The 53,663-nt window shown below is 32.2% G+C and overlaps 3 protein-coding genes and 2 pseudogenes across 10 annotated transcripts; 4 read left to right on the plus strand and 1 right to left on the minus strand.

Moving 5' to 3' along the window:
• Positions 1-11,247: 11,247 nt before the first annotated feature.
• Positions 11,248-18,803, plus strand: LOC110652857 (serine/threonine protein phosphatase 2A 55 kDa regulatory subunit B beta isoform). Of its 7 annotated transcripts, none has more exons than XM_058129855.1 (14): positions 11,248-11,708; positions 13,277-13,389; positions 13,468-13,566; positions 13,676-13,795; positions 14,564-14,776; positions 14,857-14,948; positions 15,366-15,484; positions 15,811-15,934; positions 16,607-16,730; positions 17,063-17,152; positions 17,257-17,348; positions 17,448-17,525; positions 17,733-17,800; positions 18,218-18,803. In XM_058129855.1, exons 1-14 carry the CDS (start codon positions 11,588-11,590, stop codon positions 18,352-18,354), a joined length of 1,590 nt encoding a protein of 529 aa, XP_057985838.1. In that variant the 5' UTR covers positions 11,248-11,587; the 3' UTR covers positions 18,355-18,803. The 7 variants fall into 7 exon arrangements, with proteins under 7 accessions (XP_057985838.1, XP_057985839.1, XP_057985842.1 ...); XM_058129856.1 differs by having other exon boundaries at positions 11,249-11,708; positions 18,224-18,803; XM_058129859.1 differs by having other exon boundaries at positions 11,250-11,708; positions 17,084-17,152.
• Positions 18,804-23,333: 4,530 nt separating this feature from the next.
• On the plus strand, positions 23,334-27,233 carry LOC110644806 (NADH dehydrogenase [ubiquinone] iron-sulfur protein 7, mitochondrial). The gene is made up of 2 exons (XM_021797751.2): positions 23,334-23,952; positions 26,685-27,233. The coding sequence occupies exons 1-2, from the start codon at positions 23,543-23,545 to the stop codon at positions 26,917-26,919; spliced, it is 645 nt and encodes a 214-aa protein (XP_021653443.1). The 5' UTR covers positions 23,334-23,542; the 3' UTR covers positions 26,920-27,233.
• A 948-nt stretch (positions 27,234-28,181) lies between these two features.
• On the plus strand, positions 28,182-29,375 carry LOC110644793 (uncharacterized; annotated as a pseudogene).
• A 106-nt stretch (positions 29,376-29,481) lies between these two features.
• Positions 29,482-32,095, plus strand: LOC110644785 (uncharacterized). 2 transcript variants are annotated; one of them, XM_021797727.2, is made up of 3 exons: positions 29,482-29,626; positions 29,960-30,153; positions 31,664-32,095. In XM_021797727.2, exons 2-3 carry the CDS (start codon positions 29,972-29,974, stop codon positions 31,848-31,850), a joined length of 369 nt encoding a protein of 122 aa, XP_021653419.2. In that variant the 5' UTR covers positions 29,482-29,626; positions 29,960-29,971; the 3' UTR covers positions 31,851-32,095. The 2 variants fall into 2 exon arrangements, with proteins under 2 accessions (XP_021653419.2, XP_021653420.2); XM_021797728.2 differs by having other exon boundaries at positions 29,509-29,626; positions 29,965-30,153.
• Positions 32,096-32,487: 392 nt separating this feature from the next.
• On the minus strand, positions 32,488-36,645 carry LOC110652988 (ferrochelatase-1, chloroplastic/mitochondrial-like; annotated as a pseudogene).
• Between the last annotated feature and the right edge of the window lie 17,018 nt (positions 36,646-53,663).

Raw genomic sequence — 53,663 nt, forward strand, 5'->3', positions numbered from 1 at the left:
TTAGGCACCTGGCCCAGTCTGAAAACTTGGTCCAAGTGCCAGTGAGCTGTCATCGATCCTATCGCACCTAAATGAAGCCCATAAATTAGTAATAATTAGCATATAATTATATTTAATTTACGGGTATCGAAAAAGCTAAAAAATCTCACCAAGTGATTTAGATTGTTCGATGATTGCCCTTTCCAAACGATGTCCAATCGGTGTGGAGTTGGTCCCATCTCAAAGGTTTCATCGCTCTGAGTCCATCGATGGTCTTGGATCATTGATCCGACGGTCGAATTAGCCAAAATCTCATCGAAAAGATATTATTTCTCTCTCCTCTCTCTTATCGGAAAACTCCATGAAAACTGGCAAGGAGGTCCCAAAAGAACACCCATGGCTCAAGGATTCCAGCGCCAGTGACCTTACGCTGAATAGCTGGAATTGCTGGAAATTAGCATTGGAAAGTTGCGGCTTCTCTCTCTCTCTCTCTCTCTCACTGGTGAGCTTCTGTTCATCGCCATTCTACATCATGCTGCCATCGACCGATGGTGCAAGTGCTGCTGGATTCCTCGTCAGCGGTGAAGGGTTGATGGGAGAGTTGGGGAGGGGGAAAGAAGAGAGTAGGCAGTGAGGGGAGAGTTGCACACTTTTTTATTTTTACTTTTAATTACATCATAGGTTCCTGAACTTTTCTAGCTTATTCACCTAGGTACTTTTTCTCTCTTCAAATAGATCCAAACTATTATTATTATATTTAAATTAAATAAAACTTTGGTAATAATAATAGTAATAATACTCTAAAGAAATTTAATTATTCTTTTTTACATATAATATAATTTAATCTTAAGCAACCCTAATTGAATTTAATAATAATAATAATAATAATAATAATAATAATAATAATAATAATAATAATAATAATTTAAAATAATAATAGTAGTAGTAATACATGTAAAATAATATTCATAAATTAAAAAAAATATATATTAATATGAAAATACTAATTTAATGACTTTAGTTAATGCCCAACGGCGACCTCTGATACTCTATCACGAGGGCTTTAAATCCTTAACTAAGAGTTTTCTAACTCCTTTGCATAAATAAAATTCTGAAATGGAGCCACTATACTAAAACAGAAGCTGTTTACAAACTCATCATTCGACACCATGGGGATGTATGCAGCTTCACACAATAATTCCATATCAGTACTGTAATCCACAGTCTACAGAATTGATAATGAAAGCATTGCATATATTACTACAATATGTCCTAACAGACTATGTTTTCCAAACTCTTATCTCTTTTTAACCTACTGATACTAAAACTTACCTTGACTGGATTGTCTACTGATAACTGCCAGCAGTGGTACCTTTGCCCCTATCTAGGACAGTTATACTATCATAACTCACCTTTATGTACTCATGCCTTGCACCAGAGAGACACGCCAATTAGCCCTATTTTAATAGAAACGCAACAATTCTTAGACTATGTATCCCCCCGGTAGACCTCAACACGTTTACTAGGTCAAGTTCACATCACTATATACTCCACGAAAATCGAGACACTAAACTAAACACTCTTATACTACCTAAGGAATAATACAGAGTCGAGAAATAAGAAATTACAAAAGAAGACGAAATAGGATCCTATAATCTGCATATGACAACTTTGAATACACACCTTCCCATGAATCTAGAGCTTAAGCTTGATATCAACTTTGTCATGATTTGATTCTAAGGGCTAGACTGGCACTAGGACCTGGGCTAACATAAAGCCCCCGAGACCCGTAGTAAATCTCATTATTTCCAAACCCATAACCAGGATCAAAATCAAGGCCCAACATATAAATAAAATAAAATAAAATATTATAAATTTATTTAGGCCAAACTTAATATGATAAATATTAGAAAATCAAAACTAGGGGAGCCTAACTCAACCTTGATACTCATCATGCACAAACCACTTAATCTCTATTAATTAATATAATACATGAATACAATGGTGTCACAGCAGAGTTCTGATAGTTTAATAAATAGATAAATAAATAAAAACTATAAAAACTACTAACTAAGAAGTACCACAACCTGTGAAGAAGAATGCAGGCTAGACTCAAAAATAAACTTGCTTCTCCTGCAACATGAGGAAATTATTTGAATAAGAATGAGCATTCGACTTAAAGAGTTTAGATATTGATTATAGGTGCAATTTCTATAACTACTTACAACTGTGCAATCCTATTATGAAATGTACATCCAATACATATAACAAACATTTCACTCAATATTCGTACAAGAATATAATTTAAAGCTACTCATGTACCTAGTATATTACATTAATACATAAATATAGGAGCTGATCCCTTATACAAATCTCTCAATCTAAATTCCGCCAGTGAGCTCAACTCAAACTGGACTTTCGCTTAAATCCAAGTGCAGAGGCCAGTGAGATCAACTTAAAAGCCGTGCCTTACCCCAAATTTCTATATCCATAAGGACCAGGATCCAGTGAGACTAACTCAAACTGCGACTACCTGTCCAATCCATATCCATATATACCATATAAAAATAACACACCCAGCTCTAAATTACCCTCAAGGTGACAATCACCAACAAATAACAATAATTAAATATGCAGCAACTAGAATGCCCCTAATATATTAACTATTTACGTGTATAATTAAATATTTATAAAATGCATGATCATGCCAAATATATAAAATTAATATTGAAATTGCAAAAAATAATCAATATCTAATTCACAGACTAGTTGACCCGATTACAGTTGGTTCTGCTGGAGAGAAAAAGGGCTAGCCGGCATTGATTACCTATGTAGGCATATTGACTTTTATCAAATTTATTGACGAAATTAACTAATTAATTTAATCAAAGAAGTAAGAATATTTTCTAACTCCAATGCAAGAAAATGTAAAAACAACAACACATAGGGCCTCAGGCCTACGAAAATAATTATAATGCCCATCCAGGGCTTATAAGAAATCTAATATAAGTCTAATTATCCAAACTCCAGCTTAGGTTCCTAATTCCTCTATAGTAAAAATAATTATTTCAAGCACTTTAAAAATTGTAAAGATATTCTTGTAAGTCCTCTACAATGTCCTTGTATTAATGAAATTCATTTCATTTAATTTTACTCAACCAAGAATACGTTACAGTTTTAACCAGCTAACTCAATTACGGTAAAAACTATACAACTTGAGTTAGGGACTCCCTTTGCAAATTTTGCTACTTGGAACGTATCTAGAACATCTAAAAATTGCTAGAAATGACTGTAAACATGATCACCTTCTGAAGTAGCCCATTAGGCACTAGGCCCGCCTAAAAACTCAGTCTAAGTGCCAGTGAGCTATCGCTGATCCAATCACACCTAAATAAAGCCCATAAATTATTAATAATTATCATATAATTATATTTAATTTACGGGCATTGAAAAAGCTAAAAAATCTCACCAAACAATTTGAACCATCTGATGATTGCCCTTTCTAAACGATATTCAATCGGAGCAGGGTTGGTCCCACCTCGAAGGTTTTGTCACTCTGAGTCCATTGGTGGTCTCAGATTGTTGATCCGATGGGCTAATTGGCTGGAATCTTGTCGAAAAGATATTGTTTCTCTTTAGTCTCGGATCATCAACAAACTCCATGAAAACTGACGAGGAGGTCCTAAAAGAACACCCATGGCTCAAGGATTCCAGCGCTGGTGACCTTACGCTGAATAGCCACCTGAATCGCTTGAAATCGGCATTGGAAAGTCACGCCTTCTCTTTTTCTTTCTCTCTCTCTCTCTTTTTCTCACCAGCAAGCTTCTGTTCATTGCCATCACGCCTACATCACGCCGTCATCGACCCATGGTGCAAGTGCTGCTAGAGTCCTCGTCGCCGATGAAGGGATGATGGTGGCCGAAGAAAAAAAAAAAAGAAGTTGGGGAGGGGAAAATAAGAGAGTAGGCAGTGAGGGGAGAGTTGTGCACTTTTTTCTTTTTACTTTTAATTACATCATAAGTCCTTGAACTTTTCTAGCTTATTCACCTAGGTCCTTTTTCTCTCTTCAACTAGGTCCAAACTACTATGATTATATTTAAATTAAATAAAACTTTGGTAATAATAATAGTAATAATACTCTAAAGAAATTTAATTATTCTTTTTTACATATAACATAATTTAATTTTAAACAAATCTAATTGAATTTAATAATAACAATAATACAAATAACAATTTAAAATAATAATAGTAATAGTAATACATGTTAAATAATATTCATAAATTAAAAATATATATTATTGTGAAAATACTAATTTAACACAATGAATAAAATAAAAATAAAATAATAGTCTAATTAAAATATTTTATATAAGAAAATATCAGGTTGTTATAGTTTTATTTTGATTCTTTTGATTTTTTAAGTTTGTTTATTTAGGGTCAATCCTTGATAGATTTTTGATATTTTTATTAGGTGATTTGGACTAACTATCTTCCTCCTCTTAACCGGATCAAGGAACCAACTAAGTAGACAATTTTCTGAGTTGGATATTAATTATATATGTGGTTACAGGGAATATTTGATTTGTATGCTTACTTTTAAGTTTTGATGTAAAATATGTTTTTTAATTTATAAGTTAATTTAAAAATAAATAGTTAATTGTTTAGTAAAACTAATTTAAAATAATTTTTAAGTAGTTTAAGTGTTTGATTAAAAAATATTTAAAAGTAAATTAATTTATTAAAATGACAAAAAAGATATATAATTAATAGTTGTTAAAATAAGGACAATATTGATAATTTTAAAAATTAGGGTTAATTGCCAAAAAAGTCCAAAATTTGATAAATTTTGTAATTAAACCCTAAAGTTTATAAAATTATAAATTAAACCCTCACGTTTGATTAATATTTCAAATTAACCTGACTGTTAAAACACTGTTAGTGTATTTAACAAGAGTTCTACATCAGTTGCCCTGTTATCACTAAAGAAGTTGCATAAGAAATCTCAAATAATGGTTAATTACTAAAAAAATATGAAAATTTCCAATTTCTACAATTAAACCCTTAAATTTTATAATTGCCAACTAAAACCTCACATCTGATTGATATCTCAAATTTACTCAACCATCGGTGAACTATTAGCATACTTCAATAAATAAGAAATTACAAGTCAAATTCTATTTTGCAAAAACAATTAGCTTATCCCATTCTAATCAACGACACATCTAATCCAACATTAACAAAGCTTATTTACTGTTACTATATATGTGTATAATAACATAATATAACCTAGAAACAAAGAAAAATAAAATAAAATAAAATTCTTTCTTTTTTGCACAGTCAACTTTTTCTTTAAATAAGCTATTTCATCCTTTAAATTTTTTTGTCTTTATCAACACTTCAATTTTGCTCTACAAATCATTAATTAGTGAATTATTTTAATCACACTTTTCAATGAACTTTATTCATTTGTTAGTAATTTTGTTATTAATCTCCTCCAACTTTGTAGCTTTCTCCTTAAGAGCATTTTCTTTGGCAAAGCAAATGTGTCAGTAGCTCATTCTCCTGGCTATTGCAAGGTGGATCAAATCACTAGAAGAAAGAACAGTCATTCCCCTAAATCAATTATCCATTAATATTAACTATCAACAAAATTATAAAGTGCAACTCCTAACCAAAATAGTTAAAACAAAAGCCATTACAATTACCTCCCAAGCACTAAATATTAAAGATTTATTAATGGTCGAGTCAATTTGAGACATCAATCAAACGTGAAGATTTAACTAGTAATTATGCAAACTTTAGGATTTAATTGTAAAAATTGACAAACTTCATTTTTTTTTTTTTTTTGCAATTAACCCTAACTTTTGATATAGCTTCTTCATTGATGTTATGGCAGCTAACATGAAATTTCGGTTAAGTATACTAACGGTTTATTAACGATAGGGTCAATTTGAGACATCAATCAAACATGAAAGTTTAATTGTCAACTATATAAACTTTAGGGTTTAGTTGCAAAGATTGACAAATTTCAAGGTTTTTTTTAAGCAATTAACCTTAAAAATTGTTAGGATAATATACTTAGTCAAAAATATTTTAAAAATAAGTAATGAAATAAAAAAATCTTATTTTTAAATAATGACTTATTTTAAGTAATTTTTTTAAGGCTTAATTGTAAAAAAAAATCCGAAAATTTATCAATTTTTGCAATTAAATCCTAAATTTGTATAATTGTCAATTAAATCTTCACATTTGATCGATGTCTCAAATTGATCCCGACAATCAATAAACCGTTAGTATACTTAACGGGAATTACACATCAGTTGCCATATCATCACTAAATAAGTTATATCAGAAACCCCAAATCAAGTTTTATTGCAGGAAAAAAAGGAGGTTTGCCAATTTTTGTAATTAAATCCTGAAGTTTGCATAATTACTCAATAAACCTTCACGTTTGATTAATGTCTCAAATTGACCTAACTATTAATAAACCATTAGTATGTGGTGCTTGGCTAAGAAATTATAATAGCATTTATTTTAACTATTTTGGTTGGGAGTTGTACTTTATAAGTTTGTTGATAACTGATATTAATGAGCAATTGATTTAAGGAAATCATTGTTTTTTCTTTCAGTGATTTGATCCACCTTGCAATGAGTGGGAGAAGGTGCTACTTACACATTTACTTTGGTAAAGAAATGCTCTTAAGCAGAAAGTTATAGAGTTGGATGAGATTTACAACAAAATCACTAAAAAATGGTCAACTAAGTGAAAATTGTAATCAAAATGATATGCTAATTAATGATATGTAAAGTAGGGTTGAAGTGTTAACAGAGACCCCAAAAAAAATTTAAAGTATGAAATAGTTTAATTGAAGAAAGAGCTGACCACAATTCGATTTTGTTTTATTTTGCTCTGTTTTTAAGGTTGAAGTACACTAATAATTTATTAACGGTCGGGTCATTTTGAAATATTAATAAAACGTAAAAGTTTAATTGGTAATTATGTAAATTTCAGAATTTAATTACAAAAATTTACAAATTTTATTATTTTTTTGGCAGTTAACATAAATCTGGGGTTTCTAATGTGGCTTTTTCAATAATGATATAACAGTTGACTTGGAACTCCATTAAGTATACTAATGATTTTTTGACGGTTGGGTTCAATTTGAGGCATCAATTAAATATGAGGGTTTAATTGGCAATTATGCAAACATCAGGATTTAATGGCAAAAATTGTCAAATTTCAGGATTTTTTTTTGTAATTAACCCCTTTTTTAAAAGTCAAATCAAATACTAATATAACTTTCTACTTAAAAGTAAAATTAAAACCCTCTTAATATTATTAACATATTCTTGACATTCTCATATATTCATATGAATATATGTGTAGTTACATCATAGGAGCATTCATTAAATACTACATAATTTATTATTTATTTATGGTTGACTGCCTTAGGGATAATCTATGTCATAAAGCTCCCGAAACTCGTAGTAAGCCCAACTAATCTCTAACCCGTCCATGAAGCCCATATTTTGAGCTCAGTTTCAAGAAATCAACCAGACAGAGTTCGGCCGTGACAGAGTTCGGCCGTAACATGGACCATCCAATGGGGAGTTCTCAATTCACCTGACCTGTAATCTCAAAATAAAATCATTTGGGGAGCTCAGCTCACCCTTACAATCATCTTTCAATATAAAATCAAATGGGAGTCCAACTCCCTCATTCAATAAGCCATTCATCCAGACATTTACACATACATAGATTAATAAGTTTACAATCCCAAAATAATTAATCTTACAGTTCTAAGTTAAATAAAATAGTTCTATACATGCGGAGATCTAGAATTCAAATTTAACAATACAAATTATGGAAATAGAAATTAATAGACCCGTGAGAAAAAAAGCAGGTTAAATACAAGAATAAGCTCTCCTGTAACCTGAAAAAATAGAGTGAACAGGAGTGAGTATTCAACTTATAGAGTAAGATATTGATTTTACTTATAATTTTTATAACTATCTAAGTCTAGTGCATCCTAAGAGTGAAATGTATCTTCTTCACACATTTCCAAGAAATCAAGTCATAATCACATCAAAGGCAATCTGGAGTACTCACACACCCGTGTGTCACATCTATAATCACACACATATATATGGGAGCCGATCCCCTATACAACTCAATTAGTTTCAACCTCTGCCAGCGAGATCAACTCAAAGCCCGACTATCTTTTAATTTCCAAATGGGGAAGCCAGCGAGATCAACTCAAAGTCATGCCTACCTTGACTTAACCATAATAGGGATTGGGTCCGGGCGAGTCAAGCTTCAGCCACGTCTATCCATCTTATCCATATCCATATACACACTACATACACACCAACTCACACACACAGCTCTAGATCGCCATAAAACAATAATCATAGCAATATCATCAAGAACAAATGCAATATAAGGCGTGTCTAATTTTTACTACATATATATATGTATAAGTGATGCAAGAGCATACCTTGAATATATATAATAATATTGAAATTATAAATAAAATTAATATCTACTCATTAATTAATCGATAGTCACTGCGGCTGCTAGGCAGAAGAGGAAGGCTGACCCGGCTTACCTAAACATTATATCAAAATTTTTTTCAATATTTACTTAAAATAAAATTTTAAATAATCAAGGGACAATCCTAAGTTTTGCTAAAATTCTGGTAGAGTTTCCCCTATACCTAGGACCTACCCAACCTGCAAAAAGATTTAAATAACACTTTCAAATCATAATTTACACAACTACATCTCATCAACATCATATGGCCCCTCGTGGGCCCTCCAAAACAGTCAATACTCGCAAATTAAAAAAATTACATTTTAGTCTCTATAATTAATGTTTTATTATAAATTATTCAAACGAGCTCTAAAATTTTGCCCCGGGTTTTTTAGCAATATTACAAATCTGATACGAAAGGAATTATAATTTTTCAGCCTCTCACGAATATTTTATGAATTTTTAATATAAACTCGGCACTAGATAACTGAAGAAACTTAAGGTTTGGGTTTACCTACACCAATTCTGACACTTGAAATGCGTCTGAGGCATTTGAAAGTGGTGAGGTAGCTTATAACTTTGACTTAGTTCTGAAGTAGTTCCTGTAGCTTATCTGCTCGGCCTGAAATTGTAAATCTGGACGACGGTCGAATTTCTATGAAATGAAAGTACCTTTGCCCACAATACCAAATGTTATAATAAAATTGTTACAAAATTAAATAAGCTCATTTGAAGCTCAAAAAAATACTGTGAAGTCTGTGGGACCCACCAAAATTTTGGTATCAAAAAATTTTGAAATTTATATTGTCATGAGGCTCTCGTGGTGTAGAGCACGCCAATACTCTCGGAATCTCCGTGAGATTCCCGGTTTAGGAGAAATTTAGCCCAAAAGTTAAAATGAGCTAAAACTTTCTGAGTAAAAATTGAACAATTCGCTAGATGAAAATTTGTACTCTTGGTGTCTATGGAAAGCTCTCGAGGTATAGATGAGTTTTAGGATAAGATCTGGTCCGATTGGTCACCAAATCGATAAGATTTTGGCCGAAAAACTTAAGGGTCGTGCACGTGTGAGGGAGAGAAAAATGGCGTGTTTTCTGGTGATCCAGGCAGCGGCCGGCGAGGAGGAGACTCCCAGGTGGGGTGCCAGCGAGCTGGGGTGGAGCGGGAGGTGGTCGGCAGCAAGGGGAGGAGGGAGGAGAGAGAAATTGAGAGAAATGGGAGAGGAGGTCGACGCGCAGGAGAAGGAAAAGAGGAAGAAAAAGAGACTGGTTTGATTTGATCGATTTGATTCAGTTCGATTTGATTCGGCTAGTTTGATTTAGGATATCAAAAATTGAATTTTTTACTCTATATTGGAACAAAAAATAAGACCCAAAAATTCTGAAAAAATTTCAGAATACACAGAATAATTTTTAGAGTTTAAATATATTTTTATTTTTACCACGTAGTCTTTAAATAAATTTTTAAAAATTAATAAAATTTATTATTTTAAGGAAGTCAAACCCGATTCTAAAAATTCAGAAAAGTTTTTAATAAATTTTTATAATATTTAATGAAATAAAATATTAATATTTATATATAACATAATTATTTAAAAATTAAAAATATTACAATTCAAAACTTATATATATGTGTGTTTATGTGCCTATTTGGCGTGAATGTTTGAGAGTCAAAATTTATTTAAAAAAAAAGCTTCATTTTAAATGTAATTAAAAAAATAATTTTAAGAAAATAATTTTATTATTTTAATAATTAAAATTTATTAAATTTAATTTTAAATTAATTTTTAATATTTTCTAATTAATATATCTAATAAGTATTTTTTTTAATAATAATTTTAATAATAATAATACTAAATTCTAACAATAATACTAAATAGGTGTGTGCGCGCGCGATTGTATGTGTATGTATATATATATATATTTGTGGTGGACCATCAATTGCAGCTTACTTTACTGTAAGGATTATATGGAATAAGTGGATTATTATATTTTTATGATTATTTACGTTGGGTACGTGCAAAACTTTAAATTATATTTTTATATGATTATTATATTCTTTGATTGAAATAAATACTCGGCGTGTATTTTATATTAAGATTACAATATAATTATTAGTTATAAAAATTATATTTATAATTAATATCTATATTTTTTAAATTCAACACTTAATCCTATTTAAATATTTTTTTTATCAAATGATGAAAAAAGTCATTCTCGTACTCATCTATTTCTTAGAATATAATTATTTTCTGTGACACGAAAATACTCTAATCATAAATATAAAAAATATTATTAAAAATAATTATAACTGCTTTAAAGTGATTATAATCAAATTATATTATATTTAATTTAAAATTAATTTTCAATAATTTTAATTAATATTATTTTAAAAAATATTTTTTTAATACTAATTGAAATACAAATCCTAAGCCTAGTGGCTAAGTCTACCTTTTCCTCTTTCTTTAAGAGCCCTTGGATCGCTGTAATCAACGTAAAAAAAAAACAAGTTTCATTTCAATTTCAACCCTATCAATGAAATTGACAAGTTTATATGATCAGAAAAAAAACAAAAGCCGAAAATTAAAATATAATTATTTGTCATTTTCATCCCATACATAATTTTTCCTTTCCACTCGAAGAAAATAATAAAAAAAAAAAAGTAAAAAGGAAGTCGAGAAGACTACACAATTAACAAAAATTAGTAATAAATCCAATTTTCAGCCTAAAAAGCTACGTCGCATCATTCATTGCAACACTATCTTCCAATCTTTCATTTTTCTTTAAATTTTTTTTTAGCTTTATTTCCAGACTTCTAAAAGAGCAAGAGCAACACAAGAAGTTAATAGAGGGCCATCGCGGTGGGGAGAGGGAGAGAGTGCGCGCCTTTTCTATGCGCGGAATTTCGTTAATGCTCTTCAATCTCTATGTTTCTGGTTCTAATGGTTGATTAATTGGAAGCTGTAACGGTTTCAAATGGAGATCGTTGCACGTTGTTGATTTTGTTGTTCGGATTCTAAGGATCGGATCAGTTGTGTTTCCGGGGATTTCTATTGTCAAATAGATTTAGAGCAGAATGAACGATGCCGGCAGTGCGGAGGCTGCTGCGGTAGCTTCGGTTGGGGCACCGCAGCCGTTGGAGTGGAAATTTGCTCAGGTGTTTGGGGAACGTGCGGCCGGTGAAGAAGTCCAGGAAGGTACGATCTCTCTTTAGGGTTTCTCATCATTCGTTTGTGGTTCTATATTGTCGCTATTTACTTATTATTATTATTATTATTTTTAATTCTAGATTAGTTGTCGGTATAAATTAACTATCAGTTTTGGCGTAACAAATTAGTATCCCGTTGTATATCGAATGGCATAATTATTAGTAAATGCGGATTGATAGTTTAGGATTCAATAAATGATAGAATCCGTTTCTATGTTGGTGAATTGGTCTCTGCTTAGCTGGAGAAGTATGAGTTGAAGCAATGTCGTGTTGGTGAAGTTTTAGGGTCGTTATGCACGTGTTGATTGGTCAATGAGGAAGGATTTGTGGCTGATGTTAGCTGCTGGAGTGTTGCCGCATGTGGGAGTTACATGTTTTATGAAGTTGATCCCAATATAGTTCACTGTACTAATGTTGTAGACACATGGTAATATTCATAAAAGTCATTATCTCCAAATTGATCTCACAAATTGGAATGTAATTTGTGCTAAGACACAATTTATTCCTACACACTAAACGAAAACTGCAAAAGCATTTGCATTGGCTTTTGAAAATTGAGGAGTAAGATATAAATTATCTTTTGCTATTGGCTAATTGTTTTGATTTCTTAACTGATTTAAAATGTTCAGCATATAGCAGCTTTACATCAAGAAGGAATAGTAGTGGAAGGGCAATTGTGAGAATAAATTTGTAAATCTCAAGGACATGGTAGCTGGTGATGAGGAGGTTATTAACATTGCTTTGGTTAGCGGCATGGGATTTAGGATTTAAGTTCAACTGACTTGAATGATATTGCATTATTGATATTATAATTTGGGGAACTAGAATTGTGTTGATGCTGTAGACGAGCTTTTATGTGCCTGAGATGCATGTGTTCTGGTGTATAACCTGCTTTTCGGGCTGAAATATTGCAATACTATTATGCAGATAAAAAATGTTAATGCATCTAGGTTTGAGTATAAGGCCTAGGTTGGAGGCAGCAATGTCCTAGGATATTGGGTTTGATTGAAAAATAAGGAAAGAATGAACAAGAATACCTAGATTAAGTGAAAACCTCATTAATTTGTCAAGTCAGTGGATCAAAATGTGTCCAACTGAATATCTGGTCCATTTGGTTTAGATTGTGCTTGCCTTTCTACTGAGGAAGGGTTATAGAAAATTCAAACTGTCACTATGGAAATAACATTTTGTGCAGGCTTGCCAATGGCCCAAGCTAAGACTTGAAGTGGGGAACAGTTGGATTACTAGGCCACTGTTCTTATAGGCTGGCTGGTAGTTAGACACTTTGATTTTCTTTGTGAATGTTATGTTTATTGGTTGAAGTTGTGCACTAGTGGATGCTGACATAGAACTAACTATCATTCCCTTACACTAATATGTCCTTCAGGAGAAGGATAATATGTAGAAGTAACCAAATAGAATCTGACCTCTTGAGAGATATTTTAAACTATAATACAAAGCCTGGAAATTTTGCTTGAAATTAGCTTTTGAGAATTATTGCAATGTCATATGATGTGTTCCTATCTTCTCACTTTATTTTATTGTGGTCTTTTGCAGTTGATATCATATCTGCTATTGAATTTGATAGAACTGGCAATCACCTTGCTACTGGAGATCGTGGTGGTCGGGTGGTTTTATTTGAAAGAACTGACACAAGAGTTGTATGCCAAGTGATGCAATTTCTTTGATGTTTTTGGCCATGTTATGCTTGATGTAATATAACACTGAAATAAGCTCACAATATGTAGAATGATGGTAATCGGAGAGATCTAGAGAGGATGGATTTTTCAATCAATGGGCATCCTGAGTTCCGGTACAAAACAGAGTTTCAGAGTCATGAACCTGAGGTAATTCTTTTGTTTGTTTTTTTGGGTGTTGATGAATACTTAACCAAATATATTTGTATAAATTCTTTTTGAATTGAGGATCTGATAATAACTTATCTGTTTTATATAGTTTGATTATCTAAGGAGCTTGGAAATTGAGGAGAAAATCAACAAGATTAGATGGTGCCAGTCAGCTAATGGTGCCTTGTTTCTTCTGTCGACTAATGACAAAACCATCAAGTTTTGGAAGGTAAAGGCAATTTTGAACCTTGTGTGATTTCATCAAATATCAAGGGCACTGTTGAAACTTTTTTCTCTAGCAAATTTTGGTTAGAGCATTAATGGCATAATATATCTTTTTCTTATTTTATTTTTTATTTTTTAATTCATTATGGGAACAAAAGATATCCTACAGATAGAGACTAGCCGTGAATCTCTCTAAAGAAGTTCAGAGAAAAGGCAGCCGAAAAATGCAAACTAGGATACAACTTCCATTACAAAGGCTGTAGAAGAAAGTCCCATAGTGAACTGTAATTGCTATATGGCTCAAGGTGAAGGACAAAAGATTGCTTTAGGTAGGTTCAAGTCTTGTTTGGGAAGATGCAAAAAGGAAAAGAAGGGGGTTCTGTTCTGTAGTAATAGCACATTCTTTTAACAGGACAGTTTGCACAGCATGTTGGAAGATTTTTTTTTCCTAAATTTTGATCCAGTAAATAAACGGGTAGGAAAAGAATGTGGTTGGACCTCAACAATATACCCTACTCAATTTGAAAAGGATTTATCAACCACCTTTTAATATTACGCCCATTTAGCTTGGTAAATTCTTTCTCTTTATCTAATTAAAGTGCTTTTGTCGTAGTCTTCTATGAGCCTGCTTGCCTTGTGATGGATAGTTTTCTGTTTCTTGCTCCGGCTATTAAAGTATTGTAATGGGAAGAAATCTGGAAAAGAAAAATGTTGACACTTTCTTTATGATGGAAATTTCCTAATCCATATGGTGTACTTAATTTTTGGATAGGTCCAAGAGAAGAAGGTCAAGAAAGTATGTGACATGAACGTTGACCCTGAAAATGCTGCAGGAAATGGTCCTATTCTAGGTTCTAGCTTGCCAACAAGCTCCAACTCCAAACCATATACTGCAAATGGAGGATCTTTCGATAGACCCTTTGGTTCTCCAAGCAATGACTTTTCCTTCTCGCCTGGGGGTGTCGCAAAACTACATTTGCCTGTGGTAGCTGTATCGTGATTTTGAAACTTTTTTTCTAGTTTACTTATTTGTGGTTCTAACACTCCTTACATCTGTATACCTAGTTGACCAGCCATGAAACGAGCGTTGTGGCTAGGTGCCGAAGAATATATGCTCATGCTCATGACTATCATATTAATTCCATTTCTAACAACAGGTGCATTCAGTCATTTAATTAAATGTGCATCTCTTTCTTTCTTGTTGCTAGATTCCTTTTCTTGAACTGCCATCTTTTAGTTCGATTATCCATGTGTTTCTTTGGTTGTGCTTAATGTTTGTTTTGATTATTATTCATGTTTAATTTGGTATATGATCTTGGAAATGTGAGATTGAGGAGCAATTAGATCTCTCTCTCTCTCTCTCTCTCTCTCTCTCTCTCTCTCCCCTTTTCTTCCTCTTCTTTTTTTTTTAAAGGAAAATGATTCCCATCATTATGATTTTTTTTTAGTTGTCATATCATTATTGTGGGTATAAATTGTGCATTTGTTGCTATATTGCTGAAACGTGTGCTCTTTTTACAACCACTTCCATGACATTCGCCATTCCTGCTTATTCTTTCTTCTTTGTGTTGTAGTGATGGTGAAACTTTTATATCGGCTGACGATCTACGAATAAATCTTTGGAATTTGGAAATTTCCAATCAAAGTTTCAATATTGTTGATGTGAAGCCAGCAAACATGGAAGATCTGACTGGTGGGGGTCTCAACATTGTGTGTGGCACCCTAGATATTTTATAGCATATTAATTTTAATCATCTAAGGGTTAAGGGAGTAAACAAGATTCTGGTTAAATAAATTTAGAGTCTTGTATGTGGAATATGGTCTTCCCCATATGCGTTCCGGTTTTGTTTTTTTTCCTTCCATTCCCCTTATCGAAGGCTGGGTGATTTTGTGAGAGGTCATTTTCTGTTTCTCATTGTGTTTCTTGCTGCTATTGCACTGGATGATTGAAGCTTGTTACTTTCTTTTTTTGGCCATATGTAATAATTGTAAATATTTTTATTATGTTCATATATGCAGAGGTGATAACATCAGCAGAATTTCACCCTACTCATTGTAATATGTTGGCATATAGTAGTTCAAAGGGCGCAATCCGATTGATTGATATGCGGCAGTCTGCTTTATGTGATACTCATAGCAAACTGTAAGTTCTGTCGTATTATATTGAAATGAAACGACTTCGTAGCTTTGAAGGCTGCTTACAATATATTTTTTTTCATTTGTTTTGGATCACTTCTGTCATTTATCTTCTTGTTCTTTGCCTTTAACCCGAATGGCCAAAAAAGAATGCATATAGCCAACCCCATCTAGTTTGGGGTTAATGCTTAGTTGTTGTTGTTCTTTGGCTTTACCCTCTGCTTGGATTGAAGTAAATAGGAGAGGAAACAAAATGGAGGCAAATAATGGGTGGAATAGGATTTTCCCCTTGTTTGTATGAGGGAGGAAAATTGCAGAAGGAAAGAAAATAAAGCTTTATTTTCCTTCTAGAGCATTCTCTCCAATTTGGAGAGAAAATAAAGAGGCAATGATGCGAAATTTTAGTATTGAGTCAAAAATTACTTATTTGTCCTTTATATTTTAAATTCTATTTAGGAATATGGAAGTTATAACTGTAAACTCACAAAATATTTTCTTTCCTTTCTTAAGTTTCTTATCTTCCTAAACAAGGGAAAATATATTTATTTCCCTTGATCCCCTTTTATTTTTCTTCAATCCAAACAACAAAGAGGAAAATAAGAAAGATAATTTTTTTTCCATTATTTTCCCTTTCTCTTATATGTTTCCAAACAGGGGGTTAAACTCTGAAATGGTGCAGGTTTGAGGAACAGGAAGTACCTGGTTCAAGGTCCTTTTTTACAGAAATAATTGCCTCGATCTCAGATATTAAGTTTGCTAAGGATGGAAGGCATATACTTAGTCGTGATTACATGAATCTCAAGGTTCTATTTTTCATATTTGTTATTAATTTTTCATTTTATGTACTCTGTTTCAAGCTGTAAACTGAAATTTGCCTCATATAAGCTCTGGATGATTTTCAAACCATCTTGCCTGTAAGAATTGTTAATGCAAGCTGCTTTTAATTTCTAGAATATCTAGTCACTTAATAATATTTGTAGTGCTTAAAGTAAACTAATGGGGATGAAGACTAAGTCATATTGATGCAAAATAAAATATGAATATGATGGGATATGTGAGTTGTACAACAGAAAAATTGTTGCATCATGGCCCTTTAATTCATTCTCTTTCACCATGGCACTATTCTCTCATGTAGTTTGGATTTCTTGATTATCAGTTGTGGGACATAAATATGGATTCTGGGCCAGTTGCTTCTTTCCAGGTTCATGAATATCTAAGGCCTAAGGTGACACCTCCTTCTGAGAACCTTTTGATGAGCTGACAAGGCATTTAACAGAGATCATGTTGAATAAAATACTCTGATGTGATTTTTTTTCTTGGATTGGCCAGCTTTGTGATTTATATGAAAATGATTCCATTTTTGACAAATTTGAGTGTTGTCTGAGTGGAGATGGACTTCGAGCGGCGACTGGTTCTTACAGGTGGGTTTTCTGTATGCTGAATGATCATTACTGATGTTTTAGTTTTTAGATGCCTTACATGTTGCATTCGATGTCTTACTTTTTCTGTGATTCTTCCAGCAATCTTTATCGTGTTTTTGGCTGCTCCAAGGGGAGCGTGGAGGCAACAACATTGGAAGCCACCAAAAACCCAATGAGGTATGTTTGATCATCTATTAATGCAGAAGAGGGTTATACTAGGGGTTTGTCTACTCATTGTCGATTCGCGGAGTTTGTTGTTGTTAAACATTTGATTAGTTACTTTCTTTGCTATTTAGTAGGAGTAGAAATTGAGAATTACCATTTTGATTGTCAAACTCATATTGACTACGTTTCACATGGTTAATTTGTATCATGTGCTTCCAGGAGACAAGTTCAAACCCCATCAAGGTCTTCTAGAGCTCTGGGCACTCTTTCTCGTGGCTTTAGACGAGGTCTGTGCTTGCTGAAATATTACTTTTATATGGTGTTATTAAAAATCAGGAAGAAAAAGATGATATTTGGTATTAATGTTATCCAAGCAATAGATTTAGCTGTTAATTATTAGAAAATCATGATTTCAAAAGACCCTTTTTAGAAAGATAAATTAAGATAATCTGTTAATTTTGCTCCATGCTTTAAGTTTCCTGTTTCTTAATTTTACCAAGTTGGTTTTTTATGTCAAGCAACCTAATTCAATTGTATGTCATTTCAGCCTACCCAAAAAAAGCACGTATTTTGGATTTTTTGGTTTTTCCTTTTTCGCAGTTAATTTTGCTCTTTGCCTGATGTAACATCAAGTTAACCCTGTTATTCTGCCTTTTTTTATTTTAATTTATTTTTAAAATTTTTTTAAATACTGACTGTAAAAGGTGCAGACAACAATGGAGTTGATACGAATGGGAACGCTTTTGATTTCACAACAAAGTTGTTACATTTAGCATGGCATCCAACTGAAAACTCACTCGCCTGTGCTGCTTCAAACAGCCTGTACATGTATCGTGCATAAAATGGTCTGGGATGATCATTCATTTTTGCTTGGCAAAGCTATGGTTTCTACCTCTGGCAAAGGCTTTCCTGCCTTCTTTCCAAGCACAAATGTTGAAGATGTACCCAACACCAGAGTTAGCGTTGCTATTGTTGAATTATCAAGGAAGTATATAACTTTTGCTACCAAGAAAGCAGGCCCTGCTAATTTTATTCTTTCACAAGAAAAGATAAAGTCTGTCCGTATATTTTTTGGGTTTAGGTAAAAGGAAATTCTATCTTAAACAAACGCTTCTATGTAGTGCCGCAGGGTTTTTAGACTAATAGAATCTGTAAAATTCAACTTGGCAAAGGAGCTATTAGAGGGAGGGGGGATCAATGCATCAACGTTGTACCATGGGAACTTAGGACTAGAGGCTTGTGAAAATTTTATCATGATTATTGTTATTTCATATTCTAACCATTCTTTCTTCTCTCCACAGAGTTTGATGATTTTTTTATTTTTTTTTTTGTTCTTTGCTAAATAATGATTCTGTTGGGATGAAATGCGAGGACTTATGTTTCTAAGTTCATCCATGATTGTCAAATTATGCAAGGGTATACATAGCTAACAGTTACAGTAGTGATTCTCCTTTTTTTAGACCAAGTTTTAATCTAATTGAAGCCCCCTACCATTCCACAAGCTGAAGGAATAAACTTTTGTAGACTAATTCAAGTGCTTTGTTGTTGCTACTTTGTTTCTTTCTGCGCTGGTTTCTGAGATATAAGAGTTGCTTTTATGTGAATCATTCAAGACCTTGTTTTCGCAAGAAATTAATTGGGCAAAAAACTTGATTTATTTTTCGGGAAAATGTTGTGCAAGAGTTGGCGAAAATATTAGTATAAATCTTGGTAAGTTCACAACATTGACATACGTTTTGCTGTGTGCTATAAGCGGATATCGTTTTGCGGAAAGGTGTTCTGCATTCATGTGAGTATTAGTCGGTTCGGTTTGATTTAAAAGATAAAAAAGAATGAATAAATTAAAATTTTAATAAATCAAATTGAATCTAATGTATTGAATCAAACCGATTTAGTTTGACATGGTTTGATTTTATTTTACTCGAGTTTCATCTTAGTTTTTTTTTGTCTTAATTTTTTTTAAACGTGTAGTGTACATTTTATATTTATTATATGCATCCGTAATTTTATATATATATATATATATATATATATATATATATATATATATATATATATATTAATTTTTTATGTGATATAATATTATTACACTATATTGATTATTATTATAATAATATAATAACCTTTTGTTTTTTATAAAATATATATTGTAGTTATTTTTAGATTAAGTTGATGAAAATGAAAATATATTAATAAAAATAAAAAATTATAGAAGTGAAATTTATTCTAAAAAATTTATTGTTATAATATAATTTTATATTTGTAAGTACTTTCATAAATATATAAATTTAACTATTTATTATTTTATTAGTTTATATATTTTCATATTAAATTTCTTCAATAATGAAGTATTAAGTTTATTAAGACTAATTAACTTTTAACATTTTATAATTTTTATAAAGCATATATAATTAGCGTAAAAAAATCTAAACTTCTTCCAATACTATTTAAGAGTTTATATATATAATAGTAAAATAATTTTAATTTAATATAGTTTCATATAATGTTGTTGATCTTTTTTTATATCTAGTTATTTTGATTTGTTTACTAAAATTAGCTATGCACACCCATATTAATAGATATTAACATTATTGATTTTTATTTGATATATAATATTTTACATAATTTCATATTTTCTTATAATATAGAGAAAAATTTTAAAAATAAGATTGATAAATATATTAAAATTAATAAATTATTTATAAATAATAAATTAATGCATTATTATGTTATTATTTTTAATTGGAATGACTATAGTAAAAAATGGTATAAATAATTATTCAATTTAGAATAAAATATTTCATCAAAATAAATTATAACGTATTTTTAAATTAAGTGATTTATAATTATCTTTCTAAAGATAAACGTCAAATTCAATAAAGGAAATTATTAAATTTAAATAAATAAAAATTTTATTAAATAATATAATACTTATATTTATATGAAAATTGGACTCTTTCTAAATTAAAATATCAATTTGTATTTATATTTAAATATAAATTTAATAATTTTATATTTAAAATATGATTTTTAATTTATATATATATATATATATATATATATATATATATATATATATATATATATATTCATTATTTGCTGAGTTATGATAAGATTATAGTATTAAAAATTAAAAAATTATTTTTTTATATACACAAGTTAACATTTTTAAATTTTTAATAATATATTATTTTAAAATAAAAAAATATTATAGATTCTAATTATTCTATTAATTATATTAATTTTATAATTAAACTCAAACCTAATATATTGCGTTAATTATTAATTTTTTTAAATAATATATTTATCTATTTAAATATTTTTTCTCATATTTAAAATTTATTTTATATGCTTTGAACTTAATTATATATTATTTAAAAATTTTAAATTCATATAATTTTATTATATATTACATGTTAATTAAATATTTTTATAAATCAATAAATATAAATTTTTTATAATATTTTTCTATTATGTATATATATAGTTTATTAATAAATATAGTAGTGTTTATATAGGACTTATGAATTCAATGTTAATTAAAATTAACTTATATATTAATGTAATAATTAAAAATTTTAGAAATATATTTATAATGAAAAATATAAATTTATTTTATATGAAATATTTTTTAATAAATTATAAGAAATTAATTTAAAATAAAATTTTAAAAATATTAATAAAAGAATTTATATATTTAATCAATAAAAGTTATTTTTTTTAATTTTTTTTTAATGTAAATTCGACTCTATGATTCGACTTGCCTTGTACGAGCCCTCGTGCTTGTCCTTTGAGTTGGGCCGAAGCGTAAGAGTAAACGCAGGAGTAGGAATTCTCTTCTCGCCTTGACTCGTACCTCCAAATAACTGGACCGAAACCCTCTGCTTTTAGTTGCATACATGCATGTCTTAAGCATGACCCAAATGTCAATTCGAGACGAACCAGGACCCAGCACTCTTAAGGCAGAAAGATAGGAAAGAAAAACGCCGGTAGCGGCGCTGAAGATTCTAGTCTTCTTAGCTATTACTCCTGTTAGTGGACCCGTCTGCCAGCTATTGAAATAGGCCACCCAAAATTTTTACATAAAGAATTATAAAACAATGATAGAAAATTTATTAAAAAAATAATTTATATAAATAAATATTTTTTTATTTTTATAAATAATATAAACCATCATTATATTTTTATAAAATTTCATTTTAAATTATATTATGACAAAAATTTGATTAAATAAAATTTAAATCAAAGATGGATTGACCCACTTAAAAAATAATATATATATATATAAAATAAAATCTAAAAAAAAAGTTAAAATCTATTTATTAAATTTTAAAAATACTTTTTTCTTTTTCACTCGGACTCTTCTTCTTTTAATTTTTATATTTATTATTTATTTTATTCACAAAATTATAATTTTTTTATTTAATATATCCTTTTTTTTATTCTTTTCTCTCACTCTCTAACAATTAATTGTCTTTTTTCTTTTCATTTTTGTGTCAATAAAATTAGTGAACAAATTTAATTTCATAAGATAAATTAAAAAAATTAATGGTTTTATTTACAATTCTATAATAAAAATTGTAAAAATTTGATTGTAAAATTGAATGAGAAATCAGTTATATATAATTATTTGATTACATATATTGAAAAGTTTTTAAAAAATAAAAACTCATGGAGGATAATAGTAAATTTAATATTATAGCTATTTATAAAATTATGTTCTTTTTTCTACTCAATTATATGTTGAAAATTTGAATTTTTTCCCTCAATAAATAATTTATTATTGTATATAATTTTTTCCTTTGAATTAAGCAAAAAAATTTTTTTTTGACTCCACTAAATCAAATTTCTGACTTCTCCTCTAATTTAAATACAAGTAAGATTAAAAATTTTAAATTTATATAAACTCTAAAATTATATAAATAATTAAATTTTAAGTTCTAAAAATTTTAAATTTATATAAATTCTAAAATTAAATTAAATAATAAAAAATTATAATTTTAAATACTACACATTTATATATTATATAGATTTATTATTTTTAACTCTACTTAGAGGCTAAATAATAATAAAATAAAAAAATAAAATATTTAATTCTGTTAGATATTTCAAAAAAAAAAGAAGTTAAATTCAACTAAATAAATTAAATTTTTTAAAATTAAAATTAAACTGATTTGAATTATCGAAAAGCCCAAATTAAAATTTTAAGTTAAATAAATTTAATCATTTTTTTTTCTATCGTAAAAGTGGAGCACACAAAACGTTTAGGGATGTAATTTGATATCTTAATAAAATCATGATAATTTTATTAAGATTATTCATCTTATATGCGCTATCTACACACACATTTATTTCTTATTACGAAGTAAAAATTAATATATACACATTTAATTTATATTGAGATCTTATTATTTTTAATAAACTTGTAATTTATTTACACGTGATAAGAAGGCTATATAACTTTTTAACCCGTTTGGTGGGTTAAAAACAATTATAATGTGTCAACATAAAATTTTTTATATATTTAAAGGAAAAAATCTTATTTTTAAATTTATGAATTGTTACAAATACAAATTTATAATTTCAAAATCTTAAAAGAAAGGAAAAATACAAAATCATATAAAACCATCTTCTAAATAGTGTTAATCAATAATAAATATTATTTTTTTTTTCACACTAAAAAAATAACAAGTAAACCGCCAAAGTTTGAAAGTTTTTCATGGCAAAGCTTTTCCAAGAGTCAAGCCCATTAAGAATTCAATTGGACAATGACTCAAAGGCATCTATGCTCCGCAAGCCACATTATCCCTAATTATTTATTCCCACGCACACGCAGTCTTTATTCTCCCGATGATTCTCTACCATTACTGCGGTTGAATCATACAGTGACGCACGTCTCCCTCATGGCAATTGCAAAGAGCATTGACAACCCCGAAGGCCTAACAAATAGCCATCCACCAGAGTAAGAGCAAGCATTCCGAGTGTGTGTCTCCTCTGTCCTTCTCCGTTCCCAGTGACTTCTAGAAACTATGGCCATGATCACTAGGAACACTACCTCACGCCTTCCTATCCTCTTCTCCCAGCATCGCGGAGCTGCCCTCTCTCTCCATACCACTCTCCCCTCTCTCTCCGCCGAGGCAACACCTCCCACTCCTTATGCCTGCCCACCGCCCCCTTCCACCTCTTCCCCCGCCGGCCTTTCCAAGGCAGCGGACTACGTTATTTCCAAGGTCGATGATCTTATGAACTGGGCTCGCCGCGGCTCCATCTGGCCCATGACTTTCGGCCTTGCTTGCTGTGCAGTCGAAATGATGCATACCGGTGCTGCTCGCTACGATCTGGATCGATTTGGTATCATTTTCAGGCCCAGTCCTCGCCAATCTGATTGTATGATTGTCGCTGGTACCCTCACCAATAAGATGGCTCCTGCTCTTCGCAGGTAAGCTTCAAGACTCTGTTATTTCTTACGGTTAGAACGTTTACTCTAGAGACTTTTGGCTATATTCTTTAATATGGGCAGTCTTAGGTTGTTATTGTCTTTTGGTTGTATCTGGGGCTTTAGTTTTTTTTTTTTTTTTTTTTTTGCTGATTTAGGTGGGTTCGAATCTCTTATGGAATTCTAATGTGTTATTGTGCAGTTCTATTATTTTGGTAATTGGGCTAATGTTAGGTATTTAATTTAATAACCTGCTATTGCCTAATTTTTGGTAATGTCTACTATTCAAATGGTTTTTGCTAGAGGCAGAAATTTGTTTGAACTATTTTGTGTTGATCACATTTTTTATATGACTCGTTGGCTGTTGCTAAAATATTGCTTGCAAGTACTTTGGTTATTTGCTGCTTGTAAATTTAACCCTAATTAGATAGAGGAAAGGGATTAGGGATGTGAAGGGAAAATTGGAGTATTTTGCAGGAGAAAGTGGATGTTCCATGGTACTAGTTCTTAGTTTCTTCTTTATAGGAAACAGTAAACTTGAATGATAGTTTGAACACCATTGATTGATTTGGCAGATTATTCCGACGAGAGGATTTCAAATATAGTCAAGAAATGGCTAAGAATTACCTGATTTGCTCTAGAAGGGGCATTGCGCTAGAAAGGGACTGCATAAGTCAGATTCAGTTCTCTTGCAAAATTGTATTCTACATGGGAGTTGTTTGTTTTAGGGCTTCACTGATACCTGCCTAACTTGAATGATGCAGCAAAAAGTGTTTTTATTTGGTAGCAAGGGTCAGAACTTTGGATATTTGAGATTAAGAGTTGATTGTGCTCAGAATCCGCATATACTGGGTTTTAGTTTAGCTAACCAGCGTTTTTGGTCTGTGCTTGAGCTCATTACTTTGGGATTTGAAGGAAGAAAAACTGAGAAATTTGAAATAGATAACTGCAGAAACACACATTGATTTCTTACATCTCTTCCTCTCTTTGCTTTCAATAGTACAAGGCTATTTACAGGGCAAAATATCACATGATTTCTACCTAATCAACTAAGAAAGAAGCAGAGTACCTTGCTTAGAAAATTTGCCTTATATGTTACAAATCAGACCTATCTTTGCAGCTAGATTTCAGGATTTTGGATTCAAACTAAATTTTAAAATACATAAACCAGATTCTTGGAAGTTGCAGAAATTTAGAGTATGAAGCAATAATATCTCATGCTTAAACCCTCCTCACTGATACTTTGCTAAAAACTCCAAATTGAGTTACCTTGGAGCATCATCTCTCTAAATTTCTGATTTGATTGGTTGTCCTGGAGCACACCTCTCCAAGTTTGCTGATTTGTTTTTTGGATCACGTCTCTCTAACTTTCATGATTAATTTTCTGGTGCACCTCTCACCATTTATTGTCTAGGGGTGCACTTCTCACCATTTTCTCTTTTGCTGTTGCACTTCTCACCAACAAATTTCTTGTTCCTCCTAAGAGAAACTCTTCCTCTTGAAGTAGCTCTGTCTTCAAGCATTCTTAGTTGATTGGTCTTCTATCCAACCATTCTTGGCTTGGTTTTTCTTCTTGGACCAACTCTCCTCATGTAGGCTTTGCTAGTTGTGTACCCAACTCTTCTTTAAACATTGGACGTGTTGAAAGTAAAACATTGTTGTGATGCTTTAACAGCAAGATCAAACTGTTATCTGGTCCCCTAAGATCAGTAAATCTCTGATATCATTTGTTGGATTTAAAGGAAGAAAAACTAAGAAATTTGAGAGAGATTACTGCAGGAGCATATATTAATATCTTCTCTTCTATTCTTTGCTTTCGATAGTACTAGGCTATTTATAGAGCAAAATATCACATGTTTGTTACTTAAACAATTGAGAAAGGAGTGGATCACCTTTCGTAGTAAATTAGTCTTACTACTTTAGACAACTCATACCTACTTTTGCAGCTAGATTTCAGGATTTTGAATTCAAACAAAATGTTAAAATACATAAATTAGATTCTCGGAAGTTGCTGAAATTTAGAGTATGAAGCAATAGTATCTCATGCTTCAACAATTACAAGGTTAGTGGAACTTTCCACCTGCCTTATTGAACATTGACTTTTTTATTTTTTAAGTTTAATACTACAATTGTAAAATAGTGTTATTGATGTTGAAGTAATGTGATTGTGGAATTGAATGACTATTAATCCAAGCTTTGGGATCGTTATGTGGCTTATGTAGTCATATAGCCTGGAACATATAGTTCAAATTGGCTTCTTTAATTGGATGCATTGAAATCATCTAGAACTACTTCAAAAGCTTGAATCGAATTGGTATATGAAAGATTTCCCTGCTTAATGGATAATCATTTCCTTCCAATACGAAATTCTTTCTCGTTAAACATAGATTAAGCTTCGTCTTGGGGCATGAGTTTATATATATATATAGATTAAGCTTCGTCTTGGGGCATGAGTTTATATATATATATATATATATATATATATATATATATATATATTGGAATTTTGCAGACACTCCCAAATATCAAATGCTGGTAAATGTGCAATATTCTCTACAACAAACACCAATTTTTTTTGCATTTTGGTTTGTTTCTGGGTTTTTTTTTTTGAAATATTTGATTTTGAATTGTTTTTCAAAATATATTTTGGGGATTGGCACCTCCTTCATGGCGTATTTAGCATAGGACTGATGCTTGCACTGCCAATGACTGTTGTACTGAAAATTATTTTGCAGGGTTTATGACCAAATGCCTGAGCCAAGGTGGGTCATCTCTATGGGCAGCTGTGCAAATGGTGGGGGATATTATCACTACTCGTATTCTGTTGTTCGTGGTTGTGACAGGATTGTCCCTGTAGACATTTATGTTCCAGGATGCCCTCCCACTGCTGAGGCCTTACTCTATGGGATACTCCAGCTTCAGAAAAAGATCAACAGGCGCAAGGATTTCCTTCATTGGTGGAGCAAATGAGTGCTTTTTTATTTGTTACCGGTCGAGTTCATTGCATCTTTATAATCTAATAAATACAATTATGCATCAGTCCGCCATTTAAGTGCTGTGTGGAGAAATACTGTTAGTCTGTTTTTCAATTCTAGATCGAAGTCCTTTTTGGTTTTCACCAAAGGCTTTTATAATCTGAATGGATATGGTGGCTGCAGATCCTTAAAACTTAATTGTAACTTGGACATGTATGAACTTCCTTTATTACTTGCTTGTGTAATTACAGAAAGCTGCTTATTGTTTTTGTAATGTTGAGACTAAACAAAGAGCTTTTGTTCTCTTTATATTTTGATAGTTGCATTTGCCAAATTGCAATTTTAGAGTATTGCATCCTAATACTCGGTCGATAATCTATCTGCCTTGGCACAGACGCTGTAACGAAACTTTGGTCTACTGACATAAGCTTTTGTTTTAGTTTATTGTACCACTGTGACATAAGAGAGCTTGATTTTGTAATTGGAAGAGTGGTCTTCATTAGTAGAATTATTTGTAATGTAGTTTAAAATAATTTATATTAGGATGCTAAGAATATTATATACTTCATAAGTTACTTCCTAAAATGTCAGTAAATAAACGAAATGCTAAACCTCTGATTGTTTTACGGAAAAAAAAATTGTATATGGGAAATAGTTTTATGATTGATTGTAATATTAAATTAATGATATTTATTTATTTTATATATATATAAATATATTTACATTTTAATAAAATTATCAAAATTTAGAAAATAATTTTTTTTTATTAAAAGATGAAAGTTATTTTTCTAAAAAATGATTTAATTTTCACTTTGATTATGAAAATATTTTCTATTGATTAATTTTTTTGAATACTCCAAAATACTAAAAAATATAAAAAATATTTATAAAAAAATATTTTTTGTGAAATAAACAGAACTTAAGTGAATTATGTAAATCCAACATTATATTTTCTTCAATAAAAAAAAAAAGAAATAATAAACACTTGGAATGTACTTCATAAGAATGGACGTATTTATTTTCTTGAGTGGGAGAATGAACGTATTTTAACCAAACAAGAACTATGTGTCAGATGATAAATAATATGGTTATAAGAATGCCAATTGGGAGATTCAAGCTTGCTTGCTCAACAGTTTGAATCTCTTCAGTTCTCTTATGTCAGAAGGTAAGGCAAACGGGGTTGCTCACTGTCACAGGCTTAAATTTAGCAACCAGCTCCCGTGTAACTGGCTTACGGCACACCTCCCTCTATTTATAATGCTCTTGTACCTGATGTCCGCAGGGCCTTGTAATGCTTCTTAGCAATTAAAAAAAAAAAAAAGATAATAGATAATATGTCTCAAATATACCCACCAATATTACTCTTCTTTGTAGAGAGAGAAATTCCCCTCTAAGTCCTGGAGCAACTCCATTGCAGCCACCTGGTTAGGGCTACATGCAGCCTGGAGCTTACCCTGGCCTATCGACTCATTATAATATGTCTCAGCCACATGATGCAGGATATCCCACCAACTGGGATCAGTCTAATGTCTTTGCCAATCAGCAGTGTGGTCAGGGTTATGATTACTATAATCATGCTAGCCTCTTCACAACAAAAACCAACCCCTGGTGGTGCTGCAGCTTCAACAAATAATATTGGTTATAATTGCATTCACCCACCAACTTTGGTTATAATCAGCAAAGATAAGGTTATGATGGCTATGGTGGGCATACTCAATCAGGTTATGGTCAACCATCACCATAGAGTCAACAGCAAGCTTTTACCTCTGCTCCCAGTTATGGTAACGTGGCCAAATGCTACTCTGGAAGGACTAAGGACACATTTCTTCCTATGGAGCCCAAGGAGACTCGGCCCAAGTTCCAAGTCAGCCCCCTGCAATGGGTCAGCAAGGTTATACTGCTGGACAACGGCCTAGCCCAAATCCATCAAGTTTTCCACCTCAAGGATCCACCAAGCAAGCATATGCCTATACTGGTTATGGGAGTCAACAGCCAGCTCAGCCTGGATATGGGTCCAACTATGGACCTCCTCAAGCACAGTAACCTCCAGCCAATCACCCAGTTTACGGACGGACAAGACAGTCGCCCAGCACTCGTGGAGGTTATGGCTAGACTGCCCTTGAGCTACCTAGATATCCAAATTCTCAGCCACCACCATATGGCTATACCCAACCAGATTCATTTCCACAGCGTCTGCCACCATCTGGATTTGGTGCATCAGGTGTCCAACCAGGGTATGGTTCGCCTTATGGTTCAGCAATGGCTGGTCAATCAGGTTATGGGCAGGGGATGCCACCTTACAACACTTCTTATGGAGGTAGTTAATCTCAGCCTGCAGTGTATTCTGCTGATAGCAATGCTGGCAATAATTTTCGCGTGAATTATGATGCATCGGCAGCATCACAGCTTGTTCAACAGAGTGGAGTTGCAAAAACATCGCCACAAAGATGATACGATGTTCGATGGTCACATTTTGAAATATATAATCATGCAAATGAAAAAGGTATAATTACAAAATTGGACACAAGATTTTGGATTTATTTATCACTAACCCTGAAGAAGACATGTGGCAAAAGTTTAGTGGACATCACAAAACACCGGATCAAGGGCACTGCAGAGTACTTCAAAGGGCGTCCACAATAAAACCCTGCGAGTTGCGACGTGAACCCTTCGTCTCTAACTGATCGCCAACAGAGATATAGGTAAATTTTTGTTTCTGTATGATTTGATTTGTTTGTTCTTGATGCATTAGCTTTCTGGTATTACTTTTCTGAATCTTCAACTCGAATCTATGGTGTAACCTCTGATATCTCCACATTTATATGCCCATAATTATGCTTGCTTACCACTTTTTTATGATTTCAAATCTCAGTTTTTCATCGATTAGGGTTTGGTTTTAACGATTTATATTACTCTAATTAGCACTGAAAATTAAATTTCAGTTTGACTACTTCCCTCTTGTTTCTTTTCATTTTTATTTTTGAGGTCAGATCTGAATTGATTCTGACCCACATTTTCTTTTGTAGTATTTTTAGTTCAGGGAAGCAATGGCGTCAAAGCTAGCTCAGTTGCAATCAAAGGCTGCTCAGGCCTCGCAGTTCGTGGCCAAGCATGGTACTGCCTACTACAAGCAGCTATTAGAGCAGAACAAGCAGTACATCCAGGAACCACCCACTGTTGAGAAATGCAATCTTTTGTCAAAACAGTTGTTTTATACTCGTCTTGCAAGGTTGGTCCCTTCATCCAAGTCTTTGTCGCTAATCATTTTGATTTTGATTCAGGAAAAATTATAGAATTATACTTTAGGCCAATTCTTTAATGTTTTGTATAGCTTGGAATGGCAAAGTTTTTATAAGAATTCATTTTTAGGTATCTCCCATGTTTAATACCTTCCAAGTGTTATCCATGGTTATGATATCTAATCATATGAAGTAATGGAGTACAACTTATGTCATAATATGTGCCTAATTAAGCTTCCCAATGAAAATTAGTTATAAGTATCTATTAGTTAGTGGATAACTTCTTTTGGCTGGTTATCTTTCCATTTGGAATCCAAACTTTGGCCGAGGCTTGGAATGGCCTAATGTAATGTTTTACCGCGAGTGTTTTGTCCCAGGCTAAGTATTTTGATTTTATCCAAATATTTTATATCTTTCATGTTTCATACTCATTTGTGTGCATGTGAATGCGGGTATGAACATACCTGTGAATGTGTGAAATGCCTTGCTTCAGAAAGTCTAGTTTTCGTAGATGCTTATTCTAGTTTTTAATACTATTCATATTTTTCACTGCTGAAAATTTTTCCCCTTCTCCTCATCTTACATTTACGTGATATAGTATCCTCAAATAGAACTCAAAACACTATTACATTTTTTTTTTTAAATTTAAATAATACGATGGTTTTTAAGCTAATATTATGAATGCTTTTAAATAATTATGTGGTGCACATGGTTCGGCTTGGTGGTTTGAGGGTAATTTTTCATGTCAGTTTATGTTCAAGTCAAACTGCAACCAATTATGCATCTTCAATATCCAACCAAATCAGATTTGAGTTGGTTGGTTTGAGATGTTTGTGTATTATTAAATTTTAAAATTATTAAAATACGTAACATTATTAGATTTTTCAATTAGCAAAATAAAATTATACTTAAAATCAAAAGCCTTCACATCTCAATATTATTCCATTGTAAAAACAAGAAATTGTAAGATGTTTTTAAGTAGGATAATAAAAATAAACCATGTATTAAATTATGATATATAAAAGTATAAGTACTTAAAAAAATTAAAAAAAAAAGTATAAATATTAAAAAAATATCAACACTAAATATTGAATACACACACATGGTTCGGTTTGGTTTGAGCGGTTTGTGAAAAATAAAAACTGACATATTCGGTTTTGTAATTTTATTAAACGACGGGCCAAACTATCATTAGAACCTACAGATTCAGATCAATTCGGTTTGATTTGGTCTATTTGGTCAATGTTGGATTTTTTTTTTTAATTTTTTGGTGCAGCCCTACTTTGCACAATGTCATCTGGAGTAGAACTTGGTGTTGGTGGTAAGACGTCAACCATAAGTATCTGTATCTGTTTTGTGTTAGTGTGTTACATGCCAAGCCACACATTCTATGCATGCATAAGGTAATTCTATATAAACAGTCATCAATGCACTTTGCATTTGTGCATTTTGTCATATGTTTTCAAGTTTAAAATCTATTTATATGGTTATGTGAAGCAGTATTCCTGGGCGGTATGAAGCATTCTGGAAGGAGCTTGATTATGTTAAGCGTATGTGGAAACATAGGCAGGAGCTCAGGGTTGAGGATGCTAGCATTGCTGCTTTATTTGGATTGGAGTGCTTTGCATGGTTTTGTGCTGGAGAAATTGTAGGTCGAGGATTCACATTTACTGGCTACTATGTTTGAGTGCTGCATCAAGATGATCTGCCTTTAGAGTCGAATTGATAAAGCTTTGATTATTTTTCTTTTGCCCTTTATTGCCAATTGTCCACAATATACATGACTAGACAATAAAATTCAAAACCAAGTTAGGAACAACTCATTTTGCGAATAATCTTGAAATCTGTGACAATATGCACCTACCTCTGGCAATTTGAGTTGATAAAATTATGAATTTTCAAATGGGTAGTGAAACATTCACTCTTGTGTAATCATTGTGGAGGGGAAGATTGTGGTTAGCTTCGGGACTAGGCTTCAGGTCTGGCGACTTGAAATCAGTTGAAATGTTGAATAGGTCGGACTTGGGGATAAAATTGCTTGCTGTTTTCAAAGAACAAGCGCAATGCAATGCATGAATTATAGTAGAAATGTATATTTACAACACCTTTATGTATTTTATGAAATTATATCATTCACCTAGTCATGCAATAGCTAGTTACAATCCGAATCCACTCAAGCTGGGGGCAATTTTCAGTATTTTGTAACGACTAAAAAAGTGCTTGTAAAAATCTCATTGCACTTTAACGACATCCAAGTATTTTGTGAGAATGTTAAGTGCGATTAACATGTTAAATGCGATTAACCCCTTTTCAGTGCGTCACAGTAGTTTTAAATCTTAGTTACTCAAAAGTATATTGTCAAAAGAGTAGTGCATTTGACAAATAAGCTAATAGAATGTCAAAATGAATTCCACTAATTACAGCTACACCCCAAAGTAAAAATTTGCATCTCAGATTATCATTTCTTCTTGCCTTGCATACACATTTGGGAACAAGTAAAAACATAAAACTATGTCAAGGAGAATCCACGTTAACTTTTTGTAACTTGGCCCATCTTTACCTACTAAATTATCTGAGCATCCAGTTCGAAATTTCTTGTATTGTAATTTTATCACCTTCAAAAGAGAAGGTTCCTGAATGCAAGGATCATTTCTGGGGACTAAAGCAAAACAAATGCTAAGATTGAACCAAAAAACATTTTGATAGCATAACTCAAGGGACCAAAAAACATTTTGATGGCATAACTCAAGGGATCATAATCAGCTTCTTGTGAAGTACTCTTTGAGATTGACATGGCTTTAGCTGAAGGTAAGGCTTCAACCACTGCATCTGCCAGATCTGTAATGAAGGATGGGGTGCAACCTAGAGCAGGTACACGGCCCCAATTTTCAATGCCAGATTCAAGAGCCAAATGCTTGTCCTCCATGTCAATTTCTTCAAGGGTCTCTATGTGCTCACTTACAAAGCTGGGATTTCAAATTGGACAAAAACACAAATTATTAGTTTTAGGTCAAAATTGTCGCAACCTACGGCACTACAACACTGTATTTGCATAACTGGGCTAAGCTTCTTTTGGAATTACGAATTACCTGCATGTAAAATTGTAAAACTTAAAACCTGAAGAACAAATAAAAATAATGGCTGTGATCTAGATAGAGTACATGTATTCATCAAGTAAGACATTATCTACTGTTGCCAAAGACAACCTAGCTTATAGATACAGAGATCCTATAACTTTAAAATTATTTAAAATCCATCTGAGGAAAAGTTCAAGCCTGCAGATACATCAGACAACCAAGGATTCAATGAAGAATACAAGTCATTATGTATTTTGCTATATTAAATGAGAAATATTATATGCAGTGTATTAGTGGATCTTATAGCAGGACTATAATCAATCATTTAAACATCAAAATATGATATTACCCTCAAAACTTCATAATCTTTATGTTCATTTCAACAAGTCATTCATAAACAAAGTTAGAATAAAAGAAGCCAACAGTCTAGAAAAGAGCAAGCAAATATAACAAGTACCAACACATGGCATGTATAAACACTTTGAAACAAACTTGATTGCTAAAATTCTCTATTGTTCATTATTTAAAGCAGTGATTAACTATATGCAGAAAACTTTGACTTGCGTACCTTACAGGGACAGCTAGGAGACTTTTCACACCTTTCTGGCCAAGCTCAACCAGAACTTCGTCTGTATATGGCTTCAGCCATTGTGCAGGCCCAACTCGGCTCTGGACAAAAAATGAGAGGAAAAGGGGAAGAAATAAAAATTCAATAAGATGTGAAAAATAAAATATACTAGCAATAACTTGGTGATAAGTTGTGAGAAAATAAGCAATAGACACATCAGCCCAAGCTATAATTTATAAACTAAAATATCACAACCAACCTGATAGGCAAGAGTATGATCATTGTCAATTCCTCTAGCTTTTAATTCTCGCATGATTAAGAAGATACACTCCTCCATCTGATCTTTGTATGGATCTCCTGCATGGCTGCATCCTCCACATAACTCACTGGAATTCCATGTGCACTGAAGAATATCATGACCTAAATAAGAAAGATTATCTCAGAAGTCAGAATGAAAGATAATGGCCTCGACACACCTATCTCAAAAAGTATAAGTTCTGTTCATAGCAAAAATATGTAAAATAAACCTATGCAAACAGTGCAACACACCTCCTTAGGCTTAGAAAATTGTTCTAGTTCTTTCTCAATCAAGTCAGCCATAGCCCTAATATAACCTTCTCTTTGATACCAAGACTGTATAATAGAAACCGGCAACCTTCACAGATATGCATCTTTACTGAAAGACCACTCACATCAGGAGAGGTTGACAAAGGTAAACAATACCTTTTAATATGCTTTAAAATGAAAGAATAGAAACCAATAGAGATATAATACCTGAATATATTCTAGAGAACACTGAGGCTTGAGCCAGTTGTGGAGATGGAGAATTGTGGATAAAGTGGCAGCACAACTAGCCTTGTTATCTGGTCCCTCTTGATCTGCCAGATAAAACAAAGAAAATTCAAATCAAGTTGCAAGCAAAGACGTCACCATTGGGAAGTTTGCAATAAAGTTTAAAATATATTTAAAATTTAACAAATAATTTAAAGTCTCACAAGATGAATTGCCTCCTCAGTGAATGGGTACCAATATCGCATTCCAACATAGACATTTGCAGGCATGCCCTTTGCTTCCAAGGCCATTTTGATTGCATGTGCCTGCAACAAGTATCTCAACATGTATATGCAAATGTTAAAATAAAGAAGCCAAATTTATACAACTAAGCTGACAAAAGAAAGAAATCAAGGCAGAACAAATAACCGTCGATTTTACCAAAAAAACAAGTTGAATGAATGAAAACAAATACTCAACTGAAAAAAGGAAAAGAAAATTCTAAAGAATTTGTGTTCAACCTGCTCATCTGTAATTTTAAGCAAAGGCGAACCACCTCCTATGGCAGCATACCCTTCTTTACATTTAGGAGCTCAGAGCACTGAAATATATTGAGCTATAGGTCGTTGAAGAAATTGAAACAGCCGGGGAAGTCGAATAATATCCTGTATTAAAATATAATGATTATTAGTATAACTACCTAAATTTATGTTAGAACAAAGGAAGCAAAAAAGAACATAGAGAAATCATAGAAAAGCATACTGGGTCTGCAAATAAATTGAATAAAAATGGCTGAACATCATGAAATGTTTCTGGCCCCCCAAGATTCAGAAGCAGCACACCAACCCTGTCTTCTGTGGTGTGTGAATGAGATTCAAGAAGACTTTCACCATACGTGTATACTCCTGCTGAGGCTGCACAAAATGTTTGCCCAACTGGATTTCTCTCTTGAGCAGGACTCAGCCGGTATGATCCCCACTGACAACGCTTTTATCAGTTGAACTGTAACTTGAAACAACCGATGCTTGAGAGGGCGGTTTATCGAAATCTTGTAATACTCCATTTGAGTGACAAGAAACAGAAATAGGCCTGGCCTGAGGCAATGACCTGTAAATGAAAGAACCCAATTGAAACCTTGACAGCTTTAATAAATCGCTCATTAGATATAACACAAACAAAATACAAAGCCCAAAATGTTTCAGAAACTCTTTAACACTCATTCTTGAAAAGCTATAAATAGTCCAGTGCAAATGATCGAGATGATCTGAGAAAACCAAATAAATGAAATTTATTTTATGGAAAACCAAACAACGAACTATAAAGACAACTGAACTGAATTAGGCCACAATAAATCAATTCGGTTCGGACGATCCATCTTCCAATCTCCCATTTTTGTTCCAGCCATTCAGAGGGAACTGTGTTCTGTATACCCAAACGGCCAAACCTCACATAAGCTTCATTTCAAACCAATTTGAGTTCGAAATTCGGAGAATCGGAAGAGGCAAAAACAAAAAATTTCAAAATAATAATCATGCTAAAACACAGAGAATTGAAGACAATCGAAAATGAACCAATAATATCAATTTGGATTCAACAAGATTCAACCATCCATGAACAAGAAATCCACAAGCATATCTCAATTAACAAAACACATAAGAAAACCTATTAAACTCACAGAAAACCATTAATCAATTGATAAATTTTCAAGCCAAGAAATCGGTGTTGGCTTTGTTCGTCCTCCAATTTTAAAAAAGAAAGAAAGATGGACCCGTTAAATGTTGAATAACAGCATTGAGACGGGCATAAGGGTAAGCGGGCGTTCATCCTCCACTAAAGCTTAGACAACAAGGCACGAAGGCAGGGATAGCGAGGCGATGGTGGCAAGGGGTTTCACCGATAGCAGAGCACCTCATCTGCTCTCAGCGTCCTCTCTCTGGCACCCGTCGTCTTTATAGTGAGGGAACTTTTGGGAAATTGGCATGGAGAGAGCTGAGGCGAGGAAGAAAATGCGAGGGGAATTTAGATTTGAGAGAGGGAGAAAGAAGACTAGTACGTGGCAAGTATATGGCATTTAAAAAAAAAAAAAAAATATATATATATATATATATATATATAAAATTGCAAAATTTCACATGGGATCACAATAATTTTTAATTCTTTTAATTTTATATGAAAAATACTAAAATTTTAATATTTTTCGCGATTTTATTTAAAAGATTAAAATAAAAAAAATTAATAATAAATTATAATATAAGCTTAAAATTTTATTTAATTTACAAAATAATTAATTATTCTAAATTTTATATTTAATTTTTTTATTTATTATATAAAATATGTTTATTAAATAAAATATACCTTATGTTTATTTTTAAATGAAATTTTATAAAAAAAATATATTTTTATTGATTGAAATTAATTTAATTATTTTTTAAATTAAGCAAAATAAATTAGAATTCAAAAATAAAATGTAAATATTTTACGAATCTCATCATATTTTATATTTTATTTTTAAATAAATAAATTTATTTAATTTAATTAAAAAATGATTAAATTACTTTCAATCAATAAAAATATTTTTCAATATAAAATTTAAATTAAAAATAAATATAAAATATATTTTATACAATAAATATATTTTGTAAAATAAAAAAATATTATTTAATCATAAAATTGAACATAATAAATTATTTATTAATAAAATAAAATTTCACAGATTAGATTATAATTTATATTATATTATATTATAAAATAATTATATTATAATTTATCGTTAATTTTTTTAAAATCAATTTACTTTTTTAGACACAATCACAAAAAATATTAAAGGTTAATATTTTTCATACAAAATTAAAAAAAAATTAATATAATAATAAATTCGAGTAAAAGTTTGACATATTTCATCCAATTGATAAAAATAAAAAAAAAACTCAAATCAACCTTTTAATTTTCTCTCAAAAGGCTAAATAAGCCTAATTTAGAATTTTGTACCAAATAAATTCAATAGTTTTGATTTAAGATTAAATGAATCCAAATTTAATAAAATATTATATTTTTAATAATAAAATATTTTTTAATTTTTAAATGTAAAAATTTATTTATATATATTTCTAATTAAAATAAAAAAAAATATATTCTATAAGAAACAATAGAAACTTAAAAACACCATTACTTCTAGAATAAAATTCATCGCGGGTAATTTCAAAGTCCCTAAATTCGGAAAAATAGTGAAAACCATCGCCAACGAATACGTTCCTGGAACCATGTTAGAGAAGGGCAGCAACCATGAGGACCCATGTTGATGGGACGACATAGGATAAAAGTAATTAATGGATGAGGATAATGGGTAATTGATAATTGTAAGGACCCATAGTTTTAGAAGAATCAGGATTTCTTCTCTTGTCTTATGGTTTTTTATATTTTTTTTATTTTTATTAAAATTTGTTTGATTATTTTTAAAATTTTAATTGATATTTGAATAAATTATAATTTAACTTATAATATTTTAATAAATTTATAAATGAGTCTCTATTGTTAGAATTTTAATCAAATTACTGTGAGTTCTAACAAAATTATCAAAATTCCTTTTAATTCTATTTTCAATTCAAAAATAATTTAATTCTCTAATTTTTATTTTATTAATGATTTAATTTTTAAATTTTTATTTTATTAATAATTTAACCTATATATTTTTAAAATGCTAGTCTTATTAAAATAAAAAAAATTTAAATTTAAATTATAATCATTAAAAATATGGATTAATACCTTTATGGTCTTTAAAAATTTTAGTTAATTACAAAATCATTCATATATTTTACAAATTGATCCTTAAATATTATCTATTTATAAATAAGCCCTTATAAATTTATAAAATTTTACTTATCATTATTATTTTAAAAATATATATATATATTTGTAATATTTTCATATATTATATTATAGTTTTATATGTAAGAAAAAATAAATAAAATATGAATTGAAAGCAAATTATTAATAAAATAAAATATCAAGAGCTAAATTATTTTCAGATTGAAAAAAAGAGTTAAAACTACAGGGATTATGTTATAGGTTTAACAAAATATTAGGGACTAAATTGTCTATAAGATAAAGCCTTTGGAGCAAAATTATTTTCAAATTAAAAATAGAGTTAAGGATATTTTGGTTATTTTTACTATAATTAACAGTAAAAATTCTAATAATAATGACTAATTTCTAAATTTATTAAAATGTCAAAAGTTAAATTACTTGATTTTGAAATAATAGGAATTAAGTTGTAGGTTTAAGCAAACTTTAGGGATTAAATTATAATTTATCCTTTATATTCTATTATCAAAAAATAAAAAATTATTATTTTACTTTTTTTTTTGGGAAAAAATGGTTGATTTGAGTTTAAATACAAAATTCTGAGTTTATTTAGCAAAAAATTTCAACTTAAGCTTATTTGAACTTAAGGAAAAGTTACGGGGCTGATTTGATTTTTCCCTTTTAAGTACTAACCCTTTGTTTGTATTTTTAATTGTACAGAGATTAAGTTTCTTTTTTATTATTTGAATACTTTATTAAAAAAAAAATTTCTATTATAGTAAAATTATTTAATTATCAAAAATTGTAATTTTGTTATTAAATGATGTTAGAGATATATAAATAGTTTTAATATAAATAATATTTAATTCTTTTATTTTTCTTTCATTTCTTTTTAAGTTGAAGAAAAATATTTTAAGTTAATAAAAAAATTAAAAAATTATATATTTTTCATATTTTTTCTTATTTTTCTTATTTATTTGCTATTCAAATAAAGAAAAATTGAGAAATCACATTATTTTTTTTTTTTTTTGTAATTGCATAAGGTAATAGAGGCAGAGTGTAAACTCTTTATCTAGTACTGTAATTTCATGTCCTGGCTTTTACCTTTGTTTGAATCGGAAGAATTTGAGAAAAAAAAAATTCTCCAAATTCTCTTATTTAGATATAAAATAGAGAAAAGAGCAAAAAAAAAATTTTCTTAATTCCTTAACTCAAAATATTTTCTTGTAACACCTGAAATTTTTAAATGAAAATTTATTTAAAATTTTCTGAATTTTTAAAATTGAAATTTTTTTAAGACAATAAATTTCATCTATTTTTAAATTTAAATACCATGTGGCAAATTTAAAAATATATTTGGACTCCATAAATTTTTTTTTATTTTTAAATAATTTTTTCAAAATTTTTAGGCTTCGTTTTTGGTCCTAGAGCAGAGTAAAAATTTAATTTCGTGTATTCTGAATCGAATCGATCGAATCGGACCGGTCTTCTTTTTCTCCCCTCCCTCTTCTTACCGTGCACAGACTTTCTCCCCTCTCCTCTTCGATTTCTCTCTCCTCTCTCCTCCCCACCACCACCCCTCTCTCCCCAGCTCGTTGGCGCACCACCTAGGTGCCTCCCCATTGTCGGTCGCCGGCCCAAGATGGCAGAAAACGTGCCAAAAGTCTCCTCATGCGTGTGCGTGACTTTCCATCTTCCTGACCAAAATTTGATCGATTCGGCCATCAATTGGACCAAGTTCAGTCCCAAAAGTGTTCTACTCATCAAGAGCTTTCCAAAGACACAAAGAACATAAATTTTCATTGAGCGGATTGTCCAATTTAAGCCTGAGAAGTTTTAGCCTATTTTAATTTTCGGGCTAAATTTCTTCCAAACCATAAACCCCACGAAGATTTCGAGAGTACCGGCGTATTCTACTCGACAAGAGTTTCGCGGCAATATAAATTTTAAAATTTTATGACATCGAAAATTTGGTGGGTCCCGCAGACTTCACAGTATTTTTTTGAGCCTTAAATGAGCTTATTTAATTTCATAAAAATTATATTCTAACTCCTAGTGTTGTGGGCGTTGCGTAGGTACCTTAATTTCATGGAAATTTCACCAGCGACCAGATCTGCATTTTCGAGCCGAACAGACGAGCTACTAGAGCCGCTTCAGATACGGGTCAAAATTATAGTCCCTGCCACCATTTTCAGATGCCTCAGATGTGTTCCAAGCATGAGAATCAGTGTAGGTTAACCCTGGTTTAGAATAAAAATTCATAAAATATTCGTGGGTAGTTAGAAAATTATAATTTTTTTGCAATAGCTTTATAGCATTGTTAAGGACCACGAAGCAAAATTTTAGAATTTTTAGAGCTAGTTTGGTTGGTTTTTGAAAAATATTAGTTTTAAAGCTTATAGCTGAATTTTCTAATTTGCTTGAGCTTGCCTGGTTTAGCGGGCCCAGGAGGGATCATATGATGTTGTTGAGATATGGATTTAAGATGTGTGATTTTAGAAGTGTTATTTGAACTACTTTATAGGTTGGGTAGGTTCTAGATATAGGAGAAACTCTGTCGGATTTTCTATATAAATTAGGGTGAGTTTGACTCTTTAAAGTCTTGTTTTGAGTTGATTATGGTAAATTTGTAATATAATTGTTTAGGTGAGCAGGGTCAGCCTTTCTCCTTCGCCCAGCCGCCACAGTAGCTTCTGGTATACTATAAGTAGATATTGATTTTATTTACAATTTCAATATATGTATGTAGTTAAATTAATAGGCACGCCTTGTGTTGCATTTTAATTGATAAAATTATTGTGAATGTTGCCTTAGGGTAATTTGGAGCTGTGTGTGTGTCGACGTGCGTGTGGTGTAATGGTAATGGATATGGATAGGACGAGCAGATCGGCTTGAGCTAGTCTCGCTTTGAGCTCGGTCCCTCTTATGATAAGTCAAGATGAGTATGGCTTTGAGTTGATCTTACTGACCCTCGCATTTGGATTATTAAGAGAAAGTCCGGCTCGAGTTGATCTCGCTGGTAGGCATTGGATTAAGAGAGCTGTATAGGGGATCAGTTCCCATATGTATATATTCTGATGTGACATTTGAGTGTGGAGTGCTCCAAATTATTCTTTGTGTGATTATTGTTTGATTTGAGTTAAATATGTTAATCTGTGTTGCATTTCATCATTAGGGATACATTAGGGCTAGATAGTTATAGAATTGTTCTTAAAATCAATATATTACTCTATAAGTCGAACGCTTACTCCTGTTCAATCCATTTTTTCAGGTTACAGGAGGACTTTTTCCTTATGATTAACCTACTTTCTTCCTTACAGGACTATAGTTGCAGTATCCACATTTTATGTTGTTAATTTAAAATCTAGAACTCTGCTTGTGTTAAGAGTATTTTATTGGGCTTGGGACTGTAAAAGATTATTTATTTTGAGATTGTAAACTTATTACTTATGCATGTGTGAATGTGTGGGATGGATGTTTATTTTGGATGTGGGAGCTGAGCTCCCATTTGATTAAATTGATTGATTGAGGATTGTGAAGGTGAGCTGAGCTCCCCAAATGGATACATTTTTTTATTACTGGTCGGGTGAGTTAAGAACTCCCCGTTGGATGGTCCAGGTTATAGTCGGACTCTATCTGGTTGTTTTCTTAAAAATGGGCTCAAAACATGGGCTTTATGGTTGGGCTAGAAAACAGTTAGGCTTACTACGGGCTTTGGGGGTCTTATGTTGACCAAAGTCCTAGTGCCGGTTCGACCCATAGTTTGGGTCGTGACAAATTTAGTATTAGAGCTTAGGCTCTAGATTTTTGAGAAAGATTATATTTGGGAATGTAAAAAGGGGGTTATTAGGAGTCACATGTCGAGTATAGGATCCATTTGTCCTTGCACTGTCGATCTTGCACTGTCATCCTTACATCTAGTTTCTGCTTTATGTACCTGTATGTGATTATGAGTTGTAGAGATGCTTAGTATACTATTTTCGATTTTTTAGGGCTAATACTGCTGAATTTCAAGAGCATGTGTAGAGGTAGGAGAGTTGCCACAGCGCTAGAACAAGAAGTGTTGGACGAAGTATTGGCATAAGATGAGGCACCTGCCCCAAGAAGATGGGGCAGGAGACCTAGAGCTACCCAAGAGGAAGAGCAGTAGCTACCAGTATAGGAACAGTCTTTTATGGCTTAGGATCCTATGGACCAATGGCAGCCACCCTAGTTAGTCTATAGAGGACCATTGAAATGATGGCGCAGTATATGGTTTGCCCTCCATAATAGCAGTGGCCCTCAGTGCAGAGAGTGGAACCTTATAAACAGATAATAAATTTCAAAAAGTTGGTGTCGGGTACTTATGATGTTACAGATGATGCATATCGATTTTTATACTCCTGCAAATAGGCTAGGGTGGAACTGTAATTGACTGACAGGAGACTAATAGAGTGTGTATAGCATGTTATGGGACTTGTGCCTGGACAATGGATGATGGATTATGTGCTTCCTTGCATTGAGGGGTTATCCTAGGTACAGTTTGTTGAACTGTTCATAAATCGGTTTGTGCCAGAGAGTTTCAAAGATCAGAAGTAGTGGGCTTTTGAGGCCTTAAGACAGAATGGCAGATCAGTGGATGAATATGCCTCTGAGTTCTTAGAGTTGAGCAGGTATGCCCCTACTGCAGTGGCCAAAGAAAGCATGAAAGTGAAAAGATTCCTAAAAGGGCTAGACAGGAAGTATGCAAACTTAGCTATGTTGTCAGATCAACCATTTGATGTGGTAGTTGATAGGGTCTGATAGATTCAAATTAGTTATATAGGAAATGATGGGAGCAGAGCAAAGAAAAATAGAGCTGAAGGCTTATCAGGTGTGCCATACATGAGTACCATGGGTGGTGGTAGTCAGAGTCACCATAATGGAAAGGTCAGAGGGAACAAAGAGGCAGGCCTTAGACATAGAGCCAAAGGGTTTAGGCCAGGCTATGGTTCTAACAGTGGTCAGAGTTTAGGTTACAGTAGTTCTGGGTCTGGCTCAGGATCTTCCTTAGCGCCATGCACACAATGTGGCAAAGTACACTCAAGGCCTTATTTGATGAGCTCTGGTGGATGTTTCAGATGTGGCCAGTAGGGTCACTTTGCCAGGGAGTGTCCCATGTTTAGCTAGCACTTGATGGGGTCACAAGGTTCTGTTGCTAATGTACTCCGTCAGTTATACCCTGGTACTTCCAGCATGGCAGGCAGCTAATTCAGTGGCCAACAAAGCCATGGTCAGGGAGGATGCAACTTTGGAGGTAAATCTGGGGGTAGGAGCCAGTTCCAGAGTTCTGCATCTCCAGGTAGAGAACAGGCTTTCACTCTGACACAGCAGGATGCTAAAGCTTCAAATGTAGTGGTGGCAGGTATTCTTCCAGTATGTTCTTTTGAGGCACGCGTTTTGATAAACCCAGGTGCTATGCACTCATTTGTTTCCCCTGTATTTGCCTTAAGATTGGATAAGAATCTTATAGCTCTAAAGTGTTCCTTGTCTATAGCTATCCCTCTTAGTGACAACATAGATGTAGATATGATTTTTTTGGGTAGCCCAGGGGTAGGGGATGGAAAGATCCTCCCAGCAGACTTAGGTCCTCTGCTAGTGATGGATTTTGATGTGATCTTAGGGATGGATTAGCTGTCACCTCATTATGCCACCCTAGATTGTAAAAATAAAAAGGTTTATTTCCATATACCTGAAATAGAAGAGTTTAGCTTCAATGGTTACAAATCGTGGCTCCGTACAACATAGTGTTAACCATTAGCACCAGAAAGATGTTGAGGTGTGGATGTCAGGGTTATTTGGCACTAGTAAGAGACACATCTGTTAAAGGTGTTAGTGTGGAAAATGTTCTTGTTGTTAGGGAATTTGTGAATGTGTTTCCTAAAGAACTTCCAGGGTTGCCACCAGACCAAGAGATAGAGTTCTGAATAGATATTGTATTGGATACAAACCCCATTTCTATGCCACCCTATAGGATGGCACTAGCAGAGTTAAAGGAACTGAAGGAGCAGCTGCAAGAACTTCTAGACAAGGTTTTCATTCGGCCAAGCACTTCACCATGGGGTGCTTCTATTCTGTTCGTGAGGAAGAAGGATAGATATTTGAGGTTGTGTATTGACTATAGATAGCTGAATAAAGTGACAGTTAAAAACAAATATTCACTTCCTCGGATTGATGATTTGTTTGACCAGATACAAGGAGCAAGGCACTTTTCAAAAATAGATTTGTAGTTGGGTTATCACCAGTTGAGAATCAAGAGTGAGGATGTGCTAAAGACAGCGTTTAGGACTAGGTATGGTCATTAAGAGTTCCTGGTGATGAATTTTGGACTCACTAATGCATCGTTGGCCTTTATAGACTTGATAAACAGAGGGTTTAGGCCATTCCTAGACCATTTTGTCATTGTCTTCATAGATGATATTTTGGTGTATTCTCAAATCGAGAAAGAGTATGTATGGCATCTGAGGGTGGTGTTGCAAATATTAAGGAGCATAAGCTATACGCTAAGTTTTCAAAATGTGAGTTCTGGCAGGATAGCATTTCATTCTTGGGACATGTAGTTTCTAGTGAAGGAATTTAGGTGGATCTCAAGAAAATTAAAGCAATAACCGATTGGCTTATGCCTACTACGGTCACAGAAGTATGGAGTTTTCTAGGCCTGGTAGGCTATTACAAGTGCTTTGTATAGAATTTCTCTAGGATAGTAGCTCCTCTGATCAAGTTGACTTGAAAGAATGTCCCATTCTTCTGGTCAAACAAGTGTAAGGAAAGTTTCCAAAAGCTCAAGGAATGCTTAACTATAGCTCCTGTGTTGACATTGCCTATAAGTGGAGAAGGGTATACAGTGTACTGTGATGCTTTCAGAGTTGAGTTGGGGTATGTTTTGATGCAGCATGGTAAAGTAGTAGCTTATGCTTCAAGGTAATTAAAGAGGTAAGAGCAAAACTACCTCACTTATGATTTAGAGATGACAATTATAGTCTTTGCATTAAAGATCTAGAGACATTATCTATATGGTGAGGTGTGCAAGATATACACCAACCATAAAAGTTTAAAGTACATCTTTCAGCAGAGAGATTTAAACCTAAGACAGTGGAGATGGATGGAACTTCTTAAAGATTATGACTAAACCATTCAATACCACCCAAGTAAGGTGAATGTGGTGCAGATGCCTTGAGCAGAAAATCTTCTAGCCGCTTGGCGCATATATCAGTGAAAAGGAGACCATTGGTTTGGAAGATATATGAGTTGATGGATCAGGGTTTGATTTTGGATATATCAGATGAGGGTGCATTATTAGCATATTTTAAAGTAGGGCTAGACCTGTGGGATAGGATTAGAGTTGCTCAACACTAAAACCTGCAATTAATGAGGATTGTAGAAAAGTTACAGCAGTGAGAAAATTGTGAATTTGGGTTTGGTGTAGATGGTGCTCTTATGTAAGGTTCCAGGACATGTGTGCCAGATGTGGATAAGCTCAAACATGAGATTATGTAGAAGGCATACTATACACTCTACAATGTCCACCCAGGCTTCACCAGGATGTACCATGATATGAAAGATAGGTACTGGTAGAATGGCATGAAGAGAAACATAGCAGATTTTGTGTCTAAGTGCTTAACTTGTCAAAAAGTGAAGTTTAAACATCAGAGGTCATCAGATAAATTACAGAAGATTCCCATTCCAAAGTGAAAATGGGAAATGATTATTATGGACTTTTTGACTGGGTTGCCTCATACCACATGAGGATATGATTCTATTTGGGTGATAGTGGTTTGTCTAACCAAGTCGGCTCACTTCTTACTGGTACGGACCACTTATTCAGTAGCCCAGTATGCAAAGGTGTACATTCGTGAAATAATTAGATTGCATGGAGTTTCTGCTTCTATAATATCGGATAGAGGGCCTTAGTTCACTTCTTGATTTTAGAGGAAACTCCAGGAGACACTTGGCACACAATTAAACTTTAGTATAGCTTTCCACTCTTAGACAGATGGGCAGTCTGCGAGAACAATTCAGACATTGAAGGATATGCTTTGTATGTGTGCCTTGGATTTTAGAGGACAATGGGATGATCAGCTGCCATTAGTGGAGTTTGCTTACAATAATAGCTACCATTCCAGCATTGGAATGGCACCTTATGAGGCACTTTTGTGTTGGACAGAAGTTGGAGACGCAAGGATACATCATGTAGACCTGGTGTAGTACAATTCAGAGATGATCCCTTTGATCAGAGAATATTTGAAAACAGCCTTCAGTGCTATACAGATCCTAGGCGAAAGAATGTAGAGTTTACAGTGGGTGACTATGTGAAGGTCTCCCCTATGAAGGGAGTCATGAGGTTTGGGAAGAAAGACAAACTAGCACCCCGATACATAGGGCCTTTTGAGATCATGGACAGAATAGGAGCAGTTGCCTACCGATTAGAGTTACCACCAAGCTTTTCTTATGATCACCCAGTGTTCCACATCTCTATGCTTAGGAAATACATTCCTGATCTTCTCATGCGCTACAACCAGATATGATGGAGTTGAATGAAGATTTGACCTTCGAGGAGCAACCTATTGCCATAATGGACTATCAGATAAAATAGTTTCGGTCAAAGTAGATTCCTATGGTTAAGGTTCTGTGGAGGAGCCAGTCAGTGGAAGAATGCACTTGGGAGTCAGAGCGGGATATGCGAATCAAGTACTCATATTTATTTAATATGTAATCCTATACTTTTATTATGCCTTGTGTAAAATTCGAAGATGAATTTTCTGTAAGGAGGGAAGAATGTAACACCCCAAATTTTTAAATAATTATTTTATATGAAATTTATAATATTTTATTGCATTAAATATTATAGAAATTTATTTAAAATTTTCTGAATTTTTAAAATTGGGTTTATTTTTTTAAGAAAATAAATTTCATCTATTTTTAAAAATTAATTTAAAGACCACGTGAAAAATTTAAAAATATATTTAGACTCTATAAATTTTTTTTATTTTTCGATAATTTTTTCAGAATTTTTGGGCATCATTTTGGGTGCCAGGATAGTAAAAATTTAATTTTGGGTATCCTGAATTAATTTGACCAAATCGAATCGGACCAAATCAGACCAATCGAATTGGATAGGTCTTATTTTTCTCCCCTTCCTCTTCTTCCCACGCGCAGACCCTTTCCCCTTTCCTCTTTGATTTCTCTCTCCTCTCTCCTCCTCACTGCTGACCACCGCCACCCCTCCCACCCTAGCTCACTGGCGCACCACCAAGGTGCTTCCCCATCGCCGACTGGCACCCCAGAAAGCCGAAAAATGGGCCAAAAGTCCCCTCACATGCGCGTGCGACTTTCTATCTTCCCAACTAAAATCTGGCCGATCAAGCCACCAATTAAACTGGGTTTAGTCCCAAAAGTGTTTTACTCATCGAGAGCTTTTTAAAGACACCAAGAACACGAATTTTCATTGAGTAGATTGTCCGATTTAAGTTTGAAAAATTTTAGTCATTCCCATTTTTGGGTTAAATTTTTCTCAAATCGGGAACCCTACAAAGATTCTGAGAGTACCGGTGTATACTACTCGACAAGAGCTTCGAGGCAATATAAATTTTAAAATTTTATGACACCAAAAATCTAATAGATCCCATGAACTTCGCAATATTTTTTTGAGTCTTAAATGAGGTTATTTAATTTCATAAAAATTATATTCTAACTCCTAGTATTGTGAGCTTTGCGTAGGTACCTTCATTTGTAGAAATTTCACGGGCAACTGAATCTGCATTTTCGGGCCGGACAGACAAGCTGTCGAAGTCACTTTGGATACAAGTTGAAATTATAGTTCCCGCCACCATTTTCAAACACCCAAAACGCGTTCCAAGCGTCAGAATCGGCGTAGGTAAACCCAAACTCTAAATTTCCTTATTTACCTAATACCGGGTTTAGAATAAAAATCCATAAAATATTCATGGGTAATTAGAAAATTATAATTCCTTTTACAATAGCTTTATAGCATTGTTAAGGATTGCGAGGCAAAATTTAGAATTTTTAGAGCTAGTTTGTTAATTTTTGAAAAATATTTATTTTAAGACTCATAGCTAAATTTTCTGATTTACTTGAGTTTGCTTGGTTTAGCGGGCCAAGGAGGGGATATATGATTTTATTGAGATGTGAATTTGAGATGCGTGATTTTATAAGTATTATTTCAACCACTTTACAGGTTGGGTAGGTCCTAGATACAGGGAAAACTCTGTCAGATTTTCGGCATAAATTAGGGTGTGTTTAACTCTTTAAAGTTTTGTTTTGAGTTGATTATGATAAATTTGTACTATAATTGTTTAGGTGAGCTGGGTTAGCCTTTTTCCTTTGCCCAGTCGCCTTAGTAGCTTCTGGTGTACTATGAGTATATATTAATTTTATTTATAATTTTAACATTAATTTATGATTCAAGGCATGCCCATGCATCACTTATATATATATGTATATAGTTAAATATTAGGCACACTTTGTGTTATATTTTAATTGATAAAATTATTGTGAATGTCGCTTTAAGATAATTTAGAGCTTTGTATGTATATGCCGGTGTGCGTGAGGTGTAATGGTATTGGATATGGATAGGATGGGCAGATCGGCTTGAGCTAGTCTCGCCTGGGGCCCGGTCCTTTTTGTGATAAGTCGGGGCGAGTACATGTGACCCTTATTTTGTGATTCATTATGAATATGTGCATTGAGGCTGTAGGGAACCCGATGATGAAAAATTATATAACTGTAAGATATAATTGGAGGCAGGAAGCTGAATTATTAATTTTGTGGCATTATCTTGAAAAAAAAATAATAACAATGTATTTTTTAGGAAATTAATTTAATTAAATTTAAATAAAATTTTGTTTTATTTAAATTTAATATGAGTAGTTCTTAAATGGACCTAATTAAAAAAAAACTAGTTAGGAATTTTAAATAGAACACATTTAATTTATTTTCTGAAAATTAAAATAAGAAAATATCTTTTTTTTTTCTCTCTCTCTCCCACTCGGCCCCACTCTCTTTCTCACTCCTTAATGGTGCCACCCCCTCTCCCTCTCATCTTATTGGTTGAAAAACCTCACCTATATTCCAGTCTCACCCAAATTTTTTAATCCCAATTATTAAAATTATCTAAACCTGATCACCCTAGGACACCAAACTCTACCACACCTCTCTCTCAAAACCCTATAAATACCCTAATGGAGTAGAGAGAAAAGGGGGGAGAACAAAAAGAGAAGGGGGAAGAAAAAAAAAAAGAGAAGAAAAAAAAAAGAAAGAGAAGGAAAAGGAAAAACAAAAAAGGAAAGGAAAAAAAAAAGAGATTTAGAAATATTTAGAATTTAGAGCTATTTAGAGATATTTTAGAGCTATAGGAAATTTAGAGATATTCAAAACTCTTTTAGTTCTTTCTTATTTCTTTTCTTTTCTTCAAGAACATTTTCTTGCAAGATTTCTCGAAGGTTAGTTTTTTTTTATTTTCTTTTCAAGATCTATGTCACGTAATATTTAATTCTATGTTTTTTGTCTTGTAATTTATCTTGCATGTTCATGTGAATCATGTAATCATATTTAATTTGAGGAGATACAGAACTCTATACATATTCAGTTTTCTATCTCTCATATTTTTATTATATTTTGTTATTTTCTGAATCTATAAAAATTTTAGTAAAATTATATTCATATTTTTCACAAAATTCTATTAATTTTAGGCTCAAGAATCATTGAAAAAGCTTTTGTATTTTGTAAGTTATGGCTATTTGAAGTTAGAGTTCCTGCAAAATCCGATTGCAGCATACCCGAATTGTGAAGCCCATATCGCCCTTGTTTATTAATACTTTTGTATGAATCTAATATCTAAACTTAATTTCAGAATCTTATAAATCTTTTCCAATTGGTTTCACATTCATATCTATTAAGGTTGATGAGTTATGAATTTTACGAAAAAGTAGTGTGATTTTGTTACTTAGGAAAGTTACGATTTGTGTAGACCATTCGGCTAGGGTTTTGTTTGATTTATAAATTTTATGATCTTGTATGATGTGTTATCTATCTTCTGTAATATTTTCATGATTTTTAGGCATGTCAAACTATCTTTCAAAAATCAGATTTTTTGCTACTGTCAATCTGCCAAAATTTTGAAATTGTATGTTTATGCATGTTCTTGTATTCCAATTGATATTTGATCTATTTTTCTATATATATTTTTTTTAATTCAAAAAGTGTTATGAAGTGTTTGGAATATGTTAAAAGACCTGGACCCTTAGGTAGTTGTAACTAATTAGGAATCTTAACCCTTTAGGAGATTAGAGTTAGAATCCAATGTGAATTATTATTAGTATTTTCTTATTTTCTTTACTTCCTTTATTTTCTGTAAGTTTTCTTTATTTTTTTTATTACAAATAAAATTGTTAAGTAGCCTTAAGGTAAGTACTAAAGAGGGCATTTACGTGAAGCTAAACGGGAGTAAACCAGAGATATCATTGCCATATTAGAAGAGAATGCCCTTTTTTAAGGGTAGTTTGCCCTAATGGTAACTGTAATTATCAACAAGTAGCCCTAAATTCCTAAAATCATTGTTGGTTAAAAATGTAGTAATAATAAGATTTTTATTTGGTAAATTAAAATTAGCTTTATTTTTAATTTAACTGACTTTTACATGTAATTAATTTAAATAAATACTTGGTAAATTAAAATTATTCTTGTTTGTAAATTAACTAACCTTGACATACAAAATAAATTTAATTTAATACTTGGTAATTGAAAATAAATTTACATGTTAGAAATCTTTATTAGGTTATGATTATTTAGGCCTTATGTGATATTAAAATAAATTACACATGTACATCATTAATTTAGTTTAATTATCCTTAGGGTAACTTAGTGAAAAATAAATTAATTAGATTAAATAGAAACTTAGGGTTGTTTGAAATTGAATTTATTTGTAAATTAAATTTTCAATAATAAATTAATTTTACTCATCCGGTAAATATCATTTAAATAATTAGCAACCCCATAGATAAGACTAAAACTGTTTATAAACAATAACCCTTTTGTGAATTACTTGCTTATGTAGGACTAAAATTGCATTTTTAGGATAAAGTTTAATAGAGGAATAATAAGCAAGACTTCTAGAAATATTAGTAAAGGTCTGGCACTCGAATTAATGAGGTTAGACCAGGCTTAAAGGGTGCCTAACACCTTCCCCTTACATACCCATTATCCCGAACCTAGACATTGACTATGGTAATGACGGTTGTGGAAATTCTGCGATGAGTAAGTTATCATCCATGACCCTCCGAAGAAATACCGAATATGTCCCGGTGATTACTCAGGTAGCGACTCCTGTCTATCTATGCCTTCGTAGCGTAAATCCTTAGTACCATGTTAGTGTTATGGGAAGACGGTACTTACCAGTGGTTTAATTCTATTAGGATTGTATGAAGTGCATGTCTAGGAAATGTTATCTAAGGAGGTGGTACTTAAGTGAGACCATTGTGACTCCACCATCTTTATTGGGTATTATCTGGTGCATTTTATATAATTTTAATAGATGATATTTTGCCTCACACTTTACTACAACCCCATGCATCCACAGTATAGCTTTGAGTTGATCTCGCTAACCCCCCGCATTTGGATTATTAAGAGAAAGTCCAGCTTGAGTTGATCTCACTGGCAGGCATTGGATTAAGAGAGCTGTATTTTATTATTTGAGTTGAGTTGGACAGTTTGATTTGTGTTACATTTCATCCTTAGGGATGCATTAGGGCTAGATAGTTATAGAAATTATACTTAAAATCAATATCTTACTCTATGAGTCGAACACTCACTCCTGTTCACCCTATTTTTCTAGGTTACAAGAGGATTTTTTTTCTTGTGATTAACCTGCTTTCTTCCTCGCAGGACTATAGTTTTAGTATCCACATTTTATGTTGTTAATTTAAAATCTAGAACTCCGTATGTGTTAGGAGTATTTTATTTGGCTTTAGACTGTAAAAGATTATTTATTTTGAGATTGTAATCTTATTACTTATGCATGTGTGAATGTGTGGGATGGATATTTATTTTGGATGAGTGAGCTAAGCTCCCTATAAAAGGGAGGCATGAGATGAAATATCATCTACTAGAATTATATAAAATGCACCAGGTAATACCCAAGAAAGATGATAGAGTCACAATGGTCTCACTTAAGCACCATCTCCTTAGATAGCATTTCTTAGACATGCATTTCATACAATCCTAATAGAATCAAACTACTGGTAAGTACCGTCTTCCCATAACACTATCACGATACTAAGGATTTATGCTACGAAGGCATAGATAGACAAGAGTAGTCACCCGGGTAATAACTGGGACATATTCAGTATTTCTTCCGAGGGTCATAGATGGCAACTTACTCCTTGCAGAATTTCCACAACCGTCATTACCATAACCCAATGTCTAGGTTCGGGATAGTGGATACGTAAGGGGAAGGTGTTAGGCAACCCTTATGCCTAGTCTAATCTAGTTAATTCGAGTGTCAGTCCTCTACTAATGTTTCTAGAAGTCTTGTTTATTATTCATCTATTAAACTTTATCCTAAAAATGCAATTCTAATCCTACACGTGCAAGTAATTCACAAAAGGATTGTTATTTACAAACAATTTTCATGCACAAGTAATTCCTATCTATAGGGTTGCTAATTATTTAAATGATATTTACCAAATGAATAAAATTAATTTATTATTGAAAATTTAATTTACAAACAAATTAAATTTCAAATAACCCTAAGTTTTTATTTAACCTAATTAATTAATTTTTCACCAAGTTACCTAAGGATAATTAAACTAAATTAATTATGTATATGTGTAATTTATTCTAATATCGCATAAGGCCCAAACAATCACAATCTAATAAACATTTCTAACATGCAAATTTATTTTATAATTACCAAGTATTAAATGATATTTATTTACATACCAAAGTTAATTTAATTTATAAACAAGATTAATTTTAATTTACCAGGTATTTATTTAAATTAATTACATATAAAAGTCCGTTAAATTAAAAACAAAGTTAATTTTAATTTACCAAATAAAAATCTTATTATTACTATATTTTCACACCAACAATTATTTTAGAAATTTAGGGCTACTTACTTATTGTAATTGCAGTTGCCATTGAGGCAAGCTACCCTTAAAAAAAGGTATTTTCTTCTTGTATGGCAATGATATCCCTGTCTTACTCCCGTTTAGCTCAATGTAAGCTCCACACAAATGCCCTCTTTAGT

This window comes from Hevea brasiliensis, chromosome 11 (genome assembly GCF_030052815.1).
Source record: "Hevea brasiliensis isolate MT/VB/25A 57/8 chromosome 11, ASM3005281v1, whole genome shotgun sequence".
NCBI lineage: Eukaryota > Viridiplantae > Streptophyta > Magnoliopsida > Malpighiales > Euphorbiaceae > Hevea > Hevea brasiliensis.

Excerpts from the sequence above, each read along its gene's own strand:
- LOC110644806 (XM_021797751.2), top strand. The coding sequence starts at position 23,543 with ATGGCCATGATCACTAGGAACACTACCTCACGCCTTCCTATCCTCTTC. Across the intron at positions 23,953-26,684 it reads ATGGCTCCTGCTCTTCGCAG|GGTTTATGACCAAATGCCTG; the intron begins GTAAGCTTCAAG and ends ATTATTTTGCAG.
- LOC110652857 (XM_058129855.1), top strand. The coding sequence starts at position 11,588 with ATGAACGATGCCGGCAGTGCGGAGGCTGCTGCGGTAGCTTCGGTTGGG. Across the intron at positions 13,567-13,675 it reads TTCAGAGTCATGAACCTGAG|TTTGATTATCTAAGGAGCTT; the intron begins GTAATTCTTTTG and ends TGTTTTATATAG. Across the intron at positions 17,526-17,732 it reads GCCACCAAAAACCCAATGAG|GAGACAAGTTCAAACCCCAT; the intron begins GTATGTTTGATC and ends ATGTGCTTCCAG.
- LOC110644785 (XM_021797727.2), top strand. The coding sequence starts at position 29,972 with ATGGCGTCAAAGCTAGCTCAGTTGCAATCAAAGGCTGCTCAGGCCTCG. Across the intron at positions 30,154-31,663 it reads TTTTATACTCGTCTTGCAAG|TATTCCTGGGCGGTATGAAG; the intron begins GTTGGTCCCTTC and ends TATGTGAAGCAG.